This window comes from Leucopleurus acutus, assembly GCF_964270905.1.
Source record: "Leucopleurus acutus genome assembly, chromosome: 4".
Lineage (NCBI taxonomy): Eukaryota > Metazoa > Chordata > Mammalia > Artiodactyla > Delphinidae > Leucopleurus > Leucopleurus acutus.
The window spans coordinates 156,723,026-156,783,973 of NC_139146.1; the positions used below are offsets into that span (position 1 = coordinate 156,723,026).

The following is a 60,948-nucleotide window of genomic DNA, read 5'->3' on the forward strand; positions in this document are numbered from 1 at the left end:
AATTTCTGTTCTCCATTCAGCACTTAGAAATGAATTTGTACTTGTCTAGGGGGTTTTATGAATTTGCTGAGATTTAATATCCCCCAAAGTCTTCGAGTTATATTTCTGGAAATGGATTTTATGTTTGCCTTTTCTCTCTTTCTTCTGAGATAATATTAAGACATATTCATTGCTGTTGCATTATTTATACCAAACAGTATGATACCATTAACTCTTATTCATATATCAGTTACTATTAACTAATTAGCTTCAAATCATTTAAAAATTAGTAACGTTTAACTTGCTTTTCATGAAAAAACATGATTTATTCGCTTTCTTTATTGGTTTTATACCAGCAGATCTCGGACGTCTGCTGGGCCTATTTTGTGGGCCAGCGTGATTACAATTCCAGAAATCACTGAGTATATATTCACCAGTTTCTACTGGATATGCATTTTGTTCTTGCTGGAGATCCCTGAAATGAGCCGGGGGCTGCTGCACCTCAGATTCATCTAGGGAACAAAACCAGCGCACAGGAACGCTGATGTCCACTTAGGACAAAATCTTTTGCCGTTCTCTTCATGATACCTTCAGCTCGACTCGTGACTAACTCACTGCTTTGTGACTTTATGTTATAGTTCTGGGGGTTCAGTAAAATCCATTGTAGATACTATCTCTTTATACATATCTTCATCTCTGTGTCTGTATTCAAGTATATATATTAATTTATATATAAAAAAAGAAACAGGCACTGTCTTGTTTTCAGGGGTTTTTTTTTTTTCCACCATGGAATTCCCTGCACCTAGAACAGTAGCGATTACGTAGAAAGCATTTTGGAAATATTTTTTAATGAATGAAAGTTTGAGTAATGGAAAAAGACATACTTTAGGGCTAACTCATCTAGAAACTGAGGCTTCGGATTCCCACCCCAAGAATAATGCTTGGATATTTACAGACTAACGTATGGCCAATCAAACGGGCCCCCAGTAACTGAACGATTAGGAATATCTCTCTACGGGGAAGGCAATTTTAGAAATCTGTGTTGGAGAATTTTAGAAATCTGAAGGAGAATCAAAGTGGATTATCAGATGCCCACCTGAAGACCCTGTGTCGCTGCAAATTTGTTTCTTAAAGGTTAGGGTATGGGATGCTCTACCAGCCCAGATGGGCCTGAAGTTTAGTGACCCCTGGCCTCCGGTGAGTCCTGTGCTAACCGGCAGTGCATTTCAGATAGAAAGAGATCTTTGGGTGAAAGTTTGAGAAGTAATATTAACTGAGATGTGTTATGTAAAGCGTATTTTTAAGCTCTCCACAGCAGCTATATGTCATGATAAAAGATTCACAGTTTTAATGTAATGTACATTACATTACATTACCTAAATGTAAATGAAACTTGAGTAAACTATAATCTCAGGATAAAGGTATGTTTTCAGGGGTTAACCTAAAACTCCCCAGTGATGTCATAACTCATGAGATTGATTGGCCAGAGGAAAAAGTAAATTTAAGTTTGGAAAAGTAACATATGGAGTTGAATTCCTCCATCAAACTCTACTAAAAGGTGCAAAAAAGAATGGATTAAGGAGGGAATCGAGTCATCCCAGTGCTTAAGGGCCATCAGAAAACCTGTGAGACTGGTCATCGTCAGCATGTTTCGGAGAGGAAATTCCCACCCTTCACTGGAAGCTACAAGCCCTGATTGCCGTCGGTGTTTCAGTGGGTCTGTCTCTATGGGTCAAATATTGTAGAAATTGCTGCAGTGAGAATTACAGGCGGTAGCTGGGGAGACGGGGCTGAGGATGAACTCTTGCTTCTGTGGCCTCTCCTCCAACCGCAAAGAGGAATTACCTTGAAACTCAGGGAGTTTATGGAAGTAAACTTGGCTCAGATCCAAGATAACTGAGCATTCGGCCAAGGACTGTGGGTCATGGGAAGCACCTGCGGCTGCATTTGGGGTTGTTCATTGAGCTGCGCGGGACCCAAGCGCTGCCACACACCCTGAGAACCCCTCACGACCGGTGACGAGTAGAAGCTGGAGGAGCCGCAGGGCTGAGGGCGTAGCGCCGGCTTGCACGATGGTGCACGTCCCGAGTGCACAGTGTCGGGGGCACACTGCAAACTCTTCCTGCAGTCACGAGACCTCTTCAATGCTGTGAGCATGAACTCGGTTAAAATTCAATACACCAGGGCTTCCCTGGTGGTGCAGTGGTTGAGAGTCCGCCTGCCGATGCAGGTGCCCCGGTCCGGGAAGATCCCACATGCCGCGGAGCGACTGGGCCCGTGAGCCATGGCCGCTGAGCCTGCGCGTCCGGAGCCTGTGCTCCGCAACGGGAGAGGCCACAACAGTGAGAGGCCTGCGCACCGCGATGAAGAGTGGCCCCCGCTCGCCGCAACTAGAGAAAGCCCGCGCACAGAAACGAAGACCCAACACAGCCAAAGAGAAAGAATGAAAGAAACCTCTAAGTTTAAAAAAAAAAAAAATTCAATACATCTTGAGTCTCCCTCCCTCCCTCCCTATCCCACCCCTCCAGGAGGTCACAAAGCACCGAGCTGATCTCCCTGTGCTATGCGGCTACTTCCCACTAGCTGTTTTACATTTAGTGGTGCATATATGAGGAGATATGGGGATATATGTGTATGTAGAGCTGATTCACTTTCTTATACAGCAGAAACTAACACACCATTGTAAAGCAATTCTACTCCAATAAAGATGTTTAAAAAAAAATCAATACAAAATGGAAACCAAGCTTGAGGATTGCCAGAGCAGACAGAACCACTGAAGCCACTGAGAAGCTCCCGGTTCTTGAGCTGTTTTGTGCCCACTAAACTCTTACTAAGTACTGTTTATTGAGCTGGTGGTTTTAATTTTGCTGTTTCTGGATTGTTGACAATGCTCGGTTCCTGCAGAGCGTGTGTTCCACCTCTAATCACAAAATCCTGTCCTTTCTCCTTGGACATGTTCTCTCCTCTCTCATTTTCTCTCATGCTCCATGGCCACTGCCTTAAGGCAGGCTTTCATTCCTGAAGCTGGACAATAAATAGTCTCCCAGAATTCAACACCTCCTCTCAACAATGTAGTACATGAGAACGTGTCTTAGGTATTATGTTTCTCTTTTCGTGGCATTCTCTCATCCCAAATGATTTTAGAGTTTCCAATTTCCCATCGCCCCTTGCAAGCTGTCCATCTTACGTAGTCAGCATCGTTTTTGACTTCCTTCTGGTCACACTAATCCAGGGCAGCTCTTTCTCTGTCCCACAAAGTCACCAGGATGATTTGTTCCTCAGTAAATCTCCTCATCTTCTCCTCTTTTTCAGCAATATCCTTCCTTTTCATGGAAGTTCTGAAATCTTCCGCACTCTTCAAGGTTCTGCCTTCTCTGTTTACATTCTCCCAGATTCTTCAATCTCTACTTAGTTCCTTTTTGTGTAAATACTGTATGACATTTAATCAGCACTCATTTTAAAATTACTTAAAGGTTATAATAAATCGGTAGTTAAATAAGATAATTGAACACTTTATATAGAAATTAACATAGAAAATGAGATATATGCAATTGACACTTTTATGATTATTAAATATAATGAAAAATTTAAGAAAATAATAAAATAAACAGCCACATGCCTACCATTCATATTTAACATTACAGTTTGCCCTATCTCCCTCAGATTTTACATGGATTGAGTCAGTGCTATATACGTCAGTCTAAAACCTAGTATTTTTATTTTACATGTTCACTGTGTATTCACGTTAACACATGAAGATCTAGTTTATTTGTTGCACAAAATTACATCAATACATATACCATGATTTATTTACTGACTTTTCCCCAACTAATTCATATTTACATAATTTCAGTATTTTACTATAGCAAAGATCTTGCGATGGAACTGTACATTTCCTTTTGGTTATGTTATTAGAAGCGAAATTGCTGGGATTTTCTGGAACGTGCTTTTCCACCTTGACTGTCTACTGCCATGTCAGTCTCTGACTTTGCTGTCTTAATTCACACAGACTGTGTTTCCCATCAGATTATAATGTGAGCCTTTGAAGTGTCTTTTTTGTCCAATCTGATGCGTATGCATCTTATTTTTGCTGTAAATATTCAGTAGACATTAAGAGGCAGGATGGAAGTTGAGATTCTCTAGAGAACAAGAAATTACCGAAAAGTAAGGAGCTACTGCAGCAGAACCATGACCAGGATCTGTGTAGCTCTGATTGGATTCAGAGGATGGTAACCTGCTAGGGAGACTGTGATGCCCAGAGGGTCAGTGGGACGGGCAGAGGTCCTACCTAAACTCTGTCCCCTTTAACACGAGGGAGTAAGTATTGCACGGCTCTTAGGCTAACATCAGTACAGGCATCGGCCGAATTGTCGGGTTGTTTTGGCGAGTTGTAAGGCGAGTGATCCGGGTGAGTGTGGTAGTTACTGGAAGAAAAACTCTTCTGACTGAGAATTTATCCCCGAAAGTTGCCGGTCAGTGTATTCTGTTCTGATAATTCCTTTGCGAGTAGTCATCACCCGAGATTTATTGCAATTTTCCTTGTCATGAAGAAAAAAAATGAGAAACAATGTTTAGGAAGAGGAACAGTTACTTTATTCCATTTATTTATTTTAAGCTCCATAATACATTTTATTTTATTTTTATTTTTTAATGAGTATTTTTATGGTGAATATTTTTTCTTTTATTTTTTTAAAAATTTTCATTGAAATATAGTTGATTTACCATGTTGTTAGTTTCAGGTGTATGGCAAAATGATTCAGTTATACATATAAATATTTTTTTTCTTTTTTTATATTCACTTCCATTATAGGTTATTACAAGATATTGAATATAGTTCCCTGTGCTACACGGTAGGTCCTTGCGGGTAAGAACAGTTATTTTAAATCATTCAGAAAACAAATAAGTTCATTTGTTCGGCAAGAAATGAATGGCTGGCTTTGGAAAAAATGTATCTAATGTAGGGACTCTGTTACTTATTTTGTTAAATCATCTCATTACTAAAATTCTGAAAGCCTATTGGAGCATCACTCTTCATCTGAAGGCAAAATGAATGTTGGCATGTGAGTAATTACTTTTAGATTTAAGGTGATAGAAAATTTTCTTCTAGGGCTTAGCAGGAATAAAAATGATCTCATTGGAATGCCTATATCCAAAATCAGAATGAAGAATGGGGAGTGGCAGGAATATAAGTCATAGGAAAAGGGATTTAGATCTACAAATCCAATTTAAAATCAATCGACACAGATTTTTCCAGAGTTAGGGGTTTTGAGAAAATAAGAAAGAAGATGAATTACTGCAGAAGCTGCTCAACAATTTCTACATGTTGGTCAGTTATCATCCACACAATAATATGTGGCAGCTTTTATGCAAATCCATTATTCCACGTTCTTAACATCTGCAATAAGTAAATACCTGTGGAAAGAGGAAGGAGTAGCTCAGATGACTCAAATATCAATTTTCAATGACATTCAACTTTTCATATGGTAACAACCACAGTATATCACGAATTAAGTGTGACTCCTGTCAGTGACCATTCGGATGTTCTGAATAAATTAGTGCATCTTTCTAAAGCGCTGGCAAATTTCTATCTCTATTAAGAGCAAATCAAAATCTCCTTGGAGCTATTCCCATATCCTCTTGAGGCCAAAAGGGAGCTTTCTTACAATAAACAGCCCTATATTATTTTTGTTTTGAGCAGGAGGGAGAGAGGGGGAGAGAGAGAGCGAGACAATGAGTGAGAGTGAGAGCCAGAGAGAGAGAGTGAGAGAGAATGAGGGGAAGGAAGGAAAGGAAAGGAGGTACCTACCCCTACGACATGGGAAGTGCATGAGTCTCATCTCATGCATGATTCTTTTAAAGATGTCTACAGCACTCTTTTTTTTTTTTGCGGTACACGGGCCTCTCACTGTTGTGGCCTCTGATAAAGCCCGTTGCGGAGCACAGGCTCCGGACGCGCAGGCTCAGCGGCCATGGCTCACGGGCCCAGCCACTCCGCGGCATGTGGGATCTTCCCGGACCGGGGCACGAACCCGCGTCCCCTGCATCGGCAGGCGGACTCTCAACCACTGCGCCACCAGGGAAGCCCTACAGCACTCATTTTTAAACATGATTTAGGGAAGCAAAGGACACACAGTTTTGCTGCACTGAGGGATGCATGGTCTTATAAGCATGATGCAGGTAACTGTAAAAGAATTCAGTCTCTGATCTGGGCATTCCGGAGACAAAAGAACTCCACGTAAAATACTTCTGCTACACAGATATACGACTCTCTACACGGTCAGAGATTGTCATAATGTCTACAAACAAGGACGAGAAATCCACCAGGATATTATGCTCAACCAAAACTAACATTACAAAAGGAAATGAAAATTAGGGGGGAAATACTGTGCATGTTAACAGAACACTAATATCTCTATTACATAGTGTGTTCCAAAGCGTCCATAAAAACAAACATCCCACCCATAAAGAGGTCAAAGAATGCAAATATGTCATACCCACAGGAAGAGAGAGATGAGAATGGCCAGGAAATAATGCATATACTAAAACTCACTAAATAATTACAGAAATACAAGAAAATAATGAGATAGAAATCAGGGCTTGAAAGATTTAATGAACATAAAAATACTAACAGTACTCTGTCGTGTTGACAGGAAAATGAACACCGTCCTAAAGCACTTACTGTCTGTCTGAAGGGTAATTTAGAAATACATTAAGAAGCATTACTTATTATCAAAAAATTGCACTTCTTGAGTGTATCCTCTGAAAATAATAAGAAAATAGCACAAAAATTTATGAGACTCATTGCAGCATTATTTGTAATGGTTAAAAAGTGGAAATAAACAATATTAAAATTTTGTTAAATTGAATTAATGACTTTTTTTTTAATGACACGGGAAAATTCTGAAAGACTTAAACGGTGTATACAATATTCAAATTTTGTGAAAGAATATAGGAAATTGTATTATACAAAGGCTTAATGAGAAGGCGAGCTTGAGTATCCGTCAAAGCATATAGAATACGGAGGACAGAAAACAGGGACTTGACATCTGGTAATGTAAGAAGACTCCCGAACGAATATACGGTGTGCTAGACACAGCGTCATGTAATCCTTAATACAACAAAATATATAAATATGAAAGGGGGATATACTATAAATACATTTATAGTGTTGTTCCCTGAACATATTTTGAGAAAAATGAAATTTTCTATTACGCTAAGTAGACTGTAACACAGCGAGTTATTTTTAAGTACTCCAACTACTTTTTACAGTGAAGCGAAACTCCTAGCCAAAAATATGGAATAAGTTAGCTCCAGGTACCTATTAATTAATTTGATTTCATTTTAGATCTATTATTCAGACTCTCCAGATTTTTCTCTTTTATCCCCACGTAGCTGATTCATTCGTAATTATTTCTATTGGAATTACTCCATAAGGAAGAGTTGTCCTATCTCCCTCTTTTATTTATTTTTTTTCAGTCACTGATTTAAATCAGCATGGATTCAGAAAGGTTTTTTTTAAATACTTTGGTTACAATCCAACATTATCATTATTTATTTTATTGCTCAAATAAGATTGATAATAAGAAACATTGAAGAAGTCAGGTCCCTCCTTTTCTTGGAAACTGACATAACACCAGAAGAATGAATAAAGATTTTATATTTCACTGTCACAGAGATATCTGTTTTTAGTCATCAACATTAGAACAAATAGAAGAATGGAAATGGATTACATCCAGGTACAACAGAAGATGGGAAATAAAGGAAATGTCTTGTATATTTCTGAGAGACCTTGTTTGAAGCCTTAGAAAGGAAAGTCAAAAACGTTCCCTTGGTCAGCAGCCCTCACAGATAAATAGAAAATGCTAGTGATGGGGGCAGGTGCAGGACGGTGAGGTCACCACCCTCTGGAGGACTTCCTCTACATCCAGGGAGCCAGCAGTCTGCACTCTGAGCAAGTCCCTTCGTGGAAGGACTCGGCCAATGATGCTCTTTTCCTACTCCCCCTCCAGCCCAGCAGAGCCCCCTCTTGAATTAGTCGGTCTCACAGCCTGAAAACTCTAAGGCCAATCTGGTCTTCAGGCACAATGGGGCCAGTTACTAACAGGACACCTCTCCTGGTGCACACCATATGGGTTCTCTTGTTGTATCCTGTGCTTGCTGCCTCGTGTCCCTCTCTAGACCTGCATTGGTCCCTTGCCTGTGCCTCAGGCCTCCAAATCCTGTTCTTAGTGTTAGTCATCAGATGCGGGACCAAAACCACCTGTCATACCTCCTTCACGCTCTTTGTCCACCTGTCCAACTAGAACTTTATTACCTGACCGACAATCTTCTAATGTTTGGACACACACTGGAAGTTCATCACTTGCCGCTGCTCTGCTCACCTGTACCCTGAGAGACCTAAGAGAGCACTGGTTGGAAGCACGGGCTCTGTATCTGGTTACCGTGTATAATGACTGGTTCTTCACTCATTCTTGTCTGACCTTAGGTGAGGAACCCAAACTTTATGTGCCCCAGTTTCCTTCTAAGTAAAATGGAGGTGATAATAAGGATATTTACTCAATGCCTTGCTACAAGGATTCAACACACACAAAATGTTCCAAACAATGTTGGGGACAAGGGCATTCTGTAGTGACTGTAGTATTGCCCCCTGATTGCCACCTGGTGATGTAGGCTTTGTCCTAAGCTTCAGGGACAGCAGGGGATCTGATCACCCCTTAGCTTGTTCTTGTCTTCGAAGTTCAATTAGTAGTTTCAATACAGAAAACACTTAAAGAAATGCACATTTTTAAAAGGAGTGTGTAACTTTTATTATAGCGTTAACACTATTTTTACAAGAACTCTTTTTAAAAGGGATTTACCTGTTAAGGAATACAAAGAGCTGTATTTAAAGAGTTATGAATCGCAAAAATACATATATCGGGAGCAACTTTTTGGTAAGATCACATAGAAGAGCTTGTGGTCAGTGTGGTAGGGACATTTGCTCCCACCAAAGTCTGAAGAGTCCCTAAAGTTCTGGGACATTTTGTTGAGCACAAGCAAAGTAAAAACTGTTCATGTATATACATGTGCAAAACTTCTAGCAGCTACCTTTTGCATAATTAATTTTTAGTTAATACCTGGGTAATATTCCTGTCAAATGCAAAAATAGCAGGTTGGGTCGACAGGGAAAGAACAATCTTTAACAGGAATACAAATGAACAGGAGAATGGAGTGTGGGTGGTACCTGAGTGATGAACTAAATCTTTATAAAGAGTCTTAGCTTTGTCAAAAGATAATAGTGTTTCATAATTGCTTCTTATGCAAAAACATTGCAAAAGAATCGTCACGTGAAAATGGAAGGTCCTTTATCATCTGAAAACGCTAAGTTGCTAAATGTCAGCAACTTATAAAAAGGTCTAATTTCTTTTTCCTTAAATATTTTTCTAAAAATCTCTCAGATAGAACTCATTTTTCTTTATTACAGTTCTTATCACCATTTCTACTGTGTCATAGTACACAGAGTGTTTACGTTCAAAAGAAATGCTCTATTCAAAACTGCATATTATAAATGAAAAAGTATGAGCATGCATATATTTTTTTCTTTACTTAATGACCACTTTCAACTATTCATCTACTTTTCTTGTTTTGTCTTTATAAATAACAAGGTATGACTCAGTGTACTGACAAGGAGCAAACAATGAAGTATCTAAAAGGACTATTTGCTTTTCATAGAAGATCTGAGCACATGCATCTGAGCACATGTCTGCTTCTATGAGTTCGCCCGTCTTAGATTCCACACATAAGCGAGATCATGCAGTATTTCTCTTTCTGTGTCTGGCTTGATCTCACTTAACATAATGGCCTCAAGGTTCATCCATGTTGTTGCAAATGGCAGGATTTCCTTCTCTTTAAAAACTGGACAATATTCTACTGTATATATGGACCACATTTTCTTTATCCATGTACCCACTGATGGATATTTAAGTGGTTTCCATCTCTGGGCTACAGATTTCTTTTTTCAACAGGAAATATTTTGCAAGTTAATACAAAACGGGCAATACATTTTATTGGTAATAATTTTTTTAAAAAACTATATGTACCACTCACTGACACTTCCTGTCTTTAATTTTTAATAGGTTATCTTCTACTCAGAAAGATTACTGCTTGAAATAGAGGTACATTTTCTCCCCTTATTTTTAGAGAATCAAAAGCCCAGCTCTTTACTAAAGAATTTGAACTTAACATAATTAGGGAAATATTATAGGGCCAGTTTTTAATGCTTTAATACTTGTATACACTAATATGACCTAGTCATTCTGATTTTAGCTTGGAATCAAAAGTCTTCAGCAGGTGTTTGCCAGAGAGTTGTTTATTTCTTAGAAATTAGCTTTAAAATCACCCAGTTGATCTGCTCATTGTTACTTGACTTAAAAAGAGTTAAGACTGGATTGTCTTTCTAAGAATTCCCCAGAGGGCCAGGCCAAAGTCACAGCATCCCTGCCCTGAAATTTTCACCACAGAAATGTTGGAATTTTGGAGCAAAAATTAACCCTAGACATCATCTTGTCCAGCTCCTTCCACAGATTAGGAATCTAAGATGCCAAGACCACAGGGTTGGCCTTGCCAGAACTGGACTCAGGTTCTTGACTCTCCGGACAGTGGTTTTTGCTTTATGTTTGGTTTTTTACATCTACCCTATACTATTTCCTCTCTCCAATATGGTAGAAGCAAGAGAGAATCATTTAAATGCATTTTTTAATGCAAAATAAGGGGTTTTCCAATTTTCTTCTTGTCTATTATAAACAATATTTGTATTTGATAGATTTTAACATGAGCTACATGCAACTTAGCTTGCCTATAATGATTCTGGACGAAATTATAGCTTCTAGTACAAATGGCCTGTTTGACACGTTTACACACCTTTCTACAGAATCAGCAGGAAAAATGTGGGTGAAATTTCTGAACATGATGCATAGGAGTAGATTTCCTGCTACACAAACGGTCATAATGGCGTAAAAATAATTATTCATGACGTTCCTTTGACCGTAGGGGACTGTGGGAGGGATGAATTCCACATTGCACGCAGGGAGCGGCCTTCGGTCCGGACCCGAGACACGCCAGCAGCGCTTCCTACGAGAGCCCCGTGTCCTTCCTCTCCCCCCTCCGCCCGCCCCCCTTCGATTCTGCACGGCCCCTCTGCTGCCCCCTAGCGGTCCTAAGAGCCGGCAGCGAGGCTGCAAAGAGAAACCTACTTAATGGTGAGCAGAGACGTGACTCTTTTCTTCCCCTGTAAGAATCTGCACCCATTTACAGTGTGGGGTGTTTTCCCCACCACAGAGCAACTCTCAGGACTCCGGCCGGGTGTCCTACAATGCAGCTCAGTCCTGACACCATCTACGCCAAGATCGCCTCTGATTCCTCAAGTTCAGGGCTCAGCCCTATAATACGCACCCACTTGGAGACCAAAGCAAGGCCAGGTTGTCACCCGCGCTTGCGACCAACCGGCTGCAGACCCAAGGTTCCCTGCTAGAGAGAAACACAAACCGAGGGACCCATTTTACTTACTAGCTGCCTTGTAATTACAAGAGGATGTGACTCAGAACAGATGGGAGACACGCAGATCTTCAGGCCCACCGCTGCCTCGCCCCGTGTCCACCAACCCGGAAGCTCGCCGACCTTTGGGCTTTTCTGGAGGCGTCATCACACAGGCCCGCTTGATGAGATCACTGGCTGCTGGCAAGCATTTAACCTCCAGGCCCTCTCCCTTCCCAGGAGACGCGGGTCAGGGTGGGACTGAAAGTTCCCACCCTCTGAACTCCAGGTCGGTTCACCTGGCAACAAGCTCCCCCCAAGCCAGCGCAGGCCCCGAGTCACGTCGCTAACATGATGAAAGACACCTTTGTCATTTTCATCACTTAGGAAATTCCTGGAGTTGTAGGAGCTCCGAGCCAGAAAGGGACGGGGGCTAAGACCAAACGTATACACCTCTTATCACAAACCACAACGTCACACCTTCCATGATTAAGAGACAGAACATGTCATCTGGTGACTCAAGATTTCAGTAAAATGAGATAACGAACTGGTTCTGAAATACATTTGTGCGTGGGTATAAATTGCTATTCTTCTGTAGAAGTTTAAAAACATGGACATATTACCCTCAAATCAAGCTGAGAAACTCTTACCTTTCCATAACATTTGGTTCTATTGGTGCTACCCAGAAGGGCTGAACAGATGGGACCCAGAGGCACTGAGAGTAGGCTTCTCCAAGGGACGCATTAATTTACCTTCAGACAAAACCATCACAAAACCCAGCTGGTCTCCCGCCGCCTTCTTCCCACCCCACTTCCGTCCTCTTGTTTCTCACGCTCTGAGTATTCTTTCTGTGTCTTGAACATATTTCATCACTATGAATATCAGACGGTTTGGCTATTTGTACGTGTCTTTCACCCCTAAAATGCCGGGAGCTCGTCAGTGTCACTTCACACGTATCTGTGCAAATATCCTCCCCACCCCTGCCAAGGTTGGTCTTGCCGCTGTCATTGGAGAAAAATAACCATCTGGGAATAGGCCTGATGAAGAGGGACCATTCAGCTTTATCCTAACAGCAGGGAATCAAAATGAAAGCCTGTAACAGGCAAAGTGACAAGATGTATTCCAAAAACGGCACTAATCAATCAAATGACCAACAAGACTATTCATTTCATTTGTATTGAATTAAAAACTGTCTAGAGACAAGTGGAAAAAATAATTTATTGCAGGATCTCTTACACATGAACACAGAACATTTTACACAAATATCAATGTGCTGATAGGAAATGCTAAATTTAAAGACAAACATTTTTACACAGAAGTAATTGTACTATATTTTATAAAGATAGATGTTAATAAATTATCAGAGATACTGAAGGACGACAGGCTAACGAGTCCAACAGGAATGCGTTCTATGTTGGAATTAAAGTAAGTTTTCTGAACACGATGCCCTGGATATAGTCACATTCTTGTACGCTAAGATAAAGGAGCTAATTTCTGGGAATAAAGGGCCAGCAGGGGCTCTGACGAACAGGAACACCCCAGCCATGCTTCCAGCTTTTTCCTTGGATGTGGTCAGAGCCCCTAACGTTTACCCCAAACTAACGCAATAGCTCATTGTGAAACAGTGCCGCTCTAACAGCTGCACGGGAGTAGTGAGACTTATAATTACACAAGGGGCACAATGCAAACGACAGCATTTTAGAGGAATTATAATTGCCACGTGATCTGAGTGAACAACCCAATAGTTTAATAACAGAAATGTGCATTCTCTATTTCTGAAGGAAAGTGAGCATAATTCAAACTAGTGAGTATTTTCTTAGCATGATACATTAATTCTTATTTGGGGAGTCTGACAATAAATTGCCTTTTTTCCCTAAAATTCTGAATTCACTCCTTTAGAAAATGATTTCTATAATGATATACACCAACATGACAAAACTTTTTTATATGTATAGTCATTAAAATATACATATGCATATATAGAGAGCACTGAACAGATATGGAAAACCATGGGGGGTGTGTGTGTGTATATATATATATATATATATATATATATAGAGAGAGAGAGAGAGAGAGAGAGAGAGAGAGAGGGAGAGAGAGAGAGAGAGACATGGCCAAATACTGTTCTGTTTCATTTAATTAAATTCAACAAATATTTATTGGGTGTCTACTACTTGCAAGTCACCGTGTTAGGTGATGCTTGGAGTAGATTTTAAGACACATGAAGCTCACATCACCCACACGAAGCCAAACTTCAGATAATATACTAAACCTTGAAAATACTCACAAGCAGAGCTAAAGCTGAATAATGAATAAGGAAAGAGATAACCAGGAGAAAGGCCTGGGGAAATGGAAAAGGACCAAGGGAATGACTGCTCCCAGGCTTGGCAGGAGTTAGGGGAAGACTGGACCTCACCCCGTCCTCTTCACCTCAAGGTCCAAGATTCAGTTGTCATCCTGCTTTGTTTCCTTTACAAAGTGGAAAAAATAGGGTATTAATTTTCAGTGATAATAAAGCTTGTAGGACTCCCAAAAGATTTTCTTTCTCTTTTTAAATAAAATTTGATCTGCATTCATATCTACAGTTTTTCTAAGTCATTCCCAGCATCACGCTGGATGAGACAGAAGCACCCAAGTCAAATGAGCAATGCTGGCGGGAAGCTAATTTATCAGAACATCGGGAAGCAAGCTGGCACCAGAGGTGAGAACAGTGAAGAGAAGATGAAGGTAAGTATTTTAGAACTTGGCATTCCATTCCTTTTAGGACTTCTACTCTAAACGTATTTATAACGAATGTGTACATCCAGGAAAAGACACATCGTCAAGGAGTCTCCCCCCCTCTAAAGAACCAGCGCATCAGCGGGGAACAAAGCATCAGACTTGTTTCTGATGCAACCCACTGGGAGGGGGGAAAGCTGGCAGGGCCTCGGTGTCACGAGCCACCCTGGGTCACAGGACCACCGAGCGAACCCCAGAGTTCTGAGGCCCCCCAGCACCTGGGTTCAGGCTGGAGTACACCCAGGGCACGAGCAGGCACCTACAGCCTCCCTGCAGAATCATTTAGATTCCGGAAAAGTATAAATCACTCTTCTCTCCAGGAAGGACACACGAGGGACCAGGATGTCCCAAAATGCCCAAACATCCCCCGAGGTGACAGCGTGGCCCTTACAAGGAGCCGGAGCGTCATGGTTAGGAAACCTCCCGTGAAGGCGGCCCTGTCTTGGCCCTGATGGCGCCCTCACAACAGCTGAGGGCGCTGGGGAGGGCCCGGGGGCGCCCCTCACCGCCCACTCCCCAGCTGGGTCTGAGCCAGATTGCGGAGGAACAACCAAAACCAGGTCTCCTCCGTCTACTGCTTTGGTTTTAATCTCATTAGAGGACAAAACCAGCAACCATAAAGTCTCCGCTAAGAAGTCTGTATAGTTCTAACCGGCTCACTAATGGTTCAGTATTTCTGCTGCTCTACTGAAGAGTTCGCGTAAGCAAGAATTCCTTGCAAATGAAACGTGTTTTCAGTGATTATGATTTAGCTCCCATGTTTATAGTCTGTCTTAAAAAAGGAATTACACTCTGATGAGTCATACCTCTGTTCCCGTAATTTTTCTGGATAGAAACCAAACTTGCATTGGCTCTTTTTTGCCCTTCATGGACACTGGGCCTCTGTGCTCCAAATGGAATTGTGGGTCTGAATTTTCTGGTGTCATGAGACATCTAAAGGGGACAGGGAACAGGGAGAGAAACGTGGAGCACGGCTGCACAGAGACAGTGACACACATCAAAGCTATTTAAAGGCACCTTGAGGTTTTAGTAACAATGATCATAGCAGAAACTCCTAAGATGGTGAAGCATCACTTAAATTGGAAATAATGACACCATCTTCTCAAATAAATAATAAATAATCCTAAGAGCAGAGGTGATAAATGTTAAAGGTAATAAAAGCACCCAGGGAATTAAAACACATGCAAAGAGACATTTTTCAAATCAGTAAACACCTAGATGTGTCTCTTACCTGTATGTATATTCAGACACATTTATTTTTCCTTTTTGTCCAGTGGTTTCTGTTCGGCTTGTGAGGTTGACAGTATTTCCAAAAAGACAATAGCGAGGCATCCTCTGTCCTATGACACCGGTGACTACCTCCCCTGTGTGAACCCCTATTGTTATCTGCAGAAATCAAAGCTCTGCCTTAATAAAGTCAATACTATGAATTATTGCTTACTCTATATTAAAGAATAACGCAGAGTCATCATATAAAAATCAAAAGAATTCTCTAGAACTCCAAGCATATTACAGACAAAAACCCTCCCAGAAATCTTTCAAGAGAAACATTCTTTTTGTCAAGTTTGAAGCTTTCAAAGATGTGAATCTGGCAACTTACATGAGACACAGGAAAGAGATTTTAAAAAATAAACCAGAAGGGACAGGGGTTTTTATCTCATCCTCATGACTTTCAGTACACGGAATAAAGAAGATTTCAAACAGGTGGACAGGTTTCCCATTTCTATGGAAGAATGTAATACAATGGGTTCAATACAATATGAGTCTTTGTTTATACAGATGGCCAAAAGGCACAAGAAAAGATGCTCAACATCGCTAATTACTAGAGAAATGCAACTCAAGATTGCAACGAGGTATCACCTCACACCAGTCAGAACAGCCATCATTAAAAAGTCTACAAATAACAAATGCCGGAGAGGGTGTGAAGAAAAGGGAACCCTCCAACACTGGTGGTGGGAATGTAAACGGGTGCAGCCACCATGGAGAACAGTATGGAGGTTCCTTAAAAAAACTAAAAGTAGAGCTGCCATATGACCCAGCAATCCCACTCCTGGGCATATACCTGGAGAAAACTATAATTTGAAAAGATACACACACCCCTATGTTCACTGCAGCACTATTCACAATAGCGAAGACATGGAAGCAACCCAAGTGTCCACTGAAGGATGGATAAAGAAGATGTGGTGCATATATACAATGGAATATTACTCAGCCATAAAAAAGAATGAAATAATGCTATATGCAGCAACACGGATGAACCCAGACATTATCATACTCAGTGAAGGAAGTCAGACAAAGACAGGTATCATGTGATATCACCTATATGTGGAATCTAAAATATGACACAGACAAACATATCTACGAAACACAACCAGATTCACAGACATAGAGAACAGATATATGGTTACCAAAGGGAAAAGGGAGAGGGAGGATAAATCAGGAGGAGTTTGGGATTAACATACACACACAACTCTATATAAAATAAATAACCAACAAGGATCTATAGTATAGCACAGGGAACTATATTCAATATCCTGTACTACCATAATGGAAAAGAACATGAAAAAGAATACACGTTATATATGTGTAACTGAACCACTTTTCTGTACAGTAGAAACACAACATTGTAAATTATACTTCAATTAAAAAAACATTAAAAATCTTAGTCTTTGTTGTCAAGATGTTACTCCTTGTACATAATTAATGATTAGCTGGTCAAGAATATAAATCAGTTGTCCAAAAGGTCTATTACTACCATTATAATATCTGTTTTATCTACTAACCTGAACAGATTCACCATCTACCTGGACCTGGCCGGCAATTTCCATCATGTCCAAAGCCAGGTGGCAAATGGAACGTGCATGGTGGATGCAGGGCTCTGGTAACCCACTCACCGTCATGTACTTATCACCGACCGTTTCCACCTAGCAGGGCACAGATTGGTCAGTACAAACATGACTGTTTCACTTGCTACCCTTACACAGAACATGTTCTTCCAATTGCTATCAATAACTTTCAACTTTCCTCCCCTGAATCTCTTAAAATTCTGATACCTTCAACTCCAACAAGAAGAAACGTCATTATTTGAAATGTACACATCTGGCACTTGGAGTCTGATTACAGGCATTATTTTTCCTCTAGTTAAGTCCCGGTTTCTCAGCTCAGATATGCTTACTACCCAGTAGAACAATTTACTACCCTATTTCCCCTTAAAACACTGATGGTTGGATGGGCCAAAGCTCCACTGCCCCCAGTTCAGTGATTTATCCTGGTCATTAACCACAGATTTTTATGATGTGCTCACCAAGTGCTACACTGTTCCTCGGAAAAAGACTATAAAATAAATAGTCCTTGTGACACTTCTATGACTCCAGATGCCTGGGGGTGGTTTAGTTCACATTCTTGCCTTTACGAAGCAATATTCCACTGACTTCATTTTTCCAATATTATATTTGTTACTAACTGAAACCAAGGGCAGAAATGCCTTAAAAACGTTTCCCTTCAAGCTGATGCTATCTAGAAGCAGGTCTGAGTCCCCTTCTTATGCTCCATGGCTTCTTTACTGTGCAAATCACTTTTACCTTTCAGTAAAAACGTCGCTTGCAGACCAACGACACGAACGCCATGTTTATATTATGTGTGATAAACCACCTGCACGGATTTAACATTTTATTTTAACTAGGGAATCGTCTGTTCCATTCATTTGGGTTACAAGGAAGAGAATGTTTTAGAACGAGAGGTATTATTTAAGAAAATGGTAAATAATGAAGGCATGAGAGCTGCCCGTGCCAAGCCTGCAGGGCTACAGTCAGGGAATAGCACTGCATTAGGACAGGACCTGGACTTGCCTTATAAACAAATGGATTTTTCCGGGAATCCGTCAGAGTGTCGAATCTGGTATAGAGGTCGTTGAGGAGGCTGACAATCTTCATGGCCCCTTCCCCAGACGCGTGCTTGCTGCAGAAGGCGTTGAAGCCCACGATGCCGCTGAAGAGGATGGTCACGTTGTCGTACCTCTTCGCGGGCACCGGACGCTTGTGCCTCAGCTCGTTGGCCACGGACGGAGGAAGGACGGAGTACAGCAACCTGTCCAGAGGGGTGAGGACAAAGCCACAGTGAGAGATGCTGAGAGCAGCTTCAGTGCCTCTCCGGCCCACTGCCTAGACTTCAATGCCATGTGCACTGTGCAGGCTTGGGTTCTGACAGGACACCCGCTATTAGCCAGCTTTGTAAGTCAAGTCGAGAAAATATAAATAATTGGTTTGTTTTAATCCCACAGAACACCCCCAAATCCAAACCAGTTCAAAGCAAATCAAAATAAGCCAAACGAAACAGAGGACTGACACCGGGAAGTCGAAGTTGTCTTGCGTGGTCTTGTGTGTCGACGCTCCTGCTGGGATGTTCACAGGATGAAAGAAGCCATTCAAGCACTTAGCACTGTTTGGATCCCACAAAACCAGGGATACGTTCACCTCTCAGGGATAAGCCATCTGCCTCAACGTTTGTCATCTGACGTGAAAAGCAGATTTCCCCAACAAGGACCTACTGTACAGCTCAGGGAACTCTACTCAATATCCTGTAAAAACCTTTAACAGAAAAGAATCTGAAAACGAATATGTATATATGTATATATAACTGATTCACTTTGCTGTGCACCTGAAACTAACACAACATTATAAATCAACTATACTTCAATGAAAGAAAGAAAGGAAGGAAGGAAGGAAGAAAGGGCAGATTTTTCTGTTTCATTCCTGCCTCACTCCTTCATGGAAGAAACGGATAAAGCAGGTAAGAAATTGGTCTAGACAAGAAAAGATCCTATTTCTGTTGACAATCCTGAGACCACGCTGATGGGACCAGGGGCCCTGGGGAGCAGGGAGAGTGGTGAGCACACGGGAGGGGTGAGAGCTGAGCAGAGAAGCGGAAGCAGGCAGACCTGCGGTTCCTTGACGTGACGGCGCAGAGGAGTAGCCAGCACCTCCGAGCCTCTTCCTCCCCTAAGCCAGACGGCACCGGTGCCAAGGTTAAGGTGCAGAATGGTGCTGAGGTCTCAGTTTTTCGCTACCTTTAGTGGAATTTATTCAGTGTTTCACTTTTCACTTTCAAACAGAGAACATTTTATACAACATTTTAAAGCTGTATTTGAATATTAAATGTGACCAGTACAACTACTTCATTTCAACAAAAATTCACAGTAAATGTTCATAATTAAATCACCTTGAAAACCAAACACCAACGAAGATGGAAACCTTGGTGGTTTTCTAATATAACAGCCGAGCAGGGTCTGAGTAACTCAGACTTACAAATCCAGGTGACTGTGAGCCTTGGTGCTAAGTGCTATCTTACAAGCTCCATAAGATGTGTTATTTTTCATGGTGGAAGCTGTACCACAGACTGATAAATATACATTTTGAGTGGTTTCTCGAGCAGTAGGAGGAATCTGACTGGCCCACCTCATCCCACATACTTGTGGAAATTTGCCAAATACCTGGACCGCTTAAGGGGTTCCCTTCATGGCCGTGAGAAAAGTAAAGTGGTGTCGAAGAAACTAGTTTTCAGCTTCATTATACAAAGTAGGCCAAGGGCAGGAAGAAGCTAGGGATGAAGACAGACATTTAGGTGGATTCTCTATCCATCTAGCTGCCAATAAACAGTTAATTGATGTGTTTACCTGTGGGCACAGCATCCAACCATAGGCAACACACACACATCAATGCAAGAAAAGGACAGGAAGTGGTGCTGTTACCGACCCTATGGTGTCAAGTAGAGTGACACAGTTCTTACACGAAGGAAGATGAGGTCAATTCTCCAAGACAGCTTCCTATTATACAAACGTTAAAAATGAACACGCAAGACCACCGGAAAAATTCTCTTACGAAAGTCAGTGATTTCATGCTTTTAATTGATTTTAATTAATATACTCAAGCAAGGCCAAGCAGTATGCACAATGTGTATCTGTTTAAATGAATTACTTGAAAATGAAATATTATCTTAAATGTTACTTGCCCAGTAGTTCATAATTTAATCCACCATTCGTAGAAAAATAACAGTTTTGTGTTTTGATACCTTTGTTCATGTATCAAATTACAGATGCAATTGCTGTCATCACAGATGACACTACAGTCTGTCAGACTCACACCTGCTGAACTCCAAAATAATTTGGAGTCCAAGAACAGAACGCTTTTAAAATATAATGGCCAAATCTAAGTTCAGTGTTCTGTGTCCCCCAGCACCTGGGCAGCCCTGGCACCGAGAGGTACACCTCTTGTGTGAAGAACTGGATGAACGGGTAGTTGGACTTGAAATATGCACTTGAATTATTCTTCTAATGACTTCCAGAGACATGCTTTAGCGTATATTCTTCCAGCTTGGTTTGTAAAATTACTATTAGGACTGACTGATTTCTGTGTGCATAACTTCTATTGAAGTGATGTCTTAGAGTTTACCTAGGACTCCAGACCTACGGCAGGTCCCACGCCTCAGAGTCCTGTTATAGGGAAGAACCTCTGTGTTCTATTACAAGCTAATCACTAACGGGGTGCTGCTTATCAGATTAAATTGTACACGATGGCCTATCTCTGCGAACCCTGCTCCCCAGGTCATGAGCCTGGGGAGCAGGGTTTAGCTCCCAGGAAACAGCCTAACCAGGTTCACCCAGGGAGCGGCCGCAGGAAGGAAGACATTCACACCTCCCAGCCCCAGACGCTGCCAGGAACCAGGAAGTGCTTAGCTTTAGCCCCGCCCCTTTGGCGGGCCCCACCCACCTTTGGCTTTAGCCCCGCCCCTTTGGCTGGTCCCACCCCCTTCGGCTGGTCCTGCCCCTTTTAGTACAAAAGGAGCCCGAATTCTAACTCAGGCCAGATGGTCGTTTGGGACACGAGCCCGCCATCTTCTGGGTCTGCTGTCTTTCCGACTACAATCGCTGTTCCTTGCCCCAGCAACTTGTGTCTGGATTTACGGGCCTGCTGCGCAGTGAGCACTCTGACGGTCAGTCTTAACTACGGCAGGGCCACCGGCTACCACGCAGGCCAGCCCTGCCAGCCCTGCCCGCCCTCTTTAAGCACAGGGCACGTGCTTACGTGTCTGTCTTCTTCTTTTCATCTTCCAGGGCGCGCAGTGTGAGCTGCAGCCTGTCCGTGAGGATTTCCAGCTCCTGGGTCAGCTTGTACTCCTCTCGGAACTGCTCCCCCAGCAGCACGAGGTCCCGCGTGGCATCGTGCAGGGGGATGTCGCTCAGGTACAGCCCTCGCCGGGTCAGGTCGTCCAGGTTCATGACACTGTCACAGGGAGAAGGAGGCACTGTCAGTCCCCAGGGTCCCCACGGTAACACTGCCCTGGCTCCTGTCCAGGAGTCTAATCCCGCCGCCTGCCATTCTGCAGGTCAGGCGGAAGAAGATTTGGAGAAAAGCGAGAGGAATGTGCTTCATTCTTCTCAATATTTAAACATCTGTCAAAAGAGCAGTGAACCTGACATGCCGTGAACCTGACATGCAGTGAACCTGACAATGTAGTGAACCTGACATGCAGTTTTGCCAAATGGCACTGTCTAACGCCATCAGCCTAAATTAAGAGATAATGTGAAAAACTGCCCTACGAAACCCGCTCGGGTTTCTAACACAAGCCTGTTACTTATTATTGCCACAGTTTTCCCGCATTATGAAGAGATAAAGAAAAAGTTATCTTTCCTCTCTTTAACAAGGATAACAGTGTTTCTTCTGAGAAGCTAGTTCATTGTTGCCTTAGGGGTTCTATGACGTAACTAGGCATCTTCTCTTTCACAGACAATGATGAAAGGTTTACAGCCTGATTTATGACCCATCTTCAACGTGACTTTTCTGTACTCATGACTTTCTAACATGCACTTTCTATTCCACGCTTATTTCTGGCTCTAATTTCTTCTACTCCTCTTATTTTCTTTGACAAATTTTCTCATTTATTTGAAACAGTATTTGCTCTTGCTGAATTTGATGCATCTTCGTAACTTAAGTCATTCTTAGAACAACGTGATATTTATTGATTCGGTGAAGATCCACCAGTAAAAAGTTGACTTTTAAAAAAATTTAGTATTTGGTTAAAATGTCTGAAGGTTACATTCTTGGTTTGAATTCTTTAAACGCAAAGTAATTATTTCTAGTTGTGCATAATAATAATTTCTCTAAAATGACATAACTGTGTTGTGACTTTACTAAAGAAATTGGGATTAATAAAATGTTTCCCTGCAATATATTCTCAGCAGAAATGTCCAAAATCAAAGCAAAAATTAGCATGCTAATAAAGAAAAATAAAATGATCAGTTTACTATTGACACACACCCTTCAGGAAAGAGGCCAGCTCATCCAGCAAACGGTCTACAAGACCTGCCAGTGAGCAGAGGAAAAATGACTATAACTGTGAAATGAAAATGAAGGGTTCAAATGCTCATACTGAGTGAGAAAACTTAATCAAATTATGTCTCGTTGTTCTCAAAACATATTTATTACTTTAATGAGCTATTATGTTTTTTCTTATCATCTTTATGGGAATATAATTGTTTTACAATGGTGTGTTAGTTTCTGCTGTATAACAAAGTGAATCAGTTATATGTATACTTATATCCCCATATCCCCTCCCTCTTACGTCTCCCTCCCACCCTCCCTACCCCACCCCTCTAGGTGGTCACAAAGCACCGAGCTGACCTCCCTGTGCTATGCGGCTTCTTCCCACTAGCTATCTATTTTACATTTGGTAGTGTATATATGTCCATGCCACTCTCTCACTTCGTCCCAGCTTACCTTCCCCCTCCCTGTGTCCTCAAGTCCATTCTCTACATCTGCGTCTTTATTCCTGTCCTGCCCCTAGGTTCTTCAGAACCATTTGGGTTTGTTTTTTTTTAGATTCCATATATATGTGTTTTCATACGGTATTGGTTCTTTTTATGGCTGAGTAATATTCCATTGTATACACGTGCCACATCTTCTTTATCCATTTGTTTGCTGATGGACATTTAAGTTGCTTCCATGTCCTGGCTATTGTAAATAGAGCTGCAATGAACATTGTTGTACATGACTCTTGGAATTATGGTTTTCTCAGGGTATATGCCCAGCAGTGGGATTGCTGGGTCATATGGGAGTTCTATTTTTAGTTTTTTAAGGAACCTCAATACTGTTCTCCATAGCGGCTGTATCAATTTACACTCCCACTAACAGTGCAGGAGGGTTCCCTTTTCTCCACACCCTCTCCAGTATTTGTTTGTAGATTTTTTGATGACGGCCATTCTGACTGGTGTGAGGTTATATACCTCATTGTGGTTTTGATTTGCATTTCTCTAATGATTAGTGATGTTGAGCATCCTTTCATGTGTTTGTTGGCAATCTGTATCTTCTTTGGAGAAATGTCTATTTAGGTCTCTGCCCATTTTTGGATTGGGTTGTTTGTTTTTTTGATATTGAGCTGCATGAGCTGCTTGTAAATTTCAGAGGTTAATCCCTTGTCAGTTGCTTCGTTTGCAAATATTTTCTCCCATTCTGAGGGTTGCCTTTTAGTCTTGTTTATGGTTTCCTTTTCTGTGCAAATGCTTTTAAGTTTCATTAGGTCCCATTTGTTTATTTTTATCTCCATTTCCATTTCTCTAGGATCAAAAAAGGATCTTGGGCTTCCCTGGTGGCGCAGTGGTTGAGAGTCCGCCTGCCGATGCAGGGGACACGGGTTCGTGCCCTGATCCGGGAAGATCCCACGTGCCGCGGAGCGGCTGGGCTCGTGAGCCATGGCCCCTGAGCCTGAGCGTCCGGAGCCTGTGCTTCGCAACGGGAGAGGCCACAACAGTGAGAGGCCCCCACAGAGAAAAAAAAAAAAAAAAAGGATCTTGCTGTGATTTATGTCATAGAGTGTTCTGCCTATGTTTTCCTCTCAGAGTTTTATACTGTCTGGTCCTACATTTAGGTCTCTAATCCATTTGGAGTTTACTTTTGTGTATGGTGGTCCGGATTCTTCTAATTTCATTCTTTTACATGTAGCTGTCCAGGTTTCCCAGCACCACTTATTGAAGAGGCTGTTTTTTCTCCACTGTATAGTCCTGCCTCCTTTATCAATGATAAGGTGACCATATGTGCGTGGGTTTATCTCTGGGCTTTCTATCTTGTTCCATTGATCTATATTTCTGTTTTTGTGCCAGTAACTGTTTTCCTCTTGGGGTTATTTATTTTGTAAGTAAAACTGCTTTCAGTTGATCTCATTTCGTGTGAGTACTGGTTTCTCTATACACATGAGCAGGTCCCATATGACAACGGGTGAGTGTGTCACCATGTAGCCAATTTCTACATATGGTGATTAACAAGTAGACTCTAAATTTCCTGCTTCTATTTCCAAAGAAACCTTTCTCTCCATGAGTAGAAACTGTCCCTATTGAGAAGCTCTCATTATACCGATGCTCAACTTGGAAAGAGGCTGAAGGAAGAACACTTATTTATGGCAGTTGAAGATATATAGTTAGATCAATGGAGTTTATTAATAAAAAATATAAAGAGTTTATATTCCCTAATTTTGTCTCTTTTATTTTCGTAATATATATTCTCTGGGGAAAAACCCATCATTAGTCTTATAGAGTCTTTAATACCATATTAATAATTTCCAAGGAAGATGTTACAAAATTCATTTGATTTTTCAGAAATTTTAAGACAATATCTTTAAATGAAAAGTGATCAATTGGACTTTAAACTAAATTTTTAATCAACAGCCCACCAAAACATCCTTTCTTGAGTGCTACTAGATAATGTGCATACATTTTGCCTGCACAAAGTTATAAATACACAAACTATCACCTAACAACAAGTTCTCTAGTTATCTATGTCTACTGCTCTCAAGTAAATTTAGATATGTGTTTCTTATTCTAAACTCCCATGCATCTTTTAGTAGAATGCTTGTCACATTGGGAAAATACCAACCTACAGTTTTACTTCCCTCTAATGTTTATTATATCTATTTTTTAAATTAATTAATTAATTTATTTGTTTTTGGCTGCGTTGGGTCTTTGTTGCTGTGCACCGGCTTTCTCTAGTTGTGGCGAGCAGGGGCTGCTCTTCGTTGCAGTGTGCGGGCTTCTCATTGTGGTGGCTTCTCTTGTTGTGGAGCATGGGCTCTAGGCGCATGGGCTTCAGTAGTTGTGGCACGTGGGCTCAGTAGCTGTGGCTCGCAGGCTCTAGAGCGCAGGCTCAGCAGTAGTGGCTCACGCGCTTAGCTGCTCTGCGGCATGTGGGATCTTCCCGGACCAGGGCTCGAACCCATGTCCCCTGCATTGGCAGGCAGATTCTTAACCACTGCGCCACCAGGGAAGTCCCTATGTTTATTATAAATAACGTTATTTACATAAATGTCAACTTAAAACTATATTTTGAATAGTATATCTCAGTTAAAGTAGTGAAATAGTTTTACTATAAAATAGCTTACATCCAGAAATCATTAGAAAAGTAACTTCTTGGTGCCAAATATAACCATGTATTTCTGCCATCGCATTACATGCTTTATAGGTTTGCTTATGGACATATGATGTGTCTTTGGAAGGTACAAAGCTACAGAGTTAGCTACCTTCAGATTAGGTATCCCCTGATCTAATGGCATAAACACTCAGCAAATTGACTAGGATATGGCAAACAAAACAGAAGACATGACTCCTTCCGAGTTTATTGCAAATGTTCAATGAAGTTATCCTTGTTATAGAGAGGTGTATAAGAAGAGTTGTGAAGTCTAAGCATACTTTGTAGAAACAATTGAATAAAAAGATATTGGACTCCTTCATTAGCACCAGATGGGTACTTCTATCTATTATAATTCACCTCGAAGTGATTACCTTGGTGAGCACAGGAAAAGTATGCTGTCTGCTTCAGGTAAGTAGATCATCTGGCCCTTGAGCCGTAAGCAGCTGATCTCAGTGCCCGTCAGTTCATCCTCACACTCTGATTTCTCTACATCCAACAACCCTTCCTGGAAAAGGCAAGACACAACCGTCCACTCATGCCTTTGTCTCTACCTAACGACTCAGCCGAGAAGGACACAGAGACCCTCATTCCCACCAAGCCGTAAGGGAGAACATCAGCCCAGGTAGAACAGGAGAGGCGTTTCACCAGAGTCCGCCAGGTAACACGCAGACAGCCTCACATCACTGCAGAAGAGCCAACTGACCGTTTCCTTTGAACCAGAAAGACAGTAGCTGTGCTACCTTCACATCTTTACGGAAAGCTGCAGTGAGTCTTATTTCTGATTTTCCACCATGGCCACAGCACGTAATCCCAGGCTCCAGCAAAGACCAGACCCAGTGTCCCCATGCCCACCCCTACATGCACAGAGCAGCTGGAAGCAGCTGGTTCCAAATACAGGAAGCAGGTGCGGGGAAGACCTTTGTAGGTGGAGGGCGGAAGGGAGGAGAAGCTTTGTCCTCTGGAACACTGGCTACATCAGCCCCAAGAACAGAAACTACGAGATCTGGGTACCACCAACTATCAACTGAATGAAAATGTTATCACTTGTATTTCCCCACAAAAATGCCCTGAAGAATAACAGACAATTTAGGGAACAACAAACCAGCGGCTCTGGGTGAAGTTTAAAAAATCTTTATTAGTTCCCCAGATTTCTAAAATAGGAGTCTGTAGCTGTATATTGAGTAAAAGGTGTTGGTTTCATCGTGTGCACCCGGGCAGCCTGGGCGAGGCCTTCTCCAAACTCTCACGCGTTTATTCTAACCAGAGGAGGGGGTCCCACTTCCCTACAGGCAAACCCCAAATCAGCACCGTTGCCTTTGAAATAGGACTCCCTTCGGGCTCTGGTGTTTCTCTCTCTACACCTTCTGCATCTCACAGAATGTTTTCACAGCTAATTATCCCTGTGGAACACTTCTAATCTGTAACAGACCTTACTTCCTCACACTTACTGAAATAATGTCTCAATTACCTTGCTTCTCAGTACGAAGACCGTATTGATGTGTGAGAGGATCCCATGGAAACTGATGTCAATATGAGGACGGACCAGGGAGAAGACAGACAGGAGGCTGCAGGTCCCAGGCTGGAGCTAAAATGCAGATGAAAACAAAAGGATACTTAGTCAATAATTCTTATGATCTGATAGTAGTTATTAGATCAGACCAGCTCAACAGCACTTAAACATAGAAAATCGTAATTATTTCGTAGGAAAGTGACCTCAACTGTGGACTCACATCATCATCTAAGCAGCTTGGCAACTAAATGAACATCCAGTAGTTGCCTGAACATGAAACCTAATATGGAATCAGGGGACTAATATTCAAATATAAGCTAATCTAAACAAGAGAAGAATTTTTGAAGAAAAAAGAATGGAACTTAGCTTTTAAATTGTAGCATGAGGTGTTAGATGTCCATGGCCTAAAATGAAATTTAAATAGCAAAACCACCCACGACACTCATAGTTTATCGGGAGACGGCTAATTACCAATAAAAGGGAAAGTGAGTGACTGCTTACACTAAGTGATGTTCATCCGCCCTCTAGCCTCACAGTATAACAAGGGGAGAGCAGGCCAAGAGGGACGTGACACGGTCAAGGTCATCAATGGAGGAGAGGCAGCATAACAGCCCAGTCCACACATGGTTCTGCCTCCAGATTTACGGGTTCATGCCAGATCCCATGGGAGTTCATCCTGAATTAAGAGTCCTTAATTACAAGCAAAAAGTATCTCTAGACACATGTCATGTGCAATTCCAAAAGTCAGAAACGGAGAGAAAAGAAAAAGTGGGAAGAGAGGACTTGACAACAGGTCTGAATAAGAAGATAATATAATAACAATAATAATAATACAAGTCAAACGTACATTCCTGGCATCACCCAACTGCTGTCCTTTGATGCTTTTTCTACTAAACCCCACGGTAACCTCTATCGCTTTCCTCTTTGGTGTATTTTAAATTCCTTCCTTTTCCCTGCAAATGTCAGTGGTTGATTTTGAAAGTTATTTTCAGACAGTAGATATTCAGTGACTATTTGCTCCATGTTGAATAAATTAAGTGAAAACTGATTGTTACTGGAAAGTTACTCACTTCCTCATTAAAACAAGTACACTATTCCCACAGAATTCTCCCACTGCCCTTGTGATTAAAACAGAAAAAAATAAGTAGCTGTCCTAGGCAAAGCTGCAGTATGCTGAAACACACTTAGTGTGCAGTTACGGAACTTCTGGGACGTACCGTGTGCTCCACGTTACCTGATACATAAGCAAAGGGTTAAAGGTATGAATGGTCACCTGTAATGATAGTGTCTTTGTGGCCTTTTGTCTCAGGCCCCAAGGGAGTGTGATGTACTCTTACCTGGGGAAGGACTCTGTAGATGGCATTGCCACACTGAGTGACCACGAGATCCCGGTTGAATATGATGTGAAAGGGAAAAGCTTTGCAGAAGGTATATGGGCTGATGCGTGATTCCTGGGTACCATTTTCTTCAAATCTGTCAAGATCTTCATAAAAATCCTCTTCTTTTGACTCTTTTTCTTCAATCAAAAATTGAGTATGATCACATTCTTCGTTTCTTTGCTGAATAACCTGGATGCCAAAAGGGGAAATGGTGTTAATTGTCTGCATTTAGTTACAATACCTAAATACCTAAGAAACTGGTGATGAGAACTTCACTTAGCAGGTTAATTTTAAAAATTCAATATATGCAAACACTATACACGCCTAACATAGAAAACTATTTCTGGACATTGATTTATGAAATCTGAAGACTGACTAAGTAAATTCACAGAAAGATAGCAAATCTGGTACGAGTCCCCTAGTGGTCCATGCAGCCTCTTTGGTAGAATTTGGGGGAAAGCACCCCCTTGTCCTGGTGGGCTCAGCACCCCTCAGCCAGGCACACGTACAGTAGACGCCCTACACATCATACAGAGTGGTATGTTTAATATGGTCAAAAATGAGACGCACAAACAGGGAAATGAAATGACAGAAATACGTATTTAATATGCCATGTCATTTTTTTATCCATCAATCGGCAAGTATATAAAAATTACAGTACCAAATGAGGTAGGATACAGAAGAAGAGTCATTTCACATGCCACTAAATGGGGGTATTTTGACTAATCTTTCTGAAGAATAGATCGACAAAATGCATAAAAATCCCCCCTCCCCAAATTACCTTTTTTGATTTAATTCCAAATCTAGGACTTTATTCTATGGGAGTAATCATGACCATGAGCGAAGCTCTCTAAAGAATAACTACATTTCTAAATATTATTCACAGGCAAATAAATGATTAAGCTTTAAAAAAGATTTTTCCTTTCGAGTTTAAGAAACTTCAACCAACACATCCTCTTATAAAGGGAAAAAAACCATATCTCAAATTGCGGCCAGATCAAAATGGGAAATAGCTGAATGAATATTTCTTCAGCTGCAGCTAAATGAAGGCAAAACATTGCTCTTTTTCACTTTTTTCCTTAGTTCACTGCAGCCAACTCTGACACTTAAGAACAAATCTCAATTAATATGGACGCTATTGTATATGTTTTCCCAAATGTAGTTTCACGGTGAAATCAGGATATTACTACTAAAACTGTCACACTAATCTACTACACTGCTGAAAGATTAGTATTCTTATTTATGATTGGAAAATTCTGCCCCATGAAGATTAATTTCCCTAAAGTCTCATAAAGAAAACAAAACAATCTTAAAATTTTGATGTTCTGCTGTGTTTCCATTTCAGCTAGAAGAACTGAATTATATGCAACCTAAATTTACTAATGAATTCCTCAATTATACCCTTTTGCCTTGGTTAAATCAGCGAAATGAACAGCTTTTCTGATCATGTTTTTAACCTCTCCTTCGTATATCACCTTCATGACATGGTCTAATATTCCTGAAGTAGTTAAATTGTCTGGTAGCTCTGGACCTATTAAACTTAGGGATTCAACATAAGAATACCTCAGGAAATTAAAACAGTACCTTTGAAAAACATTAAATATACCAAATGCAAATATTTCAGACATCTATATTGGAATACTTGAATAAATGAAGGTCACAAGACAACCCACATTGTATAAGTGGGATGTATAAAGTGAACCCCGTAATTATACAGAGTGCTACTGCTGTCAACCTCCCATAGCAAAGGCTCTAAGAACCATGGCGACTGCAGTTTCCAAGGGTGCCCGGTTTATGCTGCTTTCCTGAAGTTTCTATGCCCTTACTTCTCGCTCAGCTTGGCTACGTAATGAACAAACCAAGGGCAGACCCAGCGTTTACAACGCCCGTGACACAGGCTCATGTACTGTAAGTGAAGTGTTAGTTCGGTGTCAGGATCCAGAGCTGGAAATGAAAGGCGTATACAATTTTAATTGAATTCCAGTGAGATTCCTAAACACGGGTGAATTTCAATCCTTGACCCAAGTTTTTAAATGTCTCTGGATTTGATAATGTTATGTTATCCATACTCCCACTTTCTAGTTGTAGAGAAACTAAGGATGCACCTGGGGATCACATAAAAAATGACACCAACTCTTGAAAGTAAAAACACCCGTGAAATCTCATGTGACATTACTAGATTAAATATACGGCATACTTTTCTAAATTAATCAATTTAAATGTTACAATTTCTATTTGTGTAATACTGTACTTAAAGTGTGGGCTTCCCACACATGTTAGAATGTAACTATAGATCTAAGAAAGCACTGCCTATTAGATTTTCCATAAAGAAAGCAAACCGAAATAGGGTACCCTCGGTCCAATTTTCTCAAACCTAGGGCCACTGAAAAATGTCTCTTGGGGCTGAGCACACAAAACACAGCTCCCTGGGAGCAACTCTCTGGATTAGAAATAAGGAAAAATGATAGCTCCCTTCATTGCACAGCTATTGTATCAGTACCTTGAAATTATCACTCAAAACTGACAGGGTGAATTAGCAACAGCAACACATTTTTTAAAGTCTGAGACCAGCTTCTTTTACCAAGTGATCTAATTTTAAAAAAAAAAAAAAAAAGCAAAGGTTTTAGCCCACAAAAATGCAATATTCAAACCACATTTCAGGGACAGAGCAAAAAGTCCACACACACACACAAAAACCCAGTAAAATAATACTTCATCTCATATTACTTTAGAATGTGTCCATGTTACAGGGGTTTTTGGTATTCTGAAGGCCACAGCTCAGCCAGACAAAGGTCCTCCTGCTTCCCAGCTAGTGTGAGCTCACAGGAACTGCAAATTAAACTTCCCGTTGCCTTGAGCAATAGATATAATTAGAAAGAAAAATCTGTTCCCACAAGGAAACACTACCCTGTGCGCATCCCAAGCCAAATACAGAAGACTGCCAGTGTTACGGCTGGCACTACCTCTGCTGAGCGCCAGTAGCAGCACTGACCAGGGGCACGTTCAGAGCACCTTTCTAACACCCCGCATGTCACCTGTGCCCAGAAGAGCCCCAGGTACTGACCATTACCTTCATGTCTATTTCAGTGTCGTGGATCTGCTGAGCTACCGTCTTAATGATCCCGATGACAATGTCCTGCAGGCCTTCTCTCTCTGAGTAGTAGTGCAGGATGAGCCCTTTGCCCTTCTCTGCATCGGTGCACCTAAAGGAAGGTGCTCGCATGCCCGGGTAGATGGTAGCAAGGTGGTCGTGCAGGGCATCGAGGTTCTGCAAGGAAGAGGACAGAGTGATGAGTAAGTCCTGCTCCCATGTGGCAGCTGCCCTCGGGAGAGAAGGCTGAGGAAGCAGACTCAGGTCTGAGCTCAGGCGCCCACGGGCCATGCGAACATGCACAGTGCACAGCCTTCCCTGCTGCATCCAGACGTCGGTAAGGCAAGAACCACAGAGAACTTGAAACTAAGGTGATGAAATTAAGAAGAACATCTGTGTGAATGGATAAAGAAGATGTGGTGTACACACACACACACACACACACACACACACACACACACATAATGGAATACTACTCAGACATAAAAAAGCATGAAATAATGCCATTTGCAGCAACATGGATGGACCTAGAGATGATCATACAAAATGAAGTACATCAAAGACAAATACCATATGACATCACTTATATGTGGAATTTAAAATATGACACAAAAGAACATATCTATGAAAGAGAAACAGGCTTACAGACATAAAGAACAGACTTGTGGTTGCCAAGGCGGGGCGGGGGGGAATGCACTGGGAGTTCGGGGTCAGCAGATGGAAACTACTGTGTATAGGACAGATAAACAACAAGGTCCTACTGTAGAGCACAGGGAACTGTATTCAATATCCTGTGATAAACCACAGTGGAAAAGAATATGAGGACTTCCCTGGTGGCGCAGTGGTTAAGAATCCGCCTGCCACTGCAGGGGACACGGGTTGGAGCCCTGGTCCAAGAAGATCCCACATGCCACAGAGCAACTAGGCCCGTGTGCCACAACTACTGAAACCTGCGTGCCTAGAGCCTGTGCTCTGCAACAAGAGAAGCCACCGCAATGAGAAGCCCGTGCACTGCAACGAAGAGCAGCCCCCGCTCGCCGCAACTAGAGAAAGCCCGCATGCAGCAACGAAGACCCAACGCAGCCAAAAATAAATAAAATTTAAATAAATAAATAAATAATAAACCTTTGCATTAAAAAAAGAATATGAAAAAGAATGTGTATATATATGATAACTGAATCACTTTGCTGTACAGCAGAAATTAAGGCGGCACTGTAAATCAACTATATTTCCATAAATTAAAAAAAAAGAAAAACATCTGTGACTGCTAACAGTGGAAATATTTTAAAGAAGGTAAACAAACAAGGGGGTGTAAAACGGATACCTGAAGCAGAAAGAAGAAACACAGTTATGAGCTAAGACAAAGGTATGCATATTTACAAGAGTTTGGGGCAGTTGTATATTTATGTTATGATAACCAGCATGGAATGCCCAAAGTGATCACATATTACACTTTGTTTCCACTACAATCCTAAAACATGACTATTAATTCAAAAACTACATCAGAGTTATAAGCATATGCAAATATAAGCATACTCTTTGTGAAATAATATTTTAGTAATTAAAATTATTTTGGAAATTATATCAGTATAATTTCTTCATGTTCATTTATAGTCTCCAAGCAAGGTACAGCCTCATAGCTAACCTGTGAAACTGAACCTTTTGGAACTGAAGTCTTGGAAAACTAATAAATTTGCAAATAAATATTTTCTGTTCTGATAGCCTTGTGATTAATTTTTTTTGATTAATTTAGAATGTACCAAATTCCCCACTTTCTTGTATTACTCTCTAATATGAAAAAAAAAATTGTGTTTAAAGATCACCAGAAGAAATGGTACAAACTATACTACTGACTGGGTGCAACATGGCTTTCCAACACTTAATTCATAATGCGTGTTGCGTGTGTGTGTGCTGCACGAATATAGTAGCGCACACACATAGCATAGCATGGTACAGGAGTTAAGAGCAAGGTGGCTAGAAGGAATAAAGACGGAGACGCAGAGAACGGACTTGAAGACACGGCGGGTATGGGGAAGCTTGGACCAAGTGAGAGAGTGGCATGGACATATATACACTACCAAATGTAAACTAGATAGCTAGTGGGAAGCAGCCTTACAGCACAGGGAGATCAGCTCGGTGCTTTGTGACCACCTAGAGGGGTGGGATAGGGAGGGTGGGAGGGAGGAAGACGCAAGAGGGAGGAGATATGGGGATATATGTATACGTATAGCTGATTCACTTTGTTATGCAGCAGAAACTAACACACCATTGTAAAGCAGTTATACTCCAATAAAGATGTTTTAAAAAAACCCAAATATAAAATTAATCACTTATTATAAAAAAAAATCAAGCTGACTTTGGGAATTTGCCGGTGGTCCAGTGGTTAGAACTCTGTGCTTTCACTGCTGAGGGCCCAGGTTAGATCCCTGGTTGGGGATCTAAGATCCCGCAAGCTGAATGGTGTGGCCAAAAAAAAGAAAAATGAAAAAAAATGCAACTATTTAAAAAATAACTAAATTATAATAATAAAAATAATCAAGCAAACTTGGATTTAAATCATGACACTGTCATTTCATGATAATATAGCCAACCTACCCAACCTTTCTAAGGCTTGATTTCTTCTGATAAAATGGAAATAACTAAAGTGATGCATACAAAGCATGAGCCCACCCCAGATGTAGCAGGCAAAATAATGGTGTCCCCAGGATTCCAGACCTCGGCCCTGTGAACATGCTACCTCACGCGGCAAGAGAGATTTTGCAAATGGCGCTAAGGTTATGGACCTTGCTTGGGAAGACTATGGCTGGGCCCCAGCCTAATCCCATGAGCGACTGAGTCCTTAGGTGCCAAGACCCCTTCCTGGTTGCAGGGAGGGATGTGGGAACTGAGGAGGAAACAAGGTCTGAGGAACAGGACACCGCACGCACGCAGGGCCTGGGGAGAGCCTAGGGCCTTACAAGCCCCTCCCCCCCACCGCCCCCCTATGGCCGGTAAGGAAACTGGTCCACAGCCCTACGTCTGGCCCCGGGGGCTGAATTCTGCCTACACCCGAACGAGCGAGGAAATCTTCCCCATCCCCCATCCCCGTCCGCAGCCCTGCTGGCCCCCTGACCATGGTCCAGGGAGACCCCTATGGCCTCCCAACCTACGTAAATGCAGGATAATAATGTGTGTTGTTTTAAGCACTTATGGTTGTGGGGCATTTGTCATGGTAGCAGTAAAACAGCTAATTCACCAAATAGGAACCTGTCAATAACTGGTGATTATTACTAAAGAGAATGGGAAAAGCAAAACGATCTCAGGATGCCCTGAGCCTCGAGGAGCACATCTGAAAAGGAGGTGTGGAAAGGGGCCAAAACGGAAGGACGGTTCTCGTTCCCGATGTCTCAGAGAGGCCAGTTTAGGGAAACAAGGATCCAGTAAGACGTCAGTTAGGACGCGGCGCGAGTATGGCAGGAGGTACGTGATGGCACGTGCGGCCCTGCGTCGCCAAACACTCATCCGTGCGCTGTCTGTGCAGCGCATAAAGCATGTGCACTGCGCATGCGTCACGCAGGTTGTGTGCTGCAGCCGGGGGCAGGGGGCAGGGCCGGCCCAGATCTGCACCACACGGACCCGGACTGTAAGCGGTTCATGGTTTAGCTCACAAACCAATGTGCAGAGTGGCTTTGGGTGCCTACAAGGGTTAGGGTTAGACTAAAGGACGGGGTCCAAAGACGCAGAGTGCAGGTAAGAGCTGAGGTCACAAAGGCTGACGTTCTGATTGGGATACATGGCTCAAGTCCCCTCAACTGGTGAAGCGGCTTCTTTTTGAAATGCCTTGAGGCCTAGGGCTAAAATTTGGTTTTCTGCCCCCAGTTCCACCTGTTATAATCAAGTCAGGCCAGTTCTTAACTCAAATACCAAGTGGTCCTGATTGTTCCACAGGCTGCCGTTGCCAGGTAAGAGGAACCCAACACGGCAGATGCTAAGGGCGGACAGTTTACAGAAACCTCGAGCAGCTGAAGGCCTGAGACGACTTCACTTGCTAAGTAACACGGAGGGTTTTCCTATGACGAGGTCTTCCCACGGGAACCCTTTCCTGGGAAGGGAGACATGAAGACTGCCCCTCATAACCCTGCCAGACCCCTTACACGTCTGCTGATGCTGCAAAAACGCTGTCGTAGAAAAGCTGGTGAGAAAAAAGATCATCAAGAGAGTTCTGTATGTGTTTCCCGCAAAGTCAAAATTCAGTCTGTTGCTGCTAAATTAAATTTCTGTCCTTGTTCCTAAAATAATTTCCTAATGTAGTCAGGCCCGGGTACTGTGTTGCGGCTCATTTTCATGAAAAAATTTAAAAATGAGTCAAACAGTAACTTGAAATATGTAGTTTTTTTTTCAATTTCTTTTCTATAAAATGTTCACATACAGTACATCTTAAGTCAATATGCCTAGATTACTTTCACACTCATCTGTTTTCATCTTGTGTCATATTATATGAGCACATTTCTATACGCAGATAAGCAGATGGCAGGAGGCGGTACCAATGGTACCATTCACCTTCTCTGCATCACTGATGCTAAAGAAAGCGAGAGATGGGCCAGGAGTCACACAGGGACATGCACTGCTCCCTAAATGTGGGGACATTTTAATTTAAATAATTCAATTAAATAATGCCATTATTTTAATAATTTATATTTGCCTTAAAGGTATTGTTAATACTAAAGTATTAATAATAAAATGTTGCTTAAATTTATCAATTCAAAGCAAGTGGGAAATCAAGACACATGAGGTCATGTCAATCTTTTAATAAGTCTCTGTGGTAACCAACTCTCCAGGGATTGACTGTTTTGTCGAGTTTGCTATTAATTAGACAACTAAAGTGCTTTCCTGGAGCATAAAAGATTTAACACCACTTAATGTAATATTGATTTTCTTTAGGTAGTATCTAACCATAAAAAGTACTCCTGGGATTTCTTTAGTTACAGCTTCCCTTACTGGGTCTTACTCTCTCAAAATTGAAGTGATTACCACTGGCTGTCTATTATGAGAAATGGAATTCATGATTATATATTAAATTATTTTCAACTGAGTACATCTGTACTGCTAAAAATGTACTTTCTTCACAGACTTCACAGATAATTGTTTGCAGGAACCTCAAAGGCCACAACAAAGATACTCAAAATAGGCAAGAGAAAAACCTTGTCTGTCTACATTTTATAACACCATCTATACAAAGCTAATTATTCGTCCACATGGTTGTAGCAATATATTTTGGAAAACAAGAGTTTCAATTAAAACTGGTTTTGTTTTATTTCTAAATATACCCATGGAGGTGGCTATACAAAGAAAAGAGCTGAATGGCTAGTTACAAAGAAGTACACAAATAAGAGAAAGAAAAAAATATAAACGCATGTATTTCAGCACAAGTAGATTCCCAGGAAACAGTAAGGCAAACCTCAAATACGCTTTCACGTCACTCTCCTTAGCTTTGTGACACTAGGAAACAGGAAAGGAACAGAGAGCAGGTTCATTCATCTATTTTGCCTCAAGATGCCAAAAGGCTGGTCTGAGGTTTCCATTTCATTTCTCTGAATGTCCTGGTATCACTTTACTGCTTTTTCTACAAGCAAGATGAATGTACTGTTTCTCAGGAATTCTGCTACTTATAAGTCCTCCAGCCTTTATCATTTACAGAAGAAAAAACTAGGGCTGGCATCCTGGGATTTAGTACACCCCGCAGATTTAGGACCAAAAGAGAATTTATTAATCCTTTGAGAAATATTACTTTGAAGTTCCATATTTTTAAAGATCTTGGAATGCTTCAAAATAAATGCAAAATTTCTCTTTGTACTATGCATGGCACAAATAATCTTATACATACTTACAGAGGCAAAGTTTTCCGGGAATTAACTACCTCATTCCCGTTTCCAGGGCATCTAATTAAAAATTCCTAAATGATGCACATACATGGGTGTAGTAAGACCCTGCCTTGAAAGTGTTGAGAGAGAGAGAGAGAGAGAGAGAGAGAGAGAGAGAGAGAGATTTTTCAGCATTCAAGAATCCTTATTCTAGGGAGGTCCCTGGCGGCCTGGTGGTTAGGATTCCGGGCTTTCACTGCCGTGGCCTGGATTCAATCCGTGGTCGGGGAGCTGAGACCCCGCAAACACAGAGCCAGAGTAGCATGGCCAAAAAAATCAATTAACTAATTAAAAGAAAAAAAGAATCCTTATTCTAGGGGATGGGGAGAAGGGAGCTGTCTGTGTTACTTGAGAGCATTACTGCAGTCTAGAGCTGGAAAGAATCTTAAAACTCAGTCACTGCAAACCTCCCTGTTTTTAAGGAAAGAGGATGAGGGACAGCATTTCCTTTCTTTCTATTCCTCACACTTCTGAAAAGCAAGACCAACATCAATACTTACTTGTGAGAGTCGTGCACTTTGAAAAGCATTTTAAGTTTCAGAAGCAAGATGTTATGTTAGAATCTGAATGTGAAAAACGGAAACGAGCAAGACGCAGATGAAGCGGAAAAGTCACCCCACATACCGGGAAGCAGCAGGTCCGGAAGTGGAAAAGTCACTCCTACATACCGGGAAGCAGCAGGTCCGGGCGTGAGTAGCGGAAAAGTCACCCCTACATACCGGGAAGCAGCAGGTCCGGAAGTGGAAAAGTCACCCCACATACCGGGAAGCAGCAGGTCCGGAAGTGGAAAAGTCACTCCTACATACCGGGAAGCAGCAGGTCCGGGCGTGAGTAGCGGAAAAGTCACCCCACATACCGGGAAGCAGCAGGTCCGGGCGTGAGTAGCGGAAAAGTCACCCCTACATACCGGGAAGCAGCAGGTCCGGGCGTGAGTAGCGGAAAAGTCACCCCTACATACCGGGAAGCAGCAGGTCCGGGCGTGAGTAGCACGAGCTCACAGCAAGTAAGGGGCAACGTTTAATGATACTTTTGTGCCTTTTCTACCTAAAGCTGCTCCTTGAGAAACAGCCTTCCAACCGAAAAGCTACAGGGAATCTTTTTTAAAAGAAATAATGTAAGGCCTTATTTAAAAAGAAATTGTACCATAGTCACTAAAAATATTTAAATGGTGATATTTTTAAAACTACTTATAGTTATCATTACCATCCTCTCAAGAGAAAATTTAATTTAAAAAAAAAGGCAGAGTGTCATAGAATTACCTGTGTAAGCTATTTCACTTATTATAATACTGCCTTTAAATTCATGTTTAAAAAAATCTCGTTCATATACAACTTCTGACAATCAATATCTTGTAAAATTGTGAAAATATATACGAGTTATTCAAAGAAAAAGTTCTTAGAATTCTAAAATATTATCTTCCTTCAAGAGTTCTAGCATGTCAACTTTAAAACTGCAGATGCCAACTAAGGGATGTCACTCCTCACCTGGTTCTACAAGAATTTAGTCATTGAGCCCCTGCAGTTGCTGACCTTCAATACACCCAGGAAAGAATTCAGAGTGAAGATCAGGGATGAAAAAAATGTTAGCACAGGCCCTCAGGTAGTTAGGAAATTCTGATGAGCCCGGATTCTTGCATCTTCCGCCAGTCGGAAAAGCACTAAAGCCATTAACTAAGATCCCTGCTCCTGGTGGCCAGCAGACACCTGGTACCGAGACGTGCGCCTGACTGCACATACCTCTTCACCAACACCACATACACACTGACCTGCCCCCTCCATCTGTGCCACGGTTTCTCAGAGTCACCCGAGAGGCTGTGTCCCTGGCTACAGTCCTCAGCAAGACACCGAATCAACTCATGGCTCTCACATGAGTTGTGCGTTTTTTTTTTTCAGGTAGACACAGGTTATAGAAATTGGTGTTTCGGATTTTGAGAAAAGCTCTTCTTGAAATTCAAAAGTTAAAAATAAAATGAATGGTGCATTTTTTTCTAAGAAACATTATAAATAATTTAGGGAAATATTAGAATTTCACAGCTGTTCAGGAAAAATCCCATTTCCCGAAATAACACTTTGCACAAACATTGAAGACTTTCAGATCTGCCATCAACCCCAGATTGCTCCTGGCGGGCTGGCCAAATTACAGTGTAGTCCTTTAGAAGCCAAACCCTGGAGCCGACACAGATTGAAGAAGATCCCGTTGCAGGCTGAACAAAGGCCCTGGCAGAAGACTCTTAGGTCTATGAACTGGGAAAGTAAGTGAAAACGCCACCAAACCCAAAGTAGCGGAAGAAGCCAGTGTTTCCAGTGAACGATGACAGAATATTTGTTTGCTTATTCCACTGAGATTCCTATGCATGTTTAAGCAGGCTCATAATTTAAATCCCGACTGGTCTCTAAGATTGCAAATTGCTCCTTTATTTTTCAATAGTCAGCTTCCCACGCTCATTTAGGTTTCATTTTACCTCTGTAAAATTATTGGGGAAGTAAAAAATATATAACATAATAAATAACAAGACACCACTGGAAATGAATCAGTAGCCCTGCTGTGGACTGACTTGGGTTCCAGACCCAGAGGTCGTATACCATCTTATCTCTTCAAACATGGACAACTCAAAGCTCTACTCATCCATCCGTAAATACAGGTACACATGTACACACACACACTAACACAGACACAAAACATAAAAGGAAAAACAACGCACAGAGCGCTGTCCCAATTATCCACCGCTGCACATCAAAGCACCCCAAACTTACTGACTTAACACGCTAATATTATTTCTCATGGTTTTGTGGGCTGTCTGGACTCAGGTGGGAAGTCCTCTCGGGTTGGAGTGAGACAGAGGCTGGGACGGACTCATCGTAACAGCTGAGAGCGCAGCCAGCAGCGCTGTCCGAGCGCCTGCACAGGCCCCTCCTGTGGCTTGGGCGTCTCGTGTCACGGGCTGGGTTCCTACAGGGAACCTCCCAAGAGCAAATGCTCCCAGATACTCAGATGGGAACTTCAAGAGTTCTTATGAACTAGCCTAGGAAGTATCAGAATGTTACTTCTGCCATATTCTACCGGCCAAATAATCACTAAAGCCAACCCAGATCCAGGGGAAGGGGACTCCACCCTTTCATGGGCGAGAGGCACAGCCACACTGCAGCAGAGCGTGTGAGATGGGAGACGTTAGTGTGGCTAGTTGGGGAAAAGACAATCTGCAGTAATGCAACAGGGCATCCGAAAGTAAAGGGGAGCATGGCTTAGGCCGGGAATACCATCAGACTGGACATTCCTCACCAGCTGTATGTTTTATGGAGCCTTCAAGTCCCATCTGTTCTCTGCATTCTTTTAATCAATACCCTAGAAGCTTCAGATAGAAATTTACTGCAGCAGCAGCATGAAACCACACTTTATTCCTAAGTTAAGAATAAGAAAGTGGCAGAATAGAGAAAAAATTCTTGCTGAAATATAGTCTTACCTTTAAGACAATAAATCCAGATAAAATGTGTAAAATCCAAAAATCTAAATCAAAATGTCTTCCTATTCTTGTTTATCTCTTTCTTTTCTTCTCTACTTATTATTTTCTTTTATTGGCCACACCACATGTGGGATCTTAGTTCCCTGACCAGGGATCGAACCCCCTGTACCCCCGGCACTGGGAGCACAGAGTCTTAACCACTAGACCGCCAGGGAAGTCCCTTGTTTAACTCGTTTTGATAAATCATGTTTTCGGTTGCTAAATCAGCAAAAGGATAATAATTAATTGCAAGGACTATCTACTTTTATCAATAGTCCACAAACTGATGGTTTCATAGGACATTTAACAAAAATCAATTCCAAATTGTGTGATGTCTTTGGAAGAATAATGTTTCTAAAAAGTTTCCTCTAAAACCTGTATTTTATTACATTATCCATTTAAGATGTGTAGCTCTTTTCGTGAAAGTCTTGAGGTAGACTAAAAATAGGCATGATGTAAAAATTCTTAAAATGACTTTGAAAATGCAAGGGAGAGTGTGTAAGCAGAGCCGGGAATTTGCTATTGGCAGCAAAGCCTTTCAAAGGAGAACTGTCCATTATTCAAGCTGGTAAATTGTTAAATTGTTTAAGTTCACTAATCAAAGGAAATGACAAAATCCATGAGAGAAACAAACATTTTTCCGGAACTAAACTACAGATACTATCTATACAGCATCTCCTTGAGTATAAAATGTGCATAAAGGAACAGAGGTGTTATCTGGACAATACAGCCTGGGCCAAATAAAAAGTATACACATAGAACTCAGAATTAACTAATTCTACCATTTGAAGACTCTTTATTGATTGCCTGTTATATGCTATGCCTGGTACTCAGAAAACTTAAAAATTATTTCAAGAAAAGCAAAAATATGTATATTTAATAGGGAGTCGCTGTTAATAATGTATCCCACTGAGAGGCCGGGAGAGACACCCCCCAAGGAAGACACCTCGTCAGAAGGATGGGAGTGGATGAAGGAACCCAGCCTGACGCATGGCCGGTGGTCTCCCGTGGTACAACCTCAGTAGCTATTTTCTTGTTGCCTGAGAGCCTCAGATGGAAATATTAGAACAAACATTTTAAAAGTTTCAATAGATACAAGTAATGTCACTTGTATGTTAATGAATAAACAGTAATATGCCACGCCCACATGAAGAAGAAATTGGTCTAGAGTGTGTCTATTCGTCTATATTTCAATCTATAATCAATCTCTAAACAAAGTTATATAGCCTCACTCAAAATGGGTTATTATTATTCTTAATAAAAAATGAATCTTGAGCTATTGGGGTATTTGCTTCCTATTTTTGTATAAACATCAAATATTCATTTTAAAAAATGTTCTTTCATTCCCAGATAAAGTCTGTGATGATACCATCATTAAGAGACTATACACGACCTCTGGCTTCATGGCATTTACATTCCAGCCCCAAACAGGAAATGATCTACGGTGCGAGACCTCCTATGGGTGAGGAAATAGATGTACTGTGAAAACATGAGAAATGTCAGTTCCCTGATTCAAACAGGGTAGAGCCAGGAGAGAGGAGGGGAGCCTTCCTGGAAGAAGTAATTTGACCAGCAGGATGACGAGGACAGGTCCAGCTGAAAAGGACCAGGAACAGTGTTGCAGACAAAGGGAAGAGCAGGTGCAAAAGCTCAGAGGACAGAGAGAGCAAGTTTAAAAAAAAAAAAAAACCGTTCTGGAAGAAGTCTTGTTTGGCTGGGCTGGGGGGAGCGTAAGAGGAGAGAGAGACGGGGATGTGAGTAGTTTCAATTATTCTAATTGCTTTTTACATTTCCAATGAGCAATTGGGAATCACTGAAGGGTTGAAGCAAGTAACTGATGGGAGGAGATTTATGTGCATTTCAGAAAAGTCACTAGTTATAGAAGGGAGAGGAGGTGGAGGGGTCAGGCAGAGAGATGGGGAAACCGATCCGTCACTGTATATAACGGCAGACTGTCCCACGGAAGGGTAGGGAAATGAAGAAAAGTGGTAGGATTCTGAAAATTCAGTACTTACGACGTAGAGTCTAAGGATTTAGTGACTGTGTAAAGTCAGGTGGTGAAGGACAAAAATAATCTTTTAACTATCCTTAGAATAAAGCCCAGTTTATCTAACTCTTTAAAGTCTACCGTGAAGAATGTTTTATTATTTTATGTAATGAAGAACGTCAATTTTTAAATGCAAGCTAGGATCTTAAAACAATTTAAGAAAATCAGTTGCTTTATTTCATAGTCAGTTTTACAGAAAAACGGTCCATTTAATTTGTTTGTAATTAGCCTACTCATAACACAAATATCTACTTTGAAGAAAAGCAGTATGTTAATGTAGCCAATTTGCCATTAAGATATTAATTTCAAAACCAGGAAAAAAAAACAATTCAATCAAAAATAGACAATACCGATGAAAACTTTACAGTATTCTAACTTTCCAGTTTCCTCATTGTTCACACTGGCACTGAAAGAAAAAAATAAAATAAAGTCGTGTGTAATTTAAAGGTATATTAACGAAAACTGCCTATTGACTTTGAGGAAAACAGACTCAGGACTATTTAAAATAATGCTGCCCAGGGAAAATAAAAGGCATTAACAGCCATTAAGGCAAGTCACAAATATTAGTCTTCAGGTCATGTTAAATTTTCTAGTGGCCATGTTTAGAAAAGGAAAAAGAGCCACGTGAAATAAACGTCAATGACACATTTTCATATAGCTCAGCATTTCCAAACTTTTACCATTTCACCATGTAATCGACAGAAACTAGGTACGAGCTATTTGCATTCTTTTCGAAGCCTGCTGTGTTTTACCCAGAGCACGTTTCACAGGCTGAGCGTTCACGTGGAGACCATCCTGCCGGGCAGGGCAGCTCTAGAACAGGAGAAACCTCCGGAGCTGCCCATCCTCTGCTGGCCCACTACACACCTAGCAGTCGGTCACAATGAGTAAAGGGTAAAAAAAAAAAAAAAAAAGTAAACCGTTTGTTGACACAGATGTGGCCACTGACAATGTTAAAATTAAGGGAGAGGAACTGCAACTGAAACTTAGCTGAGGTGACAGCAGTCAACAGAAGTATTAAAAATGGAAATGTATTCAAAACCCCCAAATCCCAAAATACTTGTACATCTCAAACTTTAATCCATGTAAAGTAATCCATTTAGATACAACCTGTTAAAGGTTAATTTAAGTATCTCCTGGCAGCTACTTCGTTTGGAAGTGGCAGCTTTTTCGGACACCAGTAGTTTCGTAAATCCATGGCAGGGACCACAAACCAGTTTCCATCTTGATTTAAGGCTGTTTTTAGTTTATAAGAAAAATGTCACTATGTAAACCACCACCATTTTGATTAAACACTACAGTCCTTATTTTGGCTGTTAAATCAATAATGCAGCCGGATTGCAAGCAGTTTACATTCCCCCCAAACTGGGCTCCGGTTCAGCTAGTACTGCATTGACATCATTTTCCAGCAAGACCTGGCTGCTTTCAGCGGCCAGTTTAGAAACATCCTTTACAAACAACCACATAACATTCAACGTTAACACATTTCAAGAAGAGGGTCTCACAAATGCCTGTGCTTAAAATAGGACAGTCAATCCCAAAATAGTCTCCCACCTAATGTGTCATTTGCTAGTATAATAAAAAAATAATAATAATAAGGTAATTTTAACAAGAAGACAAAGGTCTTTGACGTCATTATTTACCTTTGACTTCACCTGAGACTGACTTTGGACGATTTCCTATTTTCCTCTCCAGAGTAGATTGACTAATATGTAACCGGCAGCAAGATTCTCAAACTTGTTTTGGTCGCAGGCACTTTCTCCGAAACAGCGAGCTTCAGGTAGAACATCACAGATACTGATACACTCTTTAATTACGCTATGCAAACTCGGAGTGACTTGCAAGTAGAAAGTAAGCCCACGTTATATACATAAAACCACAGCTACTAGCACAAAGAACTATTTTTAAAAAGGCAGCTTCAAAGATCACAACATGTTGAGTCTTTCAGAGACCACTACTTTACAACTTAAGTATTCAGCATCAGTACCAAAAATTAAAGGAAAAATGCTAAAATGTATTCAAGACCATCCAATAATTATTATTTTACGTGAATTAGGAAAAATGTCACTATGATTCCATTTCAGCAGTTAGACACTCATCCAGCTGGCTGAATAAAAGGATTCTAGAGACTACATTGGAAAATCAAAACCTCAGAACTTTTAGCTCCAGGACCTCAAACTGCTCACCTGCAGAAATTCTCTGACATTAGATCCCAGCACACGCAGGATTGTGTCATAACCAGATTCTTGACAAAAGACGAAAAACATCTTCCCAAACATTTGGAGGATTTCTCCAGCATTGAGATCTAGTTTATAGATTTGAGAGGAAACAGAAAGAAAATATATTAGAGACGGAAAATTGTTAGTGGGAGGAATGAAAACAAGTGCATAATAAAAAATGTTAAATATCCTCAATTTCTGTGCAGAGTGAACAGATCACAGGAAAAACATCTGGCCAGGAAAATACAATGAAATCTGAAAAGACAGCATATTGACGTGTTAACAGGGTAAGTCTGTACTTACAGCAAAGCTGTTTCTCAGCTTGCATGACAAAATTTTGAGCTTTTTTAAACTTATACTTAAGGTATAACCTACTTTTTCCAAAAAAATACGTAAGGATCTTGAAAATCATCAAGAATGCACATGATAATATTGTGGTGCAAAATTATTTTTCTTTATATAAATATCCATATTTAATAACTCGGTTGCGTACAGTATGTACCCTAAGACCCTGTGTTTTTCTTAATATTCAATTATTAATATTTCCTAAAATTTTAAACTTTTTCTTAATATCAATTTTAATCACTATTTTATCCAACACAGATATGCAACAATTTATTTCACCAATGCCTGCTTGTTCAAAATGTAGGCTTTTCCAATTTTTGATAATGTAAGTAACTCTGAAATGAAAACACCCATAAATCTTAATGTTAACAAATCAATTCATTTCTTTAAGAAAAATTTCTAAAGCATTTGAACATTTTTTAAAAGATTTTGACTGATGATGCAAAATTATTCTCGGAAAAAATTCTTATCTTACCAACAGATTTTAAATGTGCACCATTTCCTCTTTAACTCTACCCTTGACTACACTAGATATTTTTTTTAATTGCCAAATTTGTATAAAAATTATTTCACATTTGTGTCAATTCTGATTACCAATAAGGCAAGATATTTTTCTTCTTATTATTAACAATTTACCATACCTTTGTTTTTGGTAATTCTTGTATCCTGCAAAAGGTAGCACTTGCTCTTCTAGCTGTATCTGACAAAGCCAAAAACCATCCATCTAGTCTATCCGACCTGTAGCCTAGCTGTAAATTAAGTGCCACGAGGATGCGAGATACTACTCTGAGAACAACATTTTTCCCATGAAGCTTTTTTTTTTGGACTTTGCCTTCCTTGCATGAGTTTTGCCTGATGCAGACCTCAGTTTCTTGTTTCTTTTACCAATACCTAACAAAACCTGTGATTACAAAAGAGATTTGGAGATAATATTTTCTTTATTCTACACTTTTGAAATTACTGTGCTGTTGACATGGCAACATTAAATTATTATCATGTTATTAACTTATTACATTAAGTATCAATACTTTTTTTCCTTCCTCAACACATGGCTTTTTGTGGGGAGGGGCAGAGAGCTCCTCTCTTCTCTAAAGAGTCTGTAAAAAGAGCAGTGGGACTCAGTGTGGCCTGAGGCTAACATTACGCGTGACTGTGCCCCAGTGGGGCTGGGCAGCACGCGTCCTGCGCAGCTCACACCGCGACCTTGGGCCACGCATGCCTTTGGACGTCTACGGTGGCTTTAGCCAAAGGAGGAGAGTCACATTTAACTTACTGAGGACTTTGCTTGCGGCAGCAACCAGATCATATGTTTTAGAATCTTCGTATATTATTCGGACAAGAAACTGCCCTTCTTCATCTAACTGTGCCTCTCTTCTAGAAAACAAAAAGACAGACAAATAAAAGAACAGCTACAATGATCATATAAGAAATGGCTGCATATCTGGAACAGAATTTACTTTTGACAAATCTGGTTAAATCAGTGACAGGTACCTAAAAGTCTAGTGATTGCAAAGATCTTACTTCACATCCCCCCTCCCCAAATTAAAAATGATATATTTAAGTATGTTTTAACAAGATTAACATTTGTATAGTACTCTAATGCCCAATACCATGCCTGATATTAAATATGATCACGAAATAACTTTTGGTGAAATTAATAGGCAGCAAATATGTGCTGAGTCCCTCTATGTGCCAGGCACAGTTAGAAGCACTAGGGATACAGCCTTTAGTAGGAGAGAGTACCAACCTCTTGGAACAAATGTATTCTAGGAGGGGAGACAGAAGGGCATAAAACTAAGATAGAACTAAGACAGACATACACACACACACACACACACACACACACACACACACACACATATATAATAATGGCAAGTAGTTTGGAGAAAAGTAAAACCGGGCAAGGGGGTAAGGGACTCAAGTACGACAGCCGGAAGCATCACTGAGAAGCTGGCAATGGAGTCAAGTGCGAAGCATGCCTGCAGGGAGCCCTGAGCAGCCTGGGAGCCCCGGACGGGGGAAGAGTAGGTGAGAGCGCTAGCAGGGGCAGCCCAGGGCCTTGGAGAAGGAGCAGAAGCTTCAGTGAGGGGACGGATCCTAGGGCTGCACTGAGCATGGATGGAAGGCATATAGGACGGAGCAGGGTCACAGCAAGGTGACAGCAAGGTCAGAGCAAGGACAAAGAGAGGACACAGCAAAGGCATAGCAAGGACAGAGCAAGGTCAGAGCAAGGTCACAGCAAGGACAGAGCAAGGTCAGAGCAAGGTCACAGCAAGGTCACAGCAAGGTCAGAGCAAAGACAGAAAGGTCAGAGCAAGGACAGAGCAAGGCCACAGCAAGGGGACCAGGTTAGAGGCCACCGGGACATTCAGGCGAGAAAGGCCCGTGACCTGAGTTGGGGTGAAAGCAGTGGAGGGAGGGAAGTGGCCCAGATACTGGTGTACAAGAAGGTTCCACGTGGCTCGCCGATGAAACGGACGCAGGACGTGAGAGAAGGGAAGGACACAAGGATGACACTGAGGTTTTGGCCGGAGCAGCCGGAAGGATGTTGCCACCAGAGGCTGAACTGGGACAGACCGCTGCCCGTGGACCAAGGGGTAAGGCCCGGAGCTCTGTATTAAACACGTGAAGTTTGAGGTGCCCGGTGGACAGGTAGCATCGTCCACCACATCCTCAGTGTGTTAAGTGCAGTAACTCAAAATACACACAGGATTAGTGACAGGAAATCACAGCTGTCAGTTAAATAGTGGTCATGGTTATATATTCATTTTGATGGGATTTAGCTTGTTTTTCTCAAACTAGTCTCTAAACGGGAGGAGAAATCCATCGTTCAAAACACTGCCTGCCCTGGAAGAGCGCAGCCGAGGTCCCAGACACCCCGTCCACATGAGATGCACAAAAACGGGCGGCTCGGGGAGAACGTAACTGGGTGACGTTTCACCACATCGCGGGGCGGGGGGGGGTGCTCCTCCGCAGCGCCCGGCAGCCTCCTGCCTTCTGCCCCTCGGAAATGGGGCTGCCACAGTGGCCGCCCGTGGCTGTGACACCAGTGTCTGCTCCACATGGCAGCACAGCTTGGGTCCAGGGAGGATGGACATTTCTTCAAACACCCTGTGTTCTTCAGAGCAGTCCAATTATTTGCCTGCGGTTACGCGTTAACAGTGCAGGTGGGGGGAACAGCATGATTTTGGTGGGCACGAAGACGTGAATTTCAGAGCCCAGGATTTCCTAGTCGAATGAACTTGGACAAATCACATAAAGCATGTGAGCATTAAAACCCCTCTCTCTTGGGGGAAAGAAGGATTGGGAGTTTGGGGTTAGCAGATGTAAACTATTATATACAGAATGAATAAACAACAAGGTCCTGCTGTAGAGCACAGGGAACTATATTCGATATCCTGTGATAAACCGTAATGGAAAAGAATAGGAAAAAGAATGTATATATGTGTAGAACTGAATCTCTTTGCTGTATAGCAGAAATTCACATTGTAAATCAACTATATATACTTCAATAAAATTGTTTTCTAAAACCCTCTCTTCTACAGTGGGAGAAATAATATACCCCACCTTCCACAGCTGTAGTGAGATGAAGAGGGCAAAAGTGTGTTCTAAGCCGCTGAAGCATTTTACGTATGTAACTGATATGTATAACTGATGACCGCAGTGCTTGCCATGCCTAAAACCAAAGAGCTACATACAAGCTGTGAAACTCTCCCCTTGGCCGAACATACGCTGCTGTTAAGTGAAAGGAACACATCTTCAAAACTGCAAGTCTTTTTAATACCAAAAGTCAGTGAAATATTCCCAAATCATGAAAATAGAATGTAAAAACACTTACTTATCTTTTGATAAATGCTACTGTGTAACTTACACATTCTAATTTCTAACTGTATAAAAATATAAAGTATATGAAATGAAAAACTTAAAACAATCCTCCACTATCCTGAGACAACCACCGCTGGTATATTCAGGTTGCTTATGCTTGAAGATAATTGCGTATATAACACACACCAGACCACAATGCTTTAAAACCTCCTTTAGTGACTTAACTGTTTGACGGACATCTTTTCATGTCAATAAATACACCTTTCTGTACCTTGACTACATAAAATCGCACTGGTTAGGCACACTGAAGTTTTAGTAGATATTAAATTCCTTTTATTTTTTCACAAGTCCAAACAAAATGTTGTGATGAATATCTTTGTAGCATTATTTATACTTCTATGTAAAAATTCTAGATTTAGAGTTAAATTAAATTCTAATTTATACTAGAATAAATTCCTAGGAAAGAAATTACTGATTTGTAGGATATGGAGTCTAATTTTTCTCATTTTGTCACTACCATTTTATTATGAAACAGCATTGGTCTACAGATTGGAATTCTGAAGCCTCTGATTTAGGGCCTTCTAATAAAATATAAATAAATTTTAATTAAATATATAATAAAGGACAAATTAACTCATGCTCTCACTATGCCCTATTCTTTTTCTTCCAACTGAGATAAATCAAATGACATAAGTTTTTGTAATGAACTCAGTTTCTCAGAAACAGTCACCAATTCATAATCGTTAAACAGAATACAAAGTTCTTTTGCACAAAATAGAGAAATGGCCATTTCCCTAGAAATCCCCTAACCATGAGTCAATGCATTCCCTCTTTTCTTTCTCTTGCTTTAATAAAATAAGCGCCCGTATCTTTTAAGCTTTACTTCCTGGAATAATCAGCCCAACATGCTCCCAGGAGGGAGGCTGAGATATAAATTAAACAGCAGTACAAGAAAGGAAATAATCGTCTTCTCAAAAATCTCACACTGAATTCCAATAAATTATTCAAAATGATTAGAATTCCTTATTTACATTTGTCTTAGAAATCTTTGGGAACTCTGGGTCGCCCTTTGGGTCCTTTTCCCCCTGGGGGACGAGTCTTGCCACAAATAACTGAACACCTATTATGTTCCAAGCCCTTTCTGAGCACTTTTAATATATGAATGAACGAAACAGATGAAGATTCCTGCCTTCAAAGAGCTTTACATTTCAGCAGATGGAAACAAACAACGAGCATGTATCATTATATTCATGTATTATCATATTTATATATTATGTTTACATAATATATATGCACATTTTATAATTTATTACGAGGTGATAAATGCTACGAAAGAAAGGAGATCAGGATAAGCGGGTGAGGGGAGGGCAGCGGAGGAGGGGCAGTATGCAAGGTTAAGCAGTGACCACAAGAGGCTTCCTGAAGCTACCTCTCAGCGAAGGGTCCAGAGGCAACCCTTTTACCTCTGGGACCTCGTCTCTCTGGACCCAACGCACGTCTTTCTGCAGCCCATTCTTCAGACTCTTCCCTTTTCGGGGTAAAAGCTAATTGGAGATACTGCAAACACTTACCGACGACTGGTCTGCTCCATTACACTGAACAGGAGAATTTACAGAGCCAAAGCAGCTGTACCCCCAAAATTAATCTCTGGCAATACGGCCATTGAAGCCAGTAGACATTCTGAGTGAGTGTCTCTCAATTCTCAACACTGCTTTTCTTCTAACTCTGAGGTAAACTTAGGTTCGTTCAGACTCTTTGCTGTCAAATGTTTCAGCCTCCAGAGAGCACAGTCATGAAAACAATAATCTCTCAGTTGTACCTGTTCTTTGAGGGAAGAAAATGTTTTTTCACCAGCTACCTGAAATCACAGAGGGTGACCAACAAATGAAAGAAAGGTTGGGAAGTAAGCTACTATTCGGATTACATAAACACCGTACATAATTCAGGTAACATCCCCTTATACTTCTCTATCCCTCATTTTGTCATCCCATAACTTTCAAGGTTTTTTTTCCTCCTTAAAAGCAAAGTAAAGGATGACTCAAATATACACATACAACATTTCTAACAATATTTGATTTATTTTCTTGATATGTAGAATTCCTTTTGTGCTTAAATTATCCAAATTCAGCCATGCACACTGACCACATTTTCTAGACTCATTCATTATTCAGAGTATATTTTGGGGGCAGCAATTTTGTTTAGAATGTTGCGTTACACAAGACAATTATATAATTCCCCGTTATTTAAATTACATGCGGTTTACATGTGAGGAAAACACAGGCTTCTCTGAGAAACATGATTGAAAATTTTCCCCAAAATGAAACACTTTGGACATGTTTTTTTTTCCCCCAATAATTTTTAGCTGACAAAAAAGACCATATCAAGCCATAGGCAAACTGGATTAAAATGTATTCAACGCTGTTCATCTATCAAATGGCAACCGATGAAACGCTATCATCAAATATCTTGCTGTGTGTGTGATTACACTCTGTTGTTTCCCATTATGACCGTAACGACCCCCCGGATAAACCCAGACGACTACAGTCTCCCACTGTTTCCAAACAGTGTGACTGACCGTAGTTTGTGTTATCTTTCCCTGTACACTTAACAACTGTGTTTGGTGGTTAAGCATTAGATCTTTCTACTAATAGTGGGACTGACCGTAGTCTGTGTTATCTTGCCCTGTACACTTAACAACTGTGTTTGGTGGTTAAGCATTAGATCTTTCTACTTGGATCCCTGAAAGAGGTCAGCAGACAATAATAAATATTTAGAGAAGGTTTAGTTTTAAGTTTGCCTAGGTGAGGTGGGGTGAGGTAAAAAGGCGCTTTCCTTGACCACCAAGTAAACCCAGATGGAAAGAAGCTCAAGTGCTTTCAACCCAGGTCACAGTCTCGCCTTGCACACGCTGGAGAGGAAGGACCCCACACGCACCACTCCGAGGATGGGCGCGCTCGCCTCTCACAGGCAGAACTGCGCCACCTGGGGCCGTGCTGGTGGCAGACGAATCTAGGGAGAAGGCCTCCCACATTCGATGTCCCGAACATCTAACTGACAGTAGTCAGTAGCTGAAGACGACGAAGGCGGGAGGACGAGGAAACGGCGAGTGGAAGCAGCGGGGACAGCGCGGGGAGAGGTTTCCACTCAGCATCCGAGCAGTTAAGCTCAAGTTGCAGTGAGTGTGCCGCTTAGCGGACAGGATTTATTGCCTCAGACAGCCAAACCCAAGCAGGCGCCACCTCTCCCAAGAGCTTTAAAAATAAAGCTCTAACCTGCACCTGGAAACAAAACCAGAAATAACTCCTCTATATATGTGTAGCCATACGAAGTATTTGAAAATTGAGTCTGTATATGTGAAAAAAATGTTCCCAGTAGCAGTTCATTTCCTACTTACTTTTAGAGGTGGCTATTCGTTGGAATTTAAACTGATCATTTATTTACACAAATTACCTTTCCCCAAAAGGGTCGCAGCTATTTTTATTATGGTGGGGGTTTTATGGTTTTGTTTTTTTAATCACTGGTGCCTAACCCAGATACCTGGATTAGAGCATGCACTCTGTGAATGTGTGCATGTTTGAAAAGAAGTGAATGAATGAATTAAATACATTTCCCTCCACGTGTTTCCAAACTCCCTACCAAAAATCAAACAATCACACGTTACCGGCAGAAGTTCAGAGTTTGTTTTCAAACTTGGGAATTTTTTTATTTAAAGTTGTCAGAAATATCCAAGCAGCATTTCTCACAACTCCATACCTACGGAGATATTCCTTATCTTCAAAATGTGAATGTACAAAACTGAATTCATATTCTGACACTGAGCTCCTGCTATTATTATACACCTTTCAAGGAAGTTTAGGATACTACAGAGACTGCTGGCTAGTAGGTAAAGAAGCTTCCCAGCGAGGTACGAAAATGGGAATTCTTAGATGGGACAGGCGGAACACGGGAGTTTCAAAATAAGGTCTGGTCTCAGGCAGAAAAGATCAACACATGTCAAACGATCAACCTGACCAACGACAGCTCCCAGGGGTGCAGATCCTGTAAAAACCATTATCCCAGCACATGCTGTATTAAAGACAGTACGCAGATATCGCCGTGACGATAAATCCTAGGACGGTCCATTTTAGGGAGAGGTAAGGACGTTCAAGGCTGGGTTGTGTCCATCTGGTATTAAAATTAAAACCTCCCACCACAAAACAAGGCAATTACGATGTATGACACCTGAAAATTAAAATTTTACATCCCTTTATTTGGAGCGGCTGTGAAGCATTAACTACCTCTCCATTTTCAACAGCACAATCGCCAATTCCCAAAGTCTGCATCCCCAAAGGAGAGACTAGTTTAGGGGGTTTGGAGGAGAGAGGCCTCCTGCTTGGACCCCCTTCCAGTTGGTGAAGGTCAGTCCTCTCAAGCCAGTGTCTTCACTCATCCAAGCCCTATAAACGGTGACAGTCACGTTCTCACAAGTGACACGGATTTAGACAAAGTACCACTCTGGATACATGATGGTATTTTTTTTCTGGCTGTGTCCAGCTTGCCATGAGACAGCCTCCTAAGTAAACTGCCCCAGCTCTGGAAACACAATCACAAACATTCAAAGGAGCTCTCGGCAGCAGCTTCATCACACCAATGAGTCCCTCAGCCCTGTGTGTCCTTGACCCTGAGCACAGCGGCCCAGAGCGCTTCCAGAACTACATAAACTGCTCAGAATTTCTGAGGCTCTGATTTTCTTTAGTAGAGGTCCTGTTCCTGAATAAAACCGCCTGTAAAAACATAACAGCCACAAGCACCTGGCAAGCACGTGAAAACAAAAACAAAGATGGTAGTAGTAACACACATACATGTTGCCCATTTCCATGCTAAACCGTCTTTGGAAAATCGGAAAGGAGAAGCTCCTTAAGTCCTTGTTTGGGGAAAAGCACATAATATGATCATTACAAGCCTATCTGGGTCCAAATCTCTGCTCTGATGACTGACAAATGAGTTGTTTGAGGCAGGCGTTTAAAGTCTTAAAGACTCAGTTCCCTTATTTATGAAATAAGAATAATGAACCAATCTATCTTCTATGGTGGATGTGAGGATTAGGTGAGTTAACAAGTACAAAGCTTTTAGGACCACTACTGTGGAACATATGGTAAGTGTCCAACATGTATGAGCTGTTACATTCAACACTGAAGGTCCTGGTGAGCATTCTCATCTGGTTTTTAAATTTAATTTCAGCATCACAAACGTCTACTTACAGTCTATGATACTGACTTTAAACAGCACCTTTGAGGCACTTGCTAAAGGATTCAATCTTGCCCTGAATCCAACCCAATAGTGTCTTGGGGCTTATGAAATTGGTAATCCAACAGCAGTGTTCTCAATCCTTTTATTATATCCATGTGTGAACGCTGACCCTCCCAAAAAGAGACGTTATAATTTACTGCTACATCTTCTGCCTTTGTTAGTATCAGAAATGCCCATCTCAACGGAGCTTATATTTTATTAAATAGTAGTTGAAGATGTCACCATTCTGACATAATAAATCCTGGTTACAGAAAAAAAATATTAAGTGTGATGAATATACACGTGCTCTATTCTCTGGAAATTAAAAAATGAAAGATAATTCATATATATATTATAGATAGATAGATACAGAGAGAAAGAAGGCTTCTGCTAGTTATAGATGCTAGACTTTAGTGAGATAAGACAGCTGTTCATCAAATAATACTACAAATAAGTAATTATAAACTTGTGCATGTTCTATGAAGGAAAAGTACAGCTGTGGAGGTGAAAGAGGTCTTCCCTTAAGAAGTAAGATTTGTCTTGCCATCTCAAAGCTGGGAAGTATTTCCATTTGCAGGACAGAGTGAGGCATGCGGAGAGAGACCCTACTGAGCACAGGTGTCCTCCCTCCTGGACGGGAAAGGCCAGCCTGGCTGAGGAACTGACCCCCGGCCCATGAGGGTGCTGAGAGTAAGCGGGCCGTGTGAACTGAAAGGTCCCACGTTTGGGTGATCTGAAGACTGACCACAAAGACTTTCAATAGAGGAACAAATCATTCTGCAATTTACAAGTACATCTAATCCATACATCATACACCTTAAACTTACACAATGTTATGGGCCAATTACATCTCAATAAAGCTGGAAAAAAAATTGAGGTAGAAAGGCCTTTCTTATTTCAAATGGGTATTGTGGCACTCATGTGAAATTAAAGAGGAAAGGACTTTGGAAATTTTAAACAGCTTTTATAATAAAAAGTACTGTTAATATTTTAAGACCTACTCGAGCAAGAATATAGGAAGGTATAGAAACTGAATTATATCGCCTCAGGACTAGGAAAATCTGATTAAAACATGGCAAAATGTGGTCCACTATTTGGTTTTAATTTGTTTTGACAAAATGATTAAGAGCATATGGAAGCAACCTAAGTGTCCATTAACAGAGGAATGGATAAAGAAGATACGGTAGATATACACAATGGAATATTACTCAGCCATGAAAAAGGACGGAATAATGCCATTTGCAACAACGTGGATGGCCCTGGCGGGTATTACGCTTAGTGAAATAATGCACTACAGAAAATGAAAGACAGATACTGTATGTTACCACTTATATATGGGATCTAAAAAATGAAACGAACTAATTACTGATTTTTTAAAAGAGCATATGCTGCATCTTCAAATAACAGCACACTTAGAGGGACGTGGCATGTGGATTCAACGGATTACTCTTATGTAGGCGGAGCTGGGGAAGGGACGAGCTGAAAAACTGGATCTAGAGTGAAAATCGTTAACAGCTACCATTTATTAAAGTTATTTATCGAGAACTGTGTTGAGCGCTTTACAGGCATCATTCAACATATGACAACCCTATGAAGTAGTTATTGTCTGTTTCCTTATAGAGTTGAGTCTTGGAAAGTTTAGGCAACTGGGAAAGTCGCATAACCAGCTTACAGCCACGCCTTTGCTTGTATGAACTATAATGATTAATTCGTGATTAGCAAATTCAAGTAGATGCATTCGTTTCAAAACTGGAAGATCAGAATATGCTATCCAACAGCCAAATGCTTCCATGTTTGAGGCACACGCAGAAAAATCAAGATATAATGAGATTAGAAATATCCTGATGTCTCTAGACTCGATCTGAAAGCAAGGATTATGTCAAACATTTTCCCATCCTCACCGCCCGAGCACTAGACTGTGCTCCTTAAAACTAAGCTTAACTAGAGAATGGAAGCAGGTTCGAGTCACTGAATGAACAAGTCCGCTGCCCTGCTATAGATAAATCTCCCAACACATACCAAACACGTCTGCGTTCTTTCCACAGGGAAGTAATCACCTTCCTGGCGGCCTTCTAAAGGAACACACTCCAATATTTATCAACTAACAGTGTCATTACTCCACTTGCAAATCACATACCAAGATGTTGGACCCAGCAATTTGATGCAAAGCGAGCGCAGCCAGGGCCGACGGCAGGGTGACAGAGACGGTCATCAAATCCAGTATTTAGGCGCTTTTCTAATACGTATATCCTGACTTGATGTTCTTCCTGAAATGGTGACCGATATTTCTCATCCCTTAGGACCCACGGCTCCCAGAAAGGGCCGTCTCTAAACTGAAAGGACGCCAACACAACAAGATCTGAGGTAGATCCAGAGGTCTCTTTGACTTTTTTACATATATTTATGGTCTAGATCAGAGGCGCAAACTACAGTCTCTGGGTCAAACCTCAACCAACACTGGTTTCTGCTCTTTGGGGATCTAAGAGTGGCTTTTCCATTTTTTAAGTGGTTACCCTTCAATGGTTACACAGGTACGCATAGTATCATCAATATTGACTCGTGGCCTGCAGCACCTAAAACATTTACTATTCTGCCCTTTAAGGGAAAGTTTGCTGACCCTCAGTCTTGACAATTTTTCATTTTCTTACAAAGAGGAATTTAAAACTGTTGTGAAATGGTTATATTGTTGGTAACAGTGTAAGTGGGTACGGAGTTTACAATGAAGCATTTCTGGCTCTAACCCACTTAGGATTTTCTGTCTGGAATCTGTTACTCAGGATTTTACTTGTCCTTAAATGTTTGGCATATACTTTCTGAAGAAGGATGGATGGCCACTTCCTCCTAAACCAAAACAGTATTCTATGAAATTTTATAAATGTCAATTTAGACAGTTTCTCACAGAGCAAAACGGAAGCTAGAGGAGACTGGAATTTACTGAGACAAAAACGTTTTCTTTCATATATTCAGTTTCCATAAAATGGTAAACCTGAAAGTATCTTGGACCAGTGACTGCAGCAACCCTCCCTGGAGCAGATGGTGAGGTCAGAGGAGGACTCAGCATCTCCAGGGAGCATTTTAAACTTAAACCCTACCAACCTCTCCTGTCCTGCCCTCCGGCAGTGAGAATCTCCAAATATTCCTCCAGGGAGCACACGGTGATCCCTCAGGGGTCCTGACAGCGAGCTGTTCTGAGGTCCTCCACGCAGAGAGCTCAGCAAGGTTCTCTCGTCCAGATACTACAGCATATCCAAGACGAGATGGGCTCCCCCAAGAGGGATGCTGAGACAAAAGAGAATCCAACTTAACACCTGGATTGCCGACACAGCATAACCAATGGCATTTCTCTTGCAGGGGCACACGATCCTTGAGGGCATTTTGTAGGAAAAAGATCCATGATTTGCTTCACTTTACCAGAAAAAAAAAATGTTTTGTATGATTTAAATTATTAGCACTTAAACAGATGAAGGATACTGCTTGATGCTACTTAAAAATAAATTCATGAGTTAGACGATATTGATGTTTAATTCAAAATTAATACGTTTTTTAAAGGAAAATGAAACAACATTCTTAGCGCGATTTGGTAGAGTTAAGTTCTCACATCGAGGGGATTTGTAAATTTTTAGATATCTTTTTACCTTCTCTGGGGAAAATACGGCCAACATAAACAAATCACTCGATACTTTAATTTTTAAATTTCCGACACATTTCCCTATGAGGTATTATTTTTCATTTCTGTATTTGACAATGATTGAAACTGATAATGGGTAAGACACACGTTCTAAATCCAATAAACATACATAAGACTGTTTCACCACAATAGCCATCCTGTGCTCTCAAAATTCTAAACATATTCATTGCCATCGCACATCCACCGGGAAATTTGGGGACTTCTAGCTTACGGATGAGACATTACCATGTGGGAGATATATATGGTGCTTTCATACCTTCACAGAGAAAGCGGCTTAAAAACAATCCTACACTGAGGTTACATCTGTTTAACATCTTCTCTTGATGCCTGCGTTCTCTATAACTCTGTCGACGAAGAAACATAAAAATTATGAAGGTATTAATAAGGTGGATAGAAAGTTCAAATCCCAGAGTAAGCTTTAGTGCCTAGATTCTCATTGGACTGAACCACATAACTCTCAAATCCCCACTTCTCTTTATAATAAGTAGATGTGCTCCGTGGGCAACATAAGTGGCTTATGGAACCTGAAACAATGCTCAAGGGTACAGACCCGAGGGGAGGAAAAGTTGCATTCTACTGCTTAATATTTAATCCTGGGCATTTCCTCGGAAACAGATCTGTAGAAGAAATCACTATCGCGGAACTGCATGATAGAGCCTGCTGGCATTCACTGCCACTAGCTGTATAATACATTTAGGAGCAAACAGCTTAAAGCATCACCTACGTGACGTAACAGAAGGAAATCCGTGAGCACAGGCAATGAGAGTGAATAACAGTAAGGTGTTCTTTGCCCACAGGGGAAAACACCCTCTCTCCCTCTGGCTGCCTGTGGCAGTCGCACTGCTGTCCCAAGATGCAAATCCAGATAGTACTGGGTGTCGGTGTGGCGACTTGGCTGCGGTCATCCATACACGTTACACGCAAATTTCACCAGAGTGAGAGGGAGAAAAGGAGAGAGCGCTGCTGGACTGCAACGCTCAGGGGTCCACAGGGACGATACCCCGGTCGCTGCAGCAGGTCTAAACTCCCAGTGGCTGCGGTATTTCCGCGCACGTGCAGAGCACTGGGCTCACAGCTCTGGACAGAAACTAGGGTGCCCTCCTACCGCTGACAGCCTTCACCACAGCAGAAACCAGACGTAAAAGACGGGGGGGGGGACGGGAGGGGCGGGGGGCGGGAGAGGTGTCCCTTCGTTTCAGGGGGAAAAACGCGCTCGGCTCACAGCTGCTCAGAAGGGAGTGTCCGCAGCCCGGAAAAGCGTCCCTGCCGCGCGTGCATGCGAGGTGTGCAAAGGGCCCGCGAGCCGGTCTCGGTCCGCTTGCGAGGCCCCGCCATCCCCGGGGCCCCTCCGCTTGGGAGCCGCCGGGGCGCGGGCAGCGCGTTCCCACGCCCGCCGGGGCGGAGGCCGCGCGACCCCGGGCTCCTTCCCGCCCGCCCCTCCCGGCCGGCTCCGAGCGTGGGAGCGCGGCGGCCCCGGGCAGGAAGCGGGGCGGCGGGCACGCACTTACTTGATGTCCTCCCACACCTCCGGACCGTAGTTGCGGATCACCAGCAGCTCCAAAGCGTGATTCACAAACCCGTACTGCGGGGCCAAGGAGAGGCGAGCGTCAGGGACCGGCTGCGGGGCAAGGCGCCGCGCCCGCTACCCCGCCCCCAGCTTCTGCCTCCTCCGCGGACGCTCGGCCGGGGGGCGCGGGAGCGGGGGAGAGGCGGCCCCGGCGCCGGCCGAGCGCAGAGCCCTTCGGTCACCGTGCTCCCCACCCCCAGGCCGCCGAGAAGTGCTGGGCCTCCGTAGGGGGCGCGAGCCCGCCCCCTCCCCGGCCGCCGGCCGCCTGAGACGGGCTCCCCCCGCCTCGGCCGCGCGCCCCCTGCCCGAGCTCGGGAGGCCGCGCGCCCCCTGCCCGAGCTCGGGAGGCCGCGCGCGGTGTGGACGCCGGGAAGCCGGGCACCGGTCGCCCCCGCCGCGACCCCGGCCGTTCCGGTCTGCCGGCTCCGGACGCCGGCGAGCTGCCAGGCTGCCCCGGGCCCCCGCGCGTCCGCGGCGCTCGGCCGGTCCCCTCGGCGGCCAGGCCCCACCGGCCGGCGGGACGCGCGGCCCGGGCGCCGAGAGCACTCACCATGATGTCCGCGCCCGCTCGGCCGAGCGACCCAAGCGGCGGCGCCCGGCGCGCCCCGACGCCCCCCCCGCAGCGCCCGCGCGCCGAGCCCCCGGCTGCCGCCGCCCCCCGCCTCCCGACCAATCCGCGGCCGCGCAGCGCAGGGAATTCGGAGGCTGCGGTGCCGCCCCTCCCGCTGACGAGCTTTCGTTTGAGGCCGCGGCAGGGACGGCGGAGCAGCCGCAGCGGCTCCGCGCACCAATTCTGGGGCGGGGAGATGCAGCTGCTGCGTCCTCCCACCAAACGTGTTCTTATGCAGAGGTCTGCCCCGTGGGGGGAGCACCTACTAATAAGAAGGGGTGT

General features: G+C 42.1%; 1 protein-coding gene across 1 annotated transcript; it reads right to left on the reverse strand.

The window, feature by feature from the left end:
• Nucleotides 1-13,552: 13,552 nt before the first annotated feature.
• GUCY1B1 (guanylate cyclase 1 soluble subunit beta 1) lies at nucleotides 13,553-60,705 on the reverse strand. Its single transcript, XM_082838592.1, has 14 exons — nucleotides 60,607-60,705; nucleotides 59,998-60,071; nucleotides 46,982-47,082; nucleotides 45,331-45,449; nucleotides 31,678-31,875; nucleotides 28,566-28,796; nucleotides 27,187-27,303; nucleotides 26,090-26,223; nucleotides 21,348-21,545; nucleotides 18,117-18,354; nucleotides 17,052-17,192; nucleotides 15,500-15,654; nucleotides 15,075-15,201; nucleotides 13,553-13,959 (listed from the first exon to the last, which is right to left on the reverse strand). The coding sequence occupies exons 1-14, from the start codon at nucleotides 60,607-60,609 to the stop codon at nucleotides 13,936-13,938; spliced, it is 1,860 nt and encodes a 619-aa protein (XP_082694718.1). The 5' UTR covers nucleotides 60,610-60,705; the 3' UTR covers nucleotides 13,553-13,935.
• Between the last annotated feature and the right edge of the window lie 243 nt (nucleotides 60,706-60,948).

Bases quoted from the DNA above. Each gene is read 5' to 3' on its own strand.
- GUCY1B1 (XM_082838592.1), bottom strand. The intron at 18,355-21,347 runs GTAAGCACGTGC...CCCTCTGGACAG, and splicing joins GAAAAGAAGAAGACAGACAC to GTTGCTGTACTCCGTCCTTC. The intron at 13,960-15,074 runs GTATGACTCATC...CACTTTGTAAAG, and splicing joins GAAAAATTACGGGAACAGAG to GAAACAAAGCAGGATGACAA.